The sequence below is a fragment of the Carcharhinus amblyrhynchos genome, chromosome 4 (assembly GCF_965287045.1).
Source record: "Carcharhinus amblyrhynchos chromosome 4, sCarAmb.v2.hapA, whole genome shotgun sequence".
Classification (NCBI taxonomy): Eukaryota; Metazoa; Chordata; class Chondrichthyes; order Carcharhiniformes; family Carcharhinidae; genus Carcharhinus; species Carcharhinus amblyrhynchos.
Window position 1 is genome coordinate 78581124 of NC_137327.1, and position 72089 is coordinate 78653212.

Here is a 72089-nt window from a genome sequence, read left to right on the forward strand (position 1 = left end):
AAACAGAGGTCAAGCAACAATTTTGGAGAAACAGCGTTGGACAATTGATGTTTTAGGTCCAAAATCCCTTCCCCTACTGCTATTCTAATCAAAATAAATTTACTGTAAATGGCTAGCAAATGATTGCACTGCCAAATTGTGCAGAAATTCAAATGCCAAATGGAAAGCCTTTTTGGTCTTTGCTAGTCATATTGGTACTCCATTCATGCCATATAAAATACTTCACTTTACGATATCAAAACCAAGGATGTTGACAATCGGTATCAGAACCCTGTACTTTCAATTTCAAAAACACAAATAAATGGGAAGCTGATTAATTTCTGAAGAAACATACAACGGTACAATCAAAAAACTCAACCAAATTTGCCTGTAATAATGCTTTCAGTGCATAATATGGATGGCATAGTGGCGCAGTGGTTAGCAGTGCTGCCTCAGCACCAGGGACCCAGGTTCAATTCCTGGCCTTGGGTCACTGTACCTGCGGAGTCTGAACATTCTCCACGTTTGCATGGGTTTCTTCTCACAGCTTGAATGGCATGCTGGTTAGGTGCATTGGCCATGCTAAGTTCTCCCTCAGTGCACCTGAACAGGTGCCGGAGTGTGGTGACTAGGGAATTTTCACAGTAACTGCATTGCAGTGTCAACATAAGCCTACTGTGGCACCAATCAATAGTTATTTATTCCATTAAACAATCTAACTGCCCATCCTTTCCAGAAGCTCAACCAATAAAATTGATCCTTAGATTTCATTAACAAATTGCCAAAAGCAAACTACATGTGAAGATGCAGGCACCTCAAAATACAAGCAGCACAACTCAGGTATCCTACTGCAGTGGTACGCTGACCGCAAGCATTTTGGAAATAGCTCAAAAAGGCATTCAAATGTAACCATGGAAAAGTAAACACAGAAATGCACATGTCACTATGAACTTAGCAGAATATGTACTCAAAAATTGTTGTATTCCTTTCTTAAAAAAAAATCTATCTTCAAGATGATACTGGAGTCCAAAATTGGTTCACTAACTTGGTAATGTTGATGATTTGCTCCAAGTTTCCAGTTCAAACAATTGGAGCCGTAGCTGTCATATTTGCATCTGATGAAACATCTGTTTTCACAGATTTAACAGAATAATGTTTGCAGCATACATACATTGGGAGTAGCTCAAGAGTGCGACACTAGAAAAGCAATTGATTAAGATGGAAAATTTGTATTTATTGATGTAGTTATTAACACTTGCCTTTTGTTTTAAAAAAGATGAAGTGACTTGACTTATCACATCTGGTGAAAACTCAGTCAAACATTTTAAGATTACTTAGATGGCAAATGATATCCACCCACCAAATAGAGATATGATGTTAGAGATACACTGTGGAAGAGTACATATATTTTGAGAAACTGCTTATGCAATATGCTTCAATTTACTGAAGTTTTTACACCCAATGGAAGACAGGCAAACAAGAGTTGCGAACATACCCATTTTCTAAACAGGATCAGGGTCTGATGAGAAAATCACTTTAAAAGGTAAATTAAAGAAAGGTGACAGTAATTATTACAGATCTAGCTGGATGTTAAGAGCATAAATTTCACTGTCTAATGCTTGCTTTCATTCATTTTAGAGTAGAAAAATAATGAAAGCTATTTTCCTCTGACCAATGTATGATACAGGAAGTGGCATTAATTTAATGTCATAGCATTTAAATACAGCTCTGTGGCTAAGCCATTTGTGACCATTAATCCATTAAGACCTGGTCAAGGACAAAAAAATTATTCAGAAAAATATTCTAATTCTTATTAGAAACCAATTTTTAAATCAAATATTTCCATACGCAGAGCGATATCACGGCAAATCTGCTGCATCCAGTACTGCAACATATTGTTTTCGTTATATGATGCAAGCAAGCTATAAGCAGTGTATTTTATCATGCCTAGGTACAGCTGGAAGCCATCTTAGTCACTGAATGTTCATTCTAAAATCAATATTTTTCCCTTTGTTAGCACCATCACAATTGTCACTTATTACAGAGAAAGTGATTTCAGAAACAATTCATACCAGTTTGATGAATGTACACTTCACAAGATAACACAAGAATTTAACATTAAAATAATTCAAAATAAGACCATTTGATGGAGCATCAATGGTCTGCAGCACAGTGGACAAGGTCAAAGTTTGCAACCCAGCTCCCTCATGACAAGGATCTGCCATCAGCAGTGCCAACATGGGAAGGCAGTGAAGGAAGCCAAGCTAACCAACAGTCACTCAGAGCTGGTCCCTCTCTCTTCCAAGAAACCAGTTCTCAATTTACAGTGGTACTTGAGAGTAGATTGACTCTGTTGTTGGGCATAGAGCAAGGCACAGAAAGGCTGAAAGAATGAAACAGAAAAATACGACATACAAATTACAAGTCAAATTATTACCCACTGTTAATTGAAGTCCACTCATTAAACCAGAGTCTTATGTGGAACATTTTACACATTATACTGCAACTCACAGAATCAGTACAGCAATGTCTTTGGCCCATGTGTTACCTTTATTCAATGCAGACAAGGTCCCTCAATACAAGACTGTATCAAAACACATCTCATAAATTATGCCTGTCTGGATACTTATAGATCTATATCAAAGTGCACTTTGTAACTGGTTTTCAAACTATAGTACAGGTCTTGCAACAGCATATTTTATAGGTTTTCAAATCTCAAACATATTGTTTGTAAAAATGTTGAAACCAATATACAAAATACATGTATCTAATGACTTGAATAACTTTCAAGCACAGAAGCTGGAGCTTGAGTTATAGTGTTTTTATTCATACCTGTGCTTGGCCCACTAGTTACTGATTCTTTTTTGGGTTGGGGTTGGATTTAAGCTAATTGTAGTCAAGATGGAGCAAAAACAAACTGAATAAATGAACAGATCTTAAAATTAAAAACTTTCACAGGTTTTAAATTTCCTTCCACTCCTATGACTATCCACAAATGCATAATTTGTCTTGTTTGTAGCAAATAAAAAAATCTGCAGCACCTGTTGTCAAATATAGCCCTGATACTGCAAGTTAATATGCGCTGCTGTACTTAGCAAGTATAAGAATTTAACAGTAATCATAATTTAATCAAACTCCCATTATGTTGGGGGCAAAAATAAAATGTCTTTTTTAAAAAGAAAATTATATCTTAAAAAATGTCAGAAGAGATTGTTAAAAAAATAATGTTTTTGTCATATCAGAATGCTTTGAACATTGAAATCAACATAATACATTAATAGTCAAATAATTTACAGTAGTGTCAAATACAAAAATTAGTCAAATGATATTACTGAAACTTTTACAAAAAAAAAGTTGGACCAACTTGTAAGTCTTTTTTTTCTTCCCCTAGTGTACAGTGATTTTGAAAGGTGGTACATAGTAACAGGAAGAACATGGTAAGGAATGCCAATATCTTGTGCCATCATGCTGTCAGCATACATTCAAGACTCCGAGCTTGCATACCAAAAAAAATCTTGCTGTACATTGTCTGTTCATTGAGATCCTGTCCCACAGCCTCTGTGGGAAATGCCACAGAGCACCTGCTTCCTTTAAGATGACCAGTAATTCCTACTTCAAATTTCTTAGTCCCTTGATTGGTAGAAAAGAATATAACCTGATTCGGAGTTTTTGGAGATATCTGATGTTAACCCATAGAATTCTTCAATAGCTTGGACATCTATTTTCTGCAATTGGAAAGAAATATTTAGGTTTAATATTAGATACTTCAATATTAAACCACGATAAACTTGTTTGCTCCATTGGTATTTTATGTTTTAGTGCTACAAAAAAGAAACGTAACATTTCTTAAACAAATATTAAAAGAGGAAAAAAAATGGAGAAAGGAGTCAGGAAAGGGTGGGGAGATAGATATTCAAAATCTATTCAAATTCAAAGGGGCGGATGATATGCTAACTCAATACAAGGCACACAGCTCAGCTAAATAAGGTAGATATTATTTTCAAAAATCTGTGCATAAATTTATAGCAATTTATCAATGTGCATTACTTTCAAAAGTACAAAGTTCAATTTGGCACATTTCAGCTACTTTAGGAGGAGCTAGAATTTCAACACTATTACTACATTACAAATATAGCAAACTGTTTTTTTTAAAAACTATGAAGTTTTCCAATTTTGTTAGAAAACTGAAACAAACAAGAATGGTGGAAATCCATGTTAGTTCTATGAGTACATAAAATTTCAAGTGGAGATACTGTAGAACTACATCTTCTGTTATATACGGAGAGAGCTCCTTAGCAACCTTTTCTTTTGGTCTTCCAGAATTACCTACAGTATATTTTCTGTATTGTATTAAACAGTAAATTTCCTATTTCCACATCATTTCTGATACAAACGAAGCCAAACAGACTTAGACACAGCTCTAAAGTCCATGCAGGAGAAACAATAAAAATTACAAAATAAATTAATCATCTTTTTATAAAACACTTTTATTGATGGCAGTAAGAAGTCTCGCAACACCAGATTAAAGCTTGAACTTTAACCTGGTGTTCAGACTTCTTACTATGTTTACCCCAGTCCAACGCCGGCATCGCCACATCATAATTGATGTCAATCAGGTAAGAGTTTTTTTTTTAAATCTGTTCTCCCTTAATCCACACGCTATCTTCAGAAAATTTAAGAACTCTAGTATTATCTCATTAGTTTAAAAGCAGAGACTATTACAATTAGGAGAAAATCACTCGGGAATTAATTATTTTCTTCAAAGAAACAACATAGAAAGTCATTCAGCCCATTGTGCCTATGCTGGCTTCTTGAAAGGGTAGTTGTGCCTCATCGTACATCCCTGTTTTTGTCCATAATCTGACATGTTCCTCATCCTCAATTACCTGCCCAACTCCCTTTTAATAATGGCTGGGTATTTTCAACCTCATCTGTGGCTGGGATTCTCTGGTCCCGCTGCTGTGAATGGAGCTTTGGCTGAGTGCCAAATTCTCCATTCTTGCTAGCAGCAGTAGTGGGACATATGGCAACGGAGAATTCCAACCAATATTTATGGAATCAGTTTGCACCACTCTTAAAGGCAGATTATTCCAGCTCCTGAAAACTCTGAAAAAAATTGTATTTTCAGCTCTCCTGCAAACCTTTTGCCAGTGACTTTGAATTTATAATCTTTGATTTCTATCAAAACCTCTCACTACCTTGAAAGCCCCAGTTAGGTCTCCTATTACCTTCCTTTGTACCAAGAGCAATCTTTAATTAAGAGGCAAGGTTGGGAAACTTAAGTCCCTCAGTTCATTGTTCAATAAAAATAGGTTTGAAAGAAATACTGTGGCTCAAAGTTAAGTGGCAACAATAAGGCACAGATACTTTTACAAAAAAATAGACTATTTCTCCCATAGGTGGTACTGATCATGGAATTTATTTATTTCCTTTACATTACAGATGAAATCTTCACTTGAACTATAAAACTGACAGTAACTACTGAAATAATTGGATGAATTCCATCACCAGTGAAATATTCATTGGTTTAGGATTTTTCCATGCAAGGTTACAGCAGCAAAAAACAACAATAATGGGTCATCTAACAGTGAATTAAAAAATCATAAGCAGAAACAATTACCTCCACAATATCATCATCAAAGAGCAACCAGAAACCATGGCTCTTTACAATAGTGATATAATGTCCACGATTAGGACCACTACAAGGAAAAAAAATTATAATTAGTGAACCTTCCGTGGCATTATATACTGCAAATCAGATGATAAGTTATTTTAGGCTATAAAACATGGAGTTATTAATTTACAATAACTTAGTCAAACTGAGTTTTAGTATATAAAGTATTGGAGTGTTACCAACAACTCAATTACAGAATGGTTATCATGTCCATCTTGGCTGTCAAGAGCAACTTGGTTAGTTCCACTCCCCTCTCCATTCCTGCAAACTTTCTCTCTTTGGGTGCTCACCCAATTCCTCTTTGGAAGCCATAACTGAATCTGCCTCTACCACGTTCATGTTAAGTGCATTCCAGATCCCAATTACTCGCTGCCAGAAAGGTTTTGCCTCATGTCGGTGTTGGTTATTTTGCTGTTCATCATAAATCAATGCCTTATGCTTCTTGATCCTTCCATCAATGAGGATAGTTGATGGAAGACCCCGCATGATTTTAAACTCCATCAAATCTTCTCTCAACCTCCTCTATTCGAAGAACAATCTATCCAAATGGCTGATATCTTCAACTCTGAACTATTCCAGTAAATTTTTTCTGCACCCTCTCTAAAGCCTTCACATCTTTCCTAAGGTGTAGTTCCCAGAATTCAGGCTGAAACAGTTTTTAAATATTCATTATTTCCTTGCTTTTGTATTCCACACTTTATTTTGAAAAGCTTCCCTTATGCCTTTTTAATCATTTCCTCAACGTGCATCATCACCTTTGACACATACCTGTCCCAGTCTCAATGCTGCTGCACCCAATTTAGTACCGTGCCTTTTTTTCCCCTTTGCCTTGCTATTGCTATCAAAATGAATCACTTCATGCTTCTCTGCACTAAATTTTCCCTCAAAGTCTATCAATATCTTCCTTAAAGTTCACAATATTTCCAAGTTTTGAAGTTCTGCCCTCATAATTTAATCTATTAAACCCTAGAATACGTCTGATTTGGGGCCAGAGCAAAATAACCGTATGTTTCCCAATGAATCACAATTTTCTCATCCTACTGGAAGGATGTGAGAACATTATACGAGGGCTGGAATTGGCTTGACTGGGACCACATCACCTGTGGTCAAAATTGTCATTCAAAACTCAAACTTGAACAATGAACACTTTTCTTCAGGGATGGCACTGTGGTTAGCACTGCTGCCTCATAGTGCCAGGAACCTGGGTTCGATTCCCAGTTTGGGTCACTATCTGTGTGGAGTTTGGGCATGTTCTCCCTGTGTCTGTGTGGGTTTCCTCCCACAGTCTGAAAGATGTGTTGATTAGGTGCGTTGATCCTAACAGGCACTGGAGTGTGGCGACTAGGGGAATTTCACAGTAACTTCATTCCATTGTTAATGTAAGTCTACCTGTGGCCAATAAACAAACTTTTTGGGTGAGCTATAGGGGATATCAATATCAAAGAATTTGTATCCCAAATGAGGACTCAGCATCTTACTTGATGTAGCTTAAAATTTATCATGCACCTACTTGGATAAAAAGAGTAAATCTGCAACCTTGATAGTTAAACTAACTTTGTACACTATGTAGTTAATTAGCTTTTTTTTAAAGACCAGAAACCAGGAAAACGGGAGGAACATTGTTTTTTTTCCCCCCACATTAGTGCAGGGAAGTAGGAGGCAAATTACTGAAACTGCCTATCACAACACTGGAGACATGGGCAAAGTGTGTGGATTATCAAGAGTGAATTTACAGTTTGGGAACAGAGGGTTTGGTGTGAGAAAGTGTGAAAAAAGTTGATCACATACACAGAGGTGGCTGATGGGATTCAGAATTTGAACAAAGCAGATCTGGTAGGTAGGGGAATGAGATGTCAGGAAACAGCAACATTTAGAAAGAGAATGGAAATTAATCCTGGGGTGTAAAACATGGAAGGGAGTGTTGGCTGTGACAACAGTGAAAAAGTGGATTTGGGTGTGGCAGTACAGGATGTTTCAGGCAGGATAGAGGGGGATGTAAAGGGGTGGAGGAGTTGTACTACTGGTTAAGGAGAATATTACAGCTGTACTCCGGGAGAACATCACGGAGGGCTCCTACAGCGTAGCAAAATGGGTACAGCTCAGGAATAGGAAGGGTGTAGTCACAATGTTGGGGTTTACTCTAGGCCACCCTACTGCCAGTGTGAGACAGAGGAACAGATATGTAGACAGATTTTGGCAAGGCGTAAAAGTAACAGGGTTGTTGTGGTGGGAGATTTTAAATTTCCCCTATATTGACTGGGACTTACATTGTTAGGGGCGTGGATGGAGCAGAATTTGTAAAGAGATCCAGGAGAGCTTCTTGATACAGTACATGGATAGTCCAATTAGGGAAGAGGACATATTGGACCTGGTATTTGGGTATGAGCCCAGCCAGGTGATCGATGTTTCAGTGGGGATGCAGTTCAGGAACGGTGACCACAATTCAGTAAGCTTTAAGGTACTGATGGATAAAGATAAGTGTAGTCAAGTTCAGGTGCTAAATTGGGGAAGGCTAATTACAACAATATTAGGCAGTAACTGAAGAATGTAGGTTGGGCGCAGATGTTTGAGGGCAAATCAACATCTAGCACGTGGGAGGCTTTCAAGTGCAAGTTGAGAGAGATTCAGGACCGGCACATTCCTGTAAGGATGAAGGATAAGTATGGCAAGTTTTGGGAACCTTGGATAACGAGAAATATTGTGAGCCTGATCAAAGAGAAAAAAGTATTCATCAAAGCTCGGAAGCGAAGCAAGGGAAAGTAGAAAGAAAGAAACTTAAGCAAGAAGTTAGGAGGGCTAAAAGGGGTTACAAAAAAACATTGGCCAGCAAGATTAAGAAAAATCCCAAGGCTTTTTATACATATATAAAGAGCAAGAGGGTAGCCAAGGAGAGATTAGCCCACTCAAGGACAAGGGAGAGAATCTATGCGTGGAGCTAAAGGAAATGGGCGAGGTATTAAATGAATACTTTTGCATCAGTATTCACCAAAGAGAAGGACTTGGTGGAAGATGAGTCTGGGATTGGATATGTAGATAGTTTGAGTCATGTTGAGATCAAAAAAGGTGGTGATATTGGGGTTCTTGAGAAACATTAAGGTAGACAAGTCCCCAGGGCCTGATGGAATATACCCCAGAATACTGAGAGAGACAAAGGAAGAAATTGCTGGGGCTTTGCGGGAAATCATTATATCCTCACTGTCTACAGGGGAGGTCAATGTGTGGAGATGCTAGCATTGGAGTGGGTAAACACAGTGGGAAGTCTCATAACACCAGGTCAAAGTCCAACAGATTTATTTGTTAGCACAAGCCACTAGCTTTCAGAGCGCTGCTTCTTCATCAGATGAGGGCATATAAAGACACAAACTCAAATTTACAAAATAATGGTTAAACAACTGCACAACCTCAAACAGACCATTGTCCGCAGCAAACTACCCAGCCTTCAGGAGAACAGTAACCATGACACCACACAACCCTGACACAGCAATCTCTGCAAGACGTGCCGGATCATTGACATGGATGCCATCATCTCACGTGAGAACACCATTCACCAGGTATACGATACAGTTGCAACTTGGCCATTGTTATCTACCTGATACGCTGCAGGAAAGGATGTCCCGAGGCATGGTACATTGGGGAGACCATGCAGACGCTATGACAACGGATGAATGAACACCATTTGACAATCACCAGGCAAGAATGTTCCCTTCCAGTTGGAGAACACTTCAGTGGTCACAGTCATTCAGCCTCAGATCTTCGGCTAAGTGTTCTCCAAGGCGACCTTCATGCCACACAACAATGCAGAGCTGCTGAGCAGAAACTAACAGCCAAGTTCCACACACATGAAGACGGCCTCAACCAGGATCTTGGGTTCATGTCACACTATCTGTAACCCCCATGACTTACCTGGGCTTGCAAAATTTCACTAACAGTCCTGGCTGGAGATAATACACATCTCTTTAACCTGTGCCTAACCCTCTCTCCACTCACATTGTCTGTACCTTTAAGACTTGCATTCCAACCATTATTTTGTAAATTGAGTTTGTGTCTTTTTATGCCCTGTTTGTGAACTGAAATCTCACTCACCTGATGAAGGAGCAGCACTGTGAAAGCTAGTGGCTTGTGCTAACAAATAAACCTGTTGGACTTTAACCTGGTGTTGAGAGACTTCTTACAGGGGAGGTCCCTGAGAGAATTGGAGAATAGCCAATATTGTTCCTTTGTTTAAGGAGGGTAACAAGAATAATCCAGAGAATTACAGGCTGGTGTGCCTTACATCAGTGATAGGGAAATTACTAGAGGATTCTTTGAGACAGGATTTATTCCCACTTGGAAATAAGTGGACGTATTAGAGAGAGGCAACATGGTTTTGTGAAGGGGAGGTCGTGTCTCACAAACATGAGAGAGTTTTTCCAAGGAAGTGACGAAGATGATTGATGAGGGTAGGGCAGTGGACGTTGTCTACATGGATTTCAGTAAGGCCTTTGACAAGGTCCCTCACGGCAGACTGGTGAGAAGGTGAAGTCGCATGGGATCAGAGGTGAGCCGGCAAGGTGGATCCAAAACTGACTGAATGGAGAGGGCTCTCCATTCACCAGACGAAGAGGGAGTCCCCTCGAAAGCTTGTGAGTTTACTATCAAATAAATCGGTTGGACTAAAACCTGGTGTTGTCAGACTTTTTACTGTGTTTACCCCAGTTCAACGCCGGCACATCCACATCGGTCAAAGAAGACAGAGGGTAGCAGTGGAAGGATGTGTTTCTGAATAGAGGGCTATGACAAATGGTGTTCCTCAGGGATCACAATGCTGGGATCTTTACTGTTTATACTATATGTAAATGACTTGGAGGGAAATGTAACTGGATTGATTAGTAAGTTTGTGAATGACACAAAGGTTGGTGGATTTGCAGATGCGATCAGGACCATCAGAGGATACAGCAGGAAATAGATCAGTTGGAAGCCTGGGCAGAGAGGTGGCAGATGCAGCTTAATCCGGACAAATTGGAGGTAAAGCATTTTGGGAAGTCGAATACAAATCGGAAATATATGGCAGAGCCCTTAAGAATATTAATAGGCAGAGGGGTCTGGGTGTACAGGTACACAACTCACTGAAAGCGGCAACGCAGGTGGAGAAGGTAATTAAGAAGGCATATGGCATGCCTGTGTTCATCGGCCGGTGCACTGAATTTAAAAACTGGCAAGTCATGTTTATAGAACGTTAGTTAGGCCGCACTTGGAATATAGTGTTCAATTCTGGTCGCCACACTACCAGAAGGATGTGGAGGTTTTGGAGAGGGTACAGAAAAGATTTACCAGGATGTTGCCTGGTATGGAGGGCATTAGCTATGAGGAGAAGTTGGTTTGTTCTCACTGGAACGACAGAGGTTGAAGGATGACCTGATAGAAGTCTACAAGTTTGAGAGGCATGGACAGAGTGGATAGTAGGAATCTTTTTCCCAGGGTGGAAGAGTTAATTACTAGGGGGCATAGGTTTAAAGGTGTGAGGGGCAAGGTTTAAAAGGAGACATACGAGACAGATTTTTTTTATATACAGAGGGTGGTTGGTGCCTGGAACTCATTGCTGGGGGAAATAGTGGAAGCAGATACAACAGTGAGTTTTAAGGGGCGTCTGGACAAATACATAAATAGGGTGGAAGGGTACCCGGAAGGGTAGAGGGTTTTAGTCAAGTCGGGTAGCATGGTCAGTGCAGGCTTGGAGGGCCGAAGGGCCTGTTCCTGCACTGTAATTTTCTTTGTTCTTTGTACTAGATAACAGTCGTTGGAAGCATTAGAAATGGGGGCGGGGGGGGTTTGTTGTGTGTGTATGTGCACGTGTGTGGTGGTGGTTAGTGTGAGGTAACAGGGCTCTACTAAAAAAATCATAGTAACAGCAGGATTTCCTGGTCTGTTGCGATGGGGAGGAAAGAGAGAAGGGTGAGATATCTGGTCACAGAAGTAGGGGAATTCATACCAGGGATAATCTGGCTTGGGAAACTCGATTGTGCTCATTGGTCAAGAAATAATTTAAAAGGAAACATTTCAGCATTGTTAAATGAAGGGTTAATCATGCTACTTTTCTTTCCCACTGTGATCACACCAACCACTCAATCCTGATCCCTTGCCTTAGTATCAATGAGCATGAAATATTTTGAAAATTTCACTGTTACAGAAATTCATTTAGGAAATTCCATTTTTGTCATGATCTGTAGGCTGTCAGAATTTGGTTTGGGAGTTATTTAAATCAATACTGATTGCAAAAGCATTAATGCTCTTTGAAACCAGCTCTCAAGGAAAGGTGACCAACATGCGTTTTGCCACTTGAAGTGTCGGCAATCATTTTCAGTGCCATTTTAGAAATTGGAGATGGAGGAGTGTAATGTTAGGAGGGATGAATTTAAGGAAGGGTCAGCCAGTGGAGTCAGCATTAGGTCTGCGAATATAACATGATCTACAGTGCAAGTTACCACTTAAGTACGAGATGTTTTACTTCAGCAAAACAAAATTTGAACTTGAAAAGTAGAATCTGCATTCATAGTATATCAAGTAAATGCAACAATATAAGATTCTCAAGCAAATACAGCAGTAAATTACCTGCCACAGTGAACAACTACAGCTACAAGATCATACATTCTATCTGGATTGGTGGCATCCCCTGATGTGTTAAAGAGTCTCAACTCCAATGGAAAAACCACCCTGTAAGAGAGTTTTGTGTATCGATGGAGCTGATCCATGTACTTGAATCTTTTCAAATGCAAAGCAAGAATCATTGGAAGTTTCTTCACCCTCATCCTGCAAAGGCGGAAATAAAGTCACATTGCCTTCGCAATCTGCACAAATTTTACACACATATAAATTAGACTGATTATTGTTAAAAATAGATTTAGCGGCATCATAAGTGTAGAATTTCTTTCGTGACGCTTCTCTAATTAATCTTTAACACTGTCATAATCATGTTATAAGCATGTTAGGTATTACAGATTCTATAAAAGTAAGCCACATTTATAAATCCTAAAGGAAGAGACAGATATTGTAGGATTTATCCAGCTGCAGTAAATACAAAAAAACGTACATTACTTTTCTAACATGCACCAAGCAGCATTATATTTAGTAAATCAAAAGCATTCATTTTTGCTTTATAAAGTGTAAGTGCTCACCGCTTTTGTGCTTCTTGCTTACTACGACATTGCTCACAGTAATACTTATATTCACTGCAGAGTGTCTCAGTGTTGCTAAATCCTCTGTAGAATTAAAAAGAAGTAACATAACTGTTAGCAAAGGCAGATTCCGGATGCAATAGACAATTTTGAAAATTATCATGTGCGCCTCAAACAAAGAGACTAGTAAAAAACTTCAGAACTAAGCCTGATTGAATGACTGATTGCTGTGATTCTCATTTTGTTAACTTCCTTTTTTCCTGAAATCTAGATGAAAGGGCAGTCTTCTAAAACGTACCTGGATAATATATTCTGGAAGATTATTTGAATTCAAGGGAAATTATAGCTCAGCCCAAACTTTACCTAGACTGATGTTCATATATGTGTGTACTTCCAACCAAAATTACTTGCAAAATAAATTTTGCTTCTTTATGCTTCCAATTCAATTCCCTGAAAAATCGAATTTTGTGTGAGACAAATGGCCCAGGCTGATCAAGATATTTTAGCAAATCAAGTAGTAGTATCTCAACAATATCAAATTTAGGATTTAAAAATCCATGTCATGCCAGACAGAAAGACTGAGGAAAGTACGGAGTTCTGCAGCTGAAAGAGAAACGTTTTGAGTAGAATAAGATGTATCTCTTTAACCTACAAACGTTTGAGTTGAAAAGATGAGGAAAGATCAGTGTAATAATTTTTGTTTAATTCCTTCATGGCATGTGGGCATTGATGAACAGGCCAGCATTTATTACCCATCCCTAATAGCCTTCAAGAAGGTGGTGGCGAGCTGCAGTCCATGAGATGTAGATAGACCCACAATGCTGTTCAGGTGGGAGTTCCAGAATTCTGACCCAGCAACAGTGAAGGAATACCATTGTATATCCAAGTCAGGATGGGGAGTGACTTGGAGGAGAACTGCCAGATGGTAATGTTTCCATTATCTGTTGCCCTTGTTCTTCTAGATGGGATTGGTCATTGGTTTGGAAAGTGCTAATGAATCTCGTCGAATTCCTGCAGTATATCTTGTAGGTGGTACACATTACTGTGACTGTGCCAAAATTGAAGAATGTTAGTGGATGGGGTGCCAGTCAGGTGGGTTGCTTTGTCCTGCATAGTGATGGTGGTATGCTTCTTAAGTGTTGTTGAAGCTACACTCATTCGGGCAAGGGGACAGTATTCCATCAGAATCCTCATTTGTGCCTTGTGGACGGTGGATAAGCTTTGAGGAGTCAGGAGGTAAGTTACTCTCTGCAGGATTCCAAGCCTCTAAGTTGCTCTTATAGCCGCAATATTTATGTGGCTAGCCTAGTTCAGTTTCTGATCAATGGTAACCTCAAGGATGTTTGTAGTGGGGGAAATCGAGCGATGGTAATGCCATTGGATGGTAAGGGGCGATGGTTAGATTCTCTCTCGAAGGAGGTGGTTATTGCCCAGCACTTGCGTGGCATGAATGTTACTTGCCACTTGTCAGCTCAACCTGAATATGTTCAGGTTTTGCTGAATTTGGACATGAGCTGCTTCAGTATCTGAAGAGTCGTGATTGATGCTGAACATCAGTGAACATCCCCACCTCTGACTTAGTGATAGAAGGAAAGTCACTGATGAAGCAGCTAAAGATTGTTGGGTCTGAGATACCTGAGGCACTTCTGCAGCAATATTCTTGGAGTGGAGGTTATTGACCTTCATTAATCACAACCATCTTCCTTTGTGCTAGGTATGACTCCAACTAGCAATGAACATGTTAACTCTGGGAAAAAGAAAGAGGGGAAGATGCATAAAAAGCTAAAGCATGAAGTGTTTGAGGTGGGAGAAATTGCCTGTTTGTACTTATAGGGAATACATCATATCCCAAATATAGCAGCAGCATTAAAATCTTGAACAGATCCTGGCCATTCGATAAAATCAGGTTGTTGAAGATAAGAAACGTTCAAAAATTTAGCAAGAACAATGCCAGTTAACAGGCATAGGAGAATCCAGAAGTCAACATGTGAAGAACGAGTGGAACCAAAGGTGATCGCTTCTCATTGAAAGTTGTTTTGTGACCTTGTATTGAATCAATTTAAAATTTTTAATAAGTTAAAAAAGTTATGGAAAGATGGAACTAAAATGAGTCTTCAGCCAAAACTATATTGCAAGCTGTTACAATTGCAAGAAATATCTTAAAAGGATGAACAGAAAACTATTTCTGATGTCCCTTCAAAGAGTATGTGGAATTTTATGACTGTGAAAGGAACAATCTTTAGTGAGACTAGGCAAGGACGACAGATTTCGTTCCCTAAAAAGGACGTCAGTGAATCAGATTGGTTTTTATGGCAATCAACAATGACATTAGACTTTTAATTCCAGATTTTTTTAAATTCAAATTTCACCATCTGCCATGGTGGAATTTGAACTCAATTACCCTTGGTCACTGAATTACTAGTCCAGCGACAATACCACTACAGCACAGACTTCTCTTATTGCAGTGGGTGGTGGGGGGTGGTTAACAATTAGAGATTAAGCTTAAGGTAAAACTTAACCTCACATTTAACAGTAACATCCGATTCAGATGTGTGCGGCACAGGCAGTGAATATAAAAAGTGGTAAAGCAATTCATTACCGAGCAGTGATGGTGCTCATCTCAAAATATGAAGTTCAATTCTGCTACTCCCTGCCCCCAAAAACCTCTGCAGATTTCATTCCCAGCTTTTTGCAGGCAACAGGAATAGTACAGAATGAAAAATGTAGAAATAATCTTGAAGGCATTCTGACTTACAATAGGTCACAAAAGATTTTTTTTTGGGCACTTAGAATTTTGCATAGCTGAATCACGCAGAGATTACTGAAGGGATGGAATGGCACAAGGGAACTTCAGTTTAATTGAAACTGAATTGCCATCATCTCAGTAATAAAAAGCTTACCTGATGTTGCTATCACAGGTATGCACCCAGCAGTGGAAAAACACAGAAAATGTCCTGTTTCCTAAAGTAAAATTAGATAAAGTAGCATTTACTTCGAAAAATTAAAACTTTGGAAATATTTTTGCACAATTACGTCTCCTTGTAGAGAAGAAAAGATGAAAGATCAAGACCTCATCTTGAACAGGGTTTATTTTTCCACAGATGAGCACATACCAAAAAATACTCTAATAGGTAAGCCTCCCATGACTATAATGGCAGTGTTGCAGTCTCAGCTGAGACCTCTCCATTGGCTCAGTAATGCTTAGCACATATTGGAGGAGTTAAAGTCCATAGTCTAGGTTCAACTGTGCATCCTCTGTGGAAGCAAAGCAGGAGGGCTAAAAGGTCTTTCTCATCCCATGCTTTCAGGTTCACTTTAGTGATTGAAAATAGGCATTTCAAAATTTTAAATTTAGTAAACTGGTTTTCCATGCCTCATTGATAGTTTCGGACAACACTTAACCTTTCCTCAATGGGGTTTAAAAATGGAATTTTCAATTTTTTTTTTCTTTGGGCAAAAGTATGGATTTTGGTCAGTGATTTTTAGAACCAGTTTGATATTTTGCATTCTGCAAAAGCATATTAATAGGGAAATAAACATGGCCAAGTGTAACAATAAATAGCACTAAACACAGCCACAAAAAAAATAAAATCACAATATACTTGAGTAATGCCAAACCCTATGAACTGCCACTATTTAATCCTTGCCATTCACAAAGTAGTGAGCGCAATTCAGACACTGTCTTTCTTTTGTAAAAATACTCAATTACTGTAACACCTTAAGTAATGTTTTTGGTACAGATTATCATCCAGACTTGAACAACCTAGCTTTAATTCCCCATCAATGCTTTGCTGTCCAAACTATTTACGATTTTGAGTTCTGAATTTATGTATTGCAATCATATTTTGCATCAGTGGTATCAAAACAAACAAACAGTTCACTGTAACAACATAAATCTTAACATACAACACTGCAAATCAAACAATAGATGCTTATAAGCAAATCGGAGCTACAGCTCCACACAATGCAAAATACGTTATGGTGGTATTGTGCCATCGTATCAGCACGTATCCGTCAGGCAAGCGTATATTCTTCAAATGATGACAGCTAAGCTGAGCCCAATACTTGCTAGAAGCTAGTATATTCATATGTATGGATCTGTCCACTGCAGGCAGAAGGAATGAATGCAAACATTGCACGTTTTGAACGAAGTATAGGGGACAATAGCTCTCTGGTGGACTCACAATGTCAAAGCCTCAACCAATTAGAGCTGACTTGCCAACTAATTAGTACCCCTTTTTGCATGGTATAAATTGTTTCCTTTGAAATCTGGCATTCTTGTGTCTGTCCTGATGAGTGCAAAATGAAAAGCTTTGACAGCATTCATCTTTTTTCAGCATAAATGGTATTATTTGATTATTTTCACAACTGACATGAAAAGCAACTTGATATTCTTTGAATGAGGGAAACATTTGATAGGAGGAAAATGTAGGTGTTTAAGAACATAAGAAATAGGAGCAGGAGTAGGCCAACTAGCCCTTCGAGCCTGCCCCGCCATTCAATAAGATCATGGCTTAAATGCAGTGAGCTTGAAAGACTGAATTGTCTTTACATACAAATCTTCTACATTCCTACCACTACTTCCGTCATTCGGATTTGAATTCATTACAATAATCTCTTACCATAATAATCTAAAATATCAAAATAATAAAATAGTTCAATAAACAAAGAATCTTATGAAAAATACTACAAACTCAAAATTGAGAAAATGTCACATGTCAAATTACAGATTAGTAACAGCTTATATAGCAGGGAAAAAGAGACATTTGTTGTAACTTTCACTAATGGCCATTGTATTCTTAGATGCATACTATTAGCTCACAATGAAGTCTGTTCATTTTGCATGAAGATGAAACCCAACTAGTTAAGCATTTTGGCATCTTTTTAAATCAGTTTTTCCTCTGGATGTTATGTCAATCCTTTTCATAAACATTCCGGTATCTTTCCTCTTACAGACATTAAACTGAATGATCTATAGTTTCAAGGTTTTGATCTAGAGACAGGGTGACTTATGATACAGGTGGTGACCATTTGGTACATCAAGTCTATGACAGCTCCCTGTAGCGCAATTCAGTAAGTCATATTCTCCTTATCTTGCTATCATCTCTTTAGTTGTCCTGTGTGCGATTCTACATTACGCACACTTGAGGGTTTATCATCTTTCAGCTTTGCATATATCCCAACTGTATTAACATTCTTTAGTAAAGAGGCAAAGTAGTTAGTCAGCACTTTGCCATTTCTGTCATTACCTGAGAGTTTAACTTGCTCATCCTTTAGAGGTCCTATTCTGATTTTCCTTTTATGTATGCATCGATACAACATTTTTTTTGTTATACTCCTTGATAATTTGATTTCAGGATTTCTTTGCTGGCCTAATGGGTTTTTTCAAACTTCTTTACGTCCTTTGCAGTCATTTTCATCCTTTAAGGTAAGATAATATTCAAGCTGATTTTGATAATGACACATCATTGTTTTTGCTAATGGAGCAGATGCAACAGTGCCCACCTCATTTGTTCACTATGTAATGTTCATTTGAATCAACCATACTGACCAAATACCCACATCCAAATGCATACCGATCCAGCTTATAAATTGCCTAATTTCAATCTGAAAAGATTGATTTGCAGCTGCAAAACATAAAAGCTTCAGGAACTACTTACTTTGGGAGTGTGGGTAATTCTTAAACAGTCCTTCCACACCACCAGCCTTTTCATATGAATGTACATCAAGTTGATATATATTTTTTCCAATAAGATATGCTTAACTTTTAAGCGGATAAAAATATTTACATACCAACCTACCTTAAACAATGTGTTATCGAAGTGTTTTGTTCTACATCAACTGAAAGATCCAAAAAGTCTTCATCTTTGCTACTAACCTGTAGAAAATAAACCATGACATTTAACCACAAAACATTAGTTAGAATTCTTTCAAGTTTTTTTGTAATTTATATTCTGTGGGATAGTTCGGGTTGGGGAGCAAGATGGTGGCCAAGACAAAATATAAAAAATAAGCTTCCCAACTGTCCAGGCATGGGAGTGTAGCATTACGTCAGACCATTCCCAATGTTAAAGAAGTTCCATCTGTAACACTTCCCATTTCATCTCAGGCTACTTTTGCTGAAGCGTGCTACTCTAAAGCCTCGCTGGTATATGGAAAGTCCCAGTCAGATTGAGAAAGCTGTAACATTCAACATAGTTGCAGCAGATTCAGCAATGCGAGAAACAACACAATTGTGGGATTCTCTATAACAAACAGGGCATGAAAGGCTGTCCTTGTTTAGCACCATTAGCCAATGCAGTATTTACTAATTTATAGTTTTCAACACTTTCCTTTGAAACTCACAGTTTCACAATTAAGACATCTTGTTTCATTTGTTAACGTTCCTTGAAATAGTTCGTGCACCCAGGTTGGCTCTGTTTTATCACTTTCCTCATTTTCCACATTGCCATTCTGCAGCTTGCCATTCTGTTTCTCCTGTTTCTTTTCCTCTTGTAATAGATCAGCAATCGTGTTTAAAAGGTAGTTCAGAAACTCATGTGCGTCTTGCTGCATATAATTATCAAATAATTCTGAAACATCAACAAGAGTTGTCAACAACTCTGACCAGTCACAAATTAATATGCACTACATTTTAATTAATGCCCAATTTCCTCAATAACATTCAGACTCTCTCTCTTTTTGGCTTCAGTAATGAAAAGGGAATTTGTCCCCCCACTCCCTCCCCATAAAAAATTAGTAATTGTGCAGAATTTCTATTAGCTGCAAAAATAATTTACCAATTATATGGTGTTGCAGTGCCATGCAAACCAGCATAATGAAGGGAGATAGCCCAACTAAGTAAACTGAGGAAATCTGTCAATTGGATTTAAATTGCAATGCCACTATCACATTAACTTTTTCAAATGATATAGAAGCAAAATTCACTGGTCATGATAAAATAGAGCTATGCATCTACTAGAACAAGTGAAATCATTGGAAAGCTTTAAACAATCTCCCTTCATTAGCAATCTTCTTTCCCGTCTAAATGATGGATTCCACTTACGGAATTCATGTAAAATTAAGTAGGCTATCCAGGAATATAGTTAAAATCTGCCTCAGTATTTAAAGAGATAAATTTTGAAATTAAGATAGATTACATTCTCAGCTATATAGACACAACTGACCTTGGTACAATAAAATAAACCAGAATGCTGACTCTTAATGATATCCAGTCCAAATTCAAAAGTTAGAGCAAAATATTTTAACAATTATTTCCACTACATGCTAAAATTTACCTTAACGCAACATAAATGTGATTCTAAGTACAGGTTATTTCGATAAAATCAAAACTTAACTGCAACACTGGCTTTGTATTATAGACAAACAGTAAAAAATATCCACATTACCGTTTTCTTTTCTTAATCTTGAAATGAATTTCTTGGGTGGTATCACACCAACTTTCTTTTTCTGTGTTGCTATACTATTAAAGAGGTCAGATAGGCACGTGAGTAGATTTTCCTTCTTCCTGGGCTGCACTTTATATGCCAAAACCTTTTCCCGAAATGGCCGACAGAAGTAAAGTGCTTGTAAAACTGAATTGCAATAGCAAGTATTGCCGAACTAGCACAGTAGAAAAGAAAAGTCAAAAATGCACAATAAGGAATATGAAACAACATCCATCTTTCTCATTGTTGATCAGCTAATGATACTTTCAAGTTACATTAAAGTAGGCTGATTCATACTACTAAGCTCAAGAAAAGCAGGACCTCAGCTGTATTTGCCATTTAAACAAAAAAAAACATAGTTTTAAGTCAACTGAAACACCTCCTTTAGCCACAGCTGCCATAAAAAGTTGGCAAACAGTATAAGGATATCATTGTTAATATGTTTTAGCAGCCTACATAATTGTAATTTCTATGCATGGATATGATATATCAAAGGGCTTCTCCCACTGCTAGATTTGTATTTGAATTTCCATATTTGATGTTCTTTCAAATCAACTGCTGCTGGTGCAGAACTTGAATATTGCTGAGAAACATACTGCTAAAGCTTTTCATCTTGTACTCGTCAGGACAGAACAGAATGCCTAATTTCAAAAGATCACAACAATTTATACCACAGGAAAAAAACGTGCTAATCGGCTAGCAAGTTGACTTCGATTGCCAAGGCGTTGCCGTGGAGTAGGAAACAGAACAATAGAGTCCCCATGTTTCTGGGTAATTTAGAAAATTGCACAGCTTGAATTTTTTTTTTTTGCAGTGGATGGGTCCCTGTGTGCGAATATATGTCACATTTAGGAAGTATCAATGAACCGTATTACAAGCACCACTGATGTAGGTTCACCCACTCCACTGTTAGAAATGGAGATCTGTGATTTTGACCCAGCAGCAGCGAAGAAACATCGATATAGTTCCATGTCAGGATGGGTGCGGCTTGGAGGGCTGGTGTTTACATGTCCTTGGAGATGTTAGAGGTCGCAAGTTTGGAACATGCTGTCAAAGGAGGTTTAGAGAGCTGTTGCAGTGTATCTTGTATTTGGTACACAATGCTGCCACTGAAAGGAGTGAATACTTTAAAGATGTGAATGGGTTCAAAGAAATGGGATGCTTTGTCCTGGATGGTATCAAGACAGTGTTGTTGGAGATGCACTCATCCAGGCAAGTGGAGAGTATTCCATCACACTTCTGACTTGTGTCTTGTAGATGGTGGATAGTCTTTGGAGTCAAGAGGCAAGTTACTCAACACAAAATTGTCAGTTTGTGACCTACTCTTGTATCCACAATATTTTTATGGCTGGTCCATAGTAACCCCCAGGATGTTGCTGAACCACACCTAACAGTACATTTTTGTTTTCATTCAGCACTGTTGAGTATGGTTCACACTCTGCCTCATACGAACAGCTAGAGGAACATGTTGTGTGATTTCATCAACCGTTGGAATGCAGTGCCCACAAATCTGGCATCACACTTGCAGGAAATTCATATTAGTGTTGTTCAATTGTATGGTTCACTTGCTTAAATAGATGGTGTAGCCATGGGATCTTGTCTAGGTCCACAAATGCTAACATGTTGGTTTCCATGAGAAATATGTTTTTGATGGAATGAGCCTTAGCCTCCCACCCTGTTGGGCATAAGGATTTCTTTCCAAATCTTAATGAGTTCCATTCCACATTCCATTCTCAGTTTGAGATTGAGCAGTCTTATGCACTCTATTCCTCAATATCTTAACTGAGAAATCCACTAGTGTTTTTGTTTCACTTCTGTCTATCTACCTTCATCGGTCAGTATACATGTTGGGATTTGTAAAACTCCACGCACTACAAGATTGGCCTGAATTGAATTCTTGTAAATAAAGCTATTTGCTCACCTTGCGAGCTTAAGACAGAAATAGAGTGCATCAAAGTTATCCTGCACAGATCAGTGATTGCTTTGTATTGCACAAACACACATGAGCCAAAGATGCCATGTTCAGACCGGAAATCTGACTGGTCTACCTCAAATTACCTAGAAAAGCAAAGCATTTAAAACATTTGAACAAAAGGTTAAAGCAGCTACTAATAGTGGTGACAGGAGCAGTCCCTTCATCCGAAAGGATGCACTGTTAGGCCAAAAAGACATTCGGACTACACAACAGAGCAACATCACGCACAAATTCCATTGCCAGTCCAAAGCCAAATGAGTGGCCCATACATCCCAATGATCAACTGGAGACTTGCAGACCGTACAGAAATTAGACATTCTTGCGTTTGCAACGTGAAAGGTTTCAGCAACATGCCTCTCATTATTCCAGAATATACACTTTTACCAGTTTGCTTTCGTTCTTGTGGTGTAGGCATCATTTGTTCCAACACAATTTCAATGTTTTAAAAGAAAAATAAGCCTTAAAAACAGGATTCAAATTTATTTGGAAATAGATAAAGTCTTAACACTGCCTCAAAAACTATCAGCAATAACTCACATTGACCAAGCCAAAATAATGTTCATTTACGGGAAACTGTTCTGGCCCAATCTCTTTCTCCAAAGCAGAGGCATTGGCGCCCTAAAAACAGAAAACAAAGGAGAGGTCATCTTAAGAATCTCAAAACAAGAAATTATACTCTTGTGCAACATTAACATAATACTTCTGAAACAAGCCAAGATATTTTCACATAAAAAAGCAATTCCATTCTATGATTCTATCAAAGGGCTCTAAAACATTTGAAAGAAATTAGATAGTCTAGCACTTGCTGCAGTAAATGTACACAATTGTATATCAAAAAAATGTAAAGTCTGGACAGGACCACATCTAGAATACTGTGTACGTTTTGATCTCTATTTGAAAAAAGCATACAGCTGCATTTAAAGCAGTTCAGAGAAGATAAACTCAACTCATTCCTTGGGCCAGGGGTTTACCTTATGAAGAAAGACTGAACAGTCTGGGCCAAAGCCACTAGAGTTGAGAAGAATGTAAGATGATCTTATTGGAACATAAGATTCTGAGCGGACTTGACAGGGTAGATACCAGGACAATGTTTCCATTTATGGGAGAGATTAGAACCAGGGGATGCATTTCAAGAATATTTCCACCACTTAAGATGGAATTTGAGAATTTTTTTTCCCTCAAAGGGTCATCAGCATTTTGAATTTTCTTTCCCCAGAAAGCAATGGAGACTAGGTTGTTAAATTTATTTAAGGCAGGATTTTTGACAGACAAGGAAGTTCAGGGTTATGGATGACAGACGGCAAAGTGGGGTTGATTCCACAGCCAGATCAGCCAAGAGCATATTGGCCAGAATTTTATGCTCCCCTCCTCTTGATCTAGTGGGTGGCAGGGGTGTATGCATGTGCATGAAAGAGAGAGGGGTTTTGGGGGGGGGGGGGGGGGGGTGTTCCTCACCTACTCCAACTTCAAAGCAATTTTATGCTGGGGCAACAAGGTCTCAGAAGGGAAGTCCGCCTTTATCCCAATTGAGGTCCCTAAGTGGCCACTTATTGACTATTTTCTGCATTGTCGTAAGTTTTATGTGCAGACTAACCTGACTGGGGGCATCCTCCGCTTGAGCTCCGGTTCTCTGTTCCCTTCTAGCCTATCCCCTAACAGTCTCCCTATTAACCCCAGGCCTTCCTTATCCTCACCACCTTGGAATCCCTGACATTGGCCTGGGTCTCCTGTTTCCTTGACTTAGTCTCAGGCAGCTCCATGCAGTTCAACTTCCTGCCACTGCAGCACTTTTGCTGCAGGAACTGGAAAATCTTTCTCCTGAGTGAAGGGCAAAAAGTTCTGCTAATGTCAATTAGCATCAGTTAAGCAATAGTTAAGTGCTTAAGTGGAGTTGTGTATGCTGCCAACTCTGTGAATGGCAATGGCTCAAAAAAAAAGAAATGCAGATCATTGAATCAGGTTCAAGGGCTGAATTGTCTACTAATTCCTATGCTCCTATGACAAGAAGAGCAACCCCTAGTCATTACCAGGACGAATTTCAGAATTGAAAAGAGAAGCTTCACTTCCATTACCCCTATAACATATGCTAGATTTAGTGTGGCAGCTATATTGCACCTAACAATGAGTGCATAATCAAGTGCACAGCCGTCACAAACGTTTAGAACATACTCGCACTCCAAAGCCGGTTCTCAATCCCAGGATACACACATTTGCAACCTGTGAAACTGACACCTTAGTCCAATGAAATGTCTATTCTTTGAGTTTGAAATTGGTCATCTGCAAGGTGTTTCACTTCCATTAAAATACTGTGGCAAGTCAGCGTACAAAGCTAATCTCACTGGTAGACCACTATTTTTACACTGGAAAACTACTTCAGTGAGCAATACAAATCTCAGCTACTTTATATTCCAAGCTCAATGTTGAATATTGAATTCAATGATTTTGAAATCCATTTATTGCAGCAATGACGCCCTGCTAAGTATCTTCAAACGTTTTGTAAGCAGCTTTTTAAAAATGTGTCATTTTCAAATCACCGTTGCACCAACTTCGAACTAAATTCAATTAAGTAACTATCCAACATAGACATTTCAGATATATGCACTTACAAAACAAGAGAATTTGGTTGTTTAAAATAATTAATCCGGCTGCTGGTCTGTATCACCTGATTTTTTTGCCACTTTAGACTTGAGGCAACAAATGATACAAAATGGGCATGGTTCAATTAATTCAAAGTGTTCAGAAAATAAAGATTTAATTTTTCGCTAGTTGTTTGGGCAATAGTAGTGAAGTACTTATTTTTGTATGTTGGCCAACATACTTGGCACTTCATTAAATACTACATTTTGAAAGAGCTATGTTGACCTACAGAAATGGAATGTGGGGGAGATTTGATGAACTAGTTTGCATACCTCACAGATCCATGTTTTTATTACATTTTCGGTCAATGGGTTGGGGTACTGAATGAATAATTCATACATTGCAGAGGAGGTATGACAAAATGTTATATTTATACACCACAAATTTGACAGGGAAACAAATGGTGCAATTATCACAAGTATCAATATTTCAAAATTATTGGATTTGTAACATAGCTTACACAAATCTTTCTGTCAGTAGAAAGCCCTGGAAACGTGCATTTTCTTTAGTTTTAAGTTAGAACATTGGTTAGAATATCCAGCTTTTGCAGTTCCAAAAGTACACAAGGAGAAGAAAGGAGTTGGCTTTAGAATACAAACCAGTAAAAACAGACCGTGTGAGAGAGGATGGGAACAGTAAGCAGTCTCACAACACCATGTTAAAGTCCAACAGGTTTATTTGGTAGCACGAGCTTTAGGAGCGCAGCTCCTGATGAAGGAGCAGCACTCCTAAAGTTCGTGTTACCAAATAAACCTGTTGGACTTTAACATGGTGTTCTGAGGCTACTTACTGTGCCTACCCCAGTCCAACACCGGCAACTCCACATTGTGGGTGGGAAATGGAGTTTGGGACCTAGGAGCAGGACAGGGTCACAGAAGGAGAAATAGCCCAACAGAAGCAGAAGGCGGCAGAGAGGAATAAGTGATCTATTACAATGCAGAAGTTGAAAAGTGGCTAACATTAGGGCAGGTGCACTGGAATAATTCTTAGAAGCCACTGAGTAAAAAGAGAAGATGGAAGCATCAACAGCATTTTAAATAGAAGAAACTTACTTGACTGGTAAAAGAGAAAGAAACAAAAAAATTATGAAAAGGAGCTAGGAAGGGAGCTTCAGAAAGTCACTCTACAGCATCAAGCAATACAAAATTGAAACCATGTTGTGATAGGTCCAGCAAATTTTAAAACTTTAAATACAACTTTGTTACAAACTCTAACACACAGTATTTCTACCTTGAAAGATGAATGTTCCTTTAAGATCTCATTTGTTTTTTCAAAAGACTAGGACATTTCCTAATTAAATTTCAACTATAAAACACATGCCAGCAAAGTTTTGTGGTGAGCAAAAGTCTGTCTGTGGGCTAACAGATTCCTCTATGTTTGTACTTATTAGATCATTACTGCTGTTGCCACACCAATAAAATGCTTTCTGAAGCAATAACACTGATTCCCTTGGGAAACAGTTGGGATTGGGGGCTCCCCAAGGTCAGTCAATACTTCTAGGAATCTCTCACAGAGGTTGATGGGCATTCACTAGAATTAACAGATTATCTTAAAACCATCTCTAATAAATACTGCAATAATTCAAATGAGAGATCAAGTCCCCACAAAGAGTAAAGTTAAAGGTTATTAGTCACAAGCAAGGCTTACATTAACACTGCAATGAAGTTAGTGAAATTCCCCTCGTCACCAACTCTGGCACCTGTTCGGTCAATGCACTTAACTAGCATGTCTTTCAGACTGTGGGAGGAAACTTGAGCACCGAGAGGAAACCCACTCAGACACAGAGAGAACGTGCAAACTCCGCACAGACAGTGACCCAAGCTGGGAGTCAAACCCGGTCCCTGGCGCTGTGAGGCAGCAGTGCTAACCACTGTGCCACCATGCTGCCCTAAATAGAAATGTTCAGAGCAGGTGATGGAGAAGAATTTACTTCAATATTGAGTGAAATGTACCGTCCTTTCAAAATTTTGACAATATTCAAGGTTGCCACAATCACACCAATATTGAGTCTGGAAATCCAATTCAAGCATACATGCAGTTTGTTATTTTGGCTATGTGTAATTTAAACGTGAGATCAATAACTGATCCAGTCACCAGGTGACTTGATCAAAATTGTAAAAACAGTTAAACGGGCAAAAATCTGTTAAGTAATTTAGGAGCACAGTACACTTGTGTATCAATGAAATGTGTCAGGGTGGAGTTGCAGGTCTATTCCAACAAATTTAGTTTCCAACTTTTACCTCTATCCATAAGCACCTTGACTAAGGATGGACAGAAGCAGCATCCTGTACAAGAGGATAAAAGTCCAAAAGCAATTTGCTTGTTCATTGCCCTGTTTGACAATATAGTGTGCTTAGAAAAGGTGCTTACAAAATAAAAATAAGGAGCAACATAAAGGAGGGAGGAAAATTAATGTTATTTACATATAATGCTCAAGTTAACCTATGGAATATAGAAAGATACTGAACAGAAATATTGTATCTCCTTGTTATACAGTACTGTTGTTCATACGTACACACGCTCAACCTCTTGAGTTAAACAACGATACATGCAAGCATCGAAAGGACCTGGTTCCAATTTCCTTAATACTTCAGTGAGGAAGTAATGCTTGAGCTGAAGCACATTGAAATCAATAAATGACCTTAAAGAATGACAAGAGCTTGGCAACTGTACAAACATCTGAAAGATGCACACATTGAAAAGGTCCGTTCAGCAACAACTACTGGAAATCCAAACAACCTTCCAGCAATGCAATGTTACCACATTCTATATAATAACATGAAGGCTTCAAGCAAGAAACTGAAACTTTAACCCAAAACTTCTGTGGAATAGCAACAAAAATTGGATTTGCCGCTCCACTCCTACTTAATTACCTCAAAATGAAGCCACTTCATCCAACAACTTGGGCACGAACAGTATAGTGCAATGGCTTCCAAGCAGAGTTAGAGGTAAGGAAGACACACCCTGGGCAATTAACTTTGCAATTCTTATATGCAGACTTTTGAAACTGATGTTAAAATAGTGCTATAAATTGAGTGACACTTCTGCAAGCAGACAAGTAATTTGAGCAGAATAAGAGTGTTTAGTACTCCAATGAATAAAGGATAACTTTTGGTCTTCACTTGTGACCAATATCAAAAAGCTATCCCTAATTAGCATGGAAAAACAGGTTTTCACCAATCACGCAACCAGCCATTGGAAAAATTACAATAAAAAAGCTAAAGGTTTGAAAATAGGACCACAAGGAATGAGAATTGTTAAATAGGAAGGGATGCAATGTCAGATGCAAAGAATAATTCAGCATTTTAAATGTTATATCTATGGTGGAATGAAAACATTCAGTTTTCGCAATTTTTCCTGGTATATATAAAAAAAAATAGAAACGAAACTTGGGCAGTATTAAGTGGCTGCTGGCTGTATTCAACGCCACCTTTTCAGTTCCATTGCAGTCAATGGAATTAAATATCAGGTACTGTGCAAGACAAGCAGCTGTTCTGATGCCACCCATTTCGCACCAGTCACACACTGTCAAACAGGGCAACGAACAAACAATTTCTTTTGGACAAATTTTTAACACTAATAACTATTTATTAGTATTTTGAATAATTTCACAGATTTACTTTTGCTTTGTGAATGATTTTGCTGTAATATCTAGAGCTTGTTTCAACAGTATGTTCTCTGCCTTGGAAACCTAACTGTAGGTAGCTCAGAGGCGGAAATTCCTTTTATCCAAAAGCACTAAGGCTTAAGCATTTATGAGTATTTAATTGCTCACTTTCTTAAAACACCAGATGTTTAGTGCCTTACTTGATTAAATGAAAACTGGTTTAATATCAGCGATTCATTCTGTCATAATTATGAGCAACAGGAACTTAATTAAATGTTACTGCTTTCAAAGCTCTTGTAATAAGGAATAATACAATTCAAAATTTTGCAAATTGGCACGCCTTAAAACACTAATCTACTAGTCAAGTCAAATTCCGTTTGTATTAGTGAAAATAGAAGATTTGATTGATGTTTTAGGGATTGTATTCTATGATTTGGGCTCATGATGGTTAGCACTGCTGCCTGACAACAGCAGGGACCTGGGTTCAATTCCCACCAATGGTGACTGTGGAGTTTGCACATTCTCCCCAAATCTGCGAGGGTTTCCTCTGGGAGTTCCTGTTTCCTCCCACAGTAGTGGTACCAAGGATGGGAGAAGGAAGGGCGAGGCACTTAAGGGGGATTAGTGAGTAAAATATTTGGGGTTACGAGGATAGGGCCTCAGTGGGATTGTCATTGGTGCAGGCTCGATGGACTGAATGGCCTCCTCCTGCAATATAGGGATTCTATGATTCATTTGGACAATATTAAAGAAGTCTGAAGTGAGATAAAGCTTCTGTTATTGATACTATAATGGCTCTGTCTGAATTACTGGTTTGTAAGAGCAGCCTTTTTCAAAGTAGATTTTCGAATGGGTCTTTTTAAAAAGTTCATTTCAAAACTTGCCCTTGATATTATGTGGCAAGTTTGTTCTATAGTCCATACTGGGTAAGTGAGCATAGTAATGCAAGAGGGAAATGGAGGGTGCAAAGGAGCAATGGAATGGGCATGAAGGGAGCATGAGGAGTGGCTGAGAGGACCAGAGGGCCTCACAACCTTTTAACACTACTGGGGCAAAGTCCCAGAGAGCTCAATTTTCAGACTTGACCACTTCAATGGTCAAAATCCAGCCCCAGATACTGTTTGAGAAACTAATTTTCACTCAACTCCATCCTGTTATTATTCTCAATACACATTACATACGAACAACACTTGAAACACTGTAGCATACAAGGCTACAGACCAAGTGGTGGAAAATTGGATTTAGATAGATGTTTGAAGGCTGGCACAGACACAATGGGCTGAAAGGCCTCTTTTAGGCTTATAAAACTCTTATGTTTATGTTCTGCAGCATCATAATTCCCCTGCTCTGCTCTTCTTCCCTTTGAAGTGCTGAATAAGCAGTTTGCTTTGTACTTGCAGATTTAAATTGAATCAGTGCGAATTTTGTTATTTAACTGCAAGTACTGTTTAAGTAGATGTAACATAAATAAAGCTTACTGTTTACTTCACTGCAGAATTATCCACGGTGAACACTTATCTGCAAAGTTCTGCAACAGCAGTTAAACTGACTCCACACAGCTTCTCCACATTATCCTGCACATCTATACTCTTCAGAAAATAACATAGCTCTCACTCTACCATTGTCATCAAGAAAGGAAAATAAACTCTGGTTCAAAGAAAAGTGCAGGAGAGCACGTCTGGAGCAAGCACCAGGGATACGTAAAAACCTATAAGAGGACTAAATGAATGTAGCAGAAAAAGCATGCGATAAGAGTTGTAATCTCAAACATATCAGATCAAAGCTCTGCCACATCCAGTCGTCATGAATGATGGTGAACAGTGAAATAATCAGAGAAGTGTGTCCTACAAACTCCTCCACTCTTGATGATGGGGGGGGAGCAGCATATCAGTGCAAAAGATAAGACTGAAGCATCTAGAACCATCTTCATCCAAAAGTGCAAAGTGTCTTGGTTTCCTCCTGAAGTCCCCAGCATCACAGGAATCAGTCTTCAATTAATTCAATTCACTCCACATGATATCATGCAGCAATTGAAGGTATTGGGTATTGCAAGATTTATGGGCACTGACAGTATCCCACCTGCAGTACTGAAGGCGTGCTTCAGAATTCACTCCTGGCTAAGGTGTTCCGGTACAGCTAACTATTGACATCAGTCCAACAAAGTGGAAAATTGCCCAGTCGTGTCCTATTCACTAAAAGCGGGACAAATCCTGTTCAGTTACTACCCAAAATGCTCTCAATCAGCAGCAAAGTGATGGAAGATACATTTGTCAATGCTGTCAAGCAGCATTTATACAACAACAACCTGTTCACCAACGTTCAATTTGAGTTCAGCCTGAACCATTTGGCTCCTGATATCATTACAGGCATGACCTAAATACGGACAAAAAAAAACTCTAGAAATGAGGTGAGAGTGATTTTTTAATACATTCATAGCCATGGACGTCGCTGGCTGACTAGAATTTACTGCCTATTCCTAGTGGCCCTTGAGAAGGTGGTGGTGAGCTGCCTTCTTGAAACGCTGCAATCCATGTTATGGGTTGATCCACAATGCCGTTGGAGGGAAATTCCAGGATTTTGACAGAGACTTCAGAGGAATGGCGATATATTTCCAAGTCAGGATGGTGAATGGTTTGGAGGGGAACTTGCAGGTGATGGTGTTCCTATGTATCTACTGCCCTTGTCCTTCTAGAAGGAAGTGGTCACGGGTTTAGAAAGTGCTAGCTAAGGAACTTTGGTGAATTGCCGCAGTGCATCTCGTAGATAGTACATGCTTCTGCTACTGGACATTGGGGTGGTGAAGGGAATGTATGTGGTGCTAATCAAGTAGACTGTCCTTGACATCAAGTTACCATCTAATCAAGTGTGGCATCAAGGAGCTTTAGTGAAATTTAAGTCATTGGCAATCAGGACAAATTTCTCACTGGTTGGAGTCTTACCTAGCGCAAAAGGAAAGGGGCTGCTAGTGTTGGAGGTCAAATGACTCAGGATCAGGACATCGCTGCAGGGGTTCCTCAGGGCAGTGTCCTAACCCAAACCATCTTCAGCTGCTTCAATGATCTTCCTTCCATCATTGGGTCAGACATAGGGATGTTCACTGATGACTGCACAATGTTCAATACCATTATGACTCCTCAGACACTAAACCATGCTCAAACATGTGAAAACCTGGATTTGGAGAGAATCTAACCTTTGATTTCAACAGATGGTTAAAACCCCATCAACATCTTGGGTTACCACTGAGCAGAAATTTAACGGGACCAGCCATATAAATATTGTGCCTACAAAGCAAATCAGAGACTGATTGCTTGCAGCAGGTAATTCACTTGACTCTGCAAAGCTCTCCACCTACAAGTCAGAGGTGCTCCCCTTCGATCACTCAGCTGGTAGAGTGGAGGATTCAAACTGACACCCTTAGGTCGCTGGCTCAAAAGAAGCCCAATAACCACTTTACAGATGGCACTGTTACCTCAGTGCCAGGGACCTGGGTTCAATTCTTGGCTTGGGTCACTGTCTGTAGAGTTTGCACATTCTCCCCGTGTCTGCGTGGGTTTACTCCAAGTGGTGCAGTTTCCTCCCACAGTCCAAAGATGTGCAGGTTAGATAGATTCTCCCTCAGTATACCCGAACAGACACGGGAGTGTGATGACTAGGGGATTTTTACAGTAATTTCATTGCAGTGTGAATCTAAGCCTACTTTTGACTAATAAAATAAACTTTAAACCTTCTAGAAGTGTGATGGAATATTCTCCACGCACCTGGATGACTGCAATTGCAGTAACGTAGAAGCTGAACATCATTCACAACAAAACAAATCGTTTGCTCAGCACCCCAAACTCCACTTTAAACATCGCTCCTGTCACCACCAGCATAGTGCGCAACCTTTAAGACACACTACACTTGCCAAGTCTCCTTCACCTTCAAAACCCATGACATCTAACATTGGAGGGAGCAAAGTGGCAGACGCTTGGTAACACCAGCCCCTCCAAGCCACATGCCATCCTGATTTGGAACTATATAGCTATTCCTTCAATGTCACTGGATCAGAAATTTGGAATTCCCTTCCTAACAGCGCTATGGATATACATAAATCATAAACTGCAGCTGTTCAAAATGGCTGCTCACCCCCACCTTAAGGGCAATTCGTTATGATTAATAACCCTGCCCTCACCTATAATGCTTGCATATCATGAGAGAATTAGCAATAAAAAGACATCTACAGATGTTGAATCAGCCTCTTTTATTCAGGACTATGATCACGAATTTGCCTTTTAGCAGATATGGAAGAGAAAGGATCCCAGATTAGATTTCAAATCTGTGCTGAGACAGCAGGTCTCAGTGACAGTATTAGCATCTGTAATTGCCCACTGCTTTTTTTATTCTTTATATGGCATTGATTAATGGCAACCATCCAATGAACATTTACAGAAGTGACTAAATCCAATGGTGGTGTTATTCAGAATAGGATTCAATTTTATAGCAACTTTTATTTTATTTTTATGCAATTTGCAACAACTGTATACTGATTAGCAGGTTTTCATCTCTCTTTGGGACAAGATTCCATTGTGATAAAATTTATGTCAATATCACTGCAAGTTCATCTATAAATAATTTAAAATTACTGACAAGTTCTATTTACAAAACATACATAAAAATTGTCAGCAACAAGTCAAATCTTTTACTGTACACGTGGTTGTATTTAGAGTTAAGAAATTTAACATACAATACTAAGCAAACAGAAATCAAACATCACACCATTGAGATGAATTCCTGAATTTTCCATATCAAAAGGTATTATATAATGCAAAGAACAAAGAGTGTACAGCACAGGAACAGGCCCTTCGGCCCTCCAAGTCTGCACCCATCATGCTACCTGCCTAAACTAAAACTGCATGTACTTATGGAATCCGTATTCTTCCATTCATGCATTTGGCTAGATGCTCCTTAAATGCTGCTATTGTACCTGCTCCCACCGCCTCCTCAGGCAGTGCGTTCCAGACATTCACCACACTCTATAAAAAAAAACTTGCCTCACACATCTTTTCTACACTTTTCTTCACGCACCTTAAACCTACGTCCCCTAGTACGTCACGTTTCTATCCTGGGAAAGAGCATCTGACCAGCCACTCTATCCATGCTCATCATAATCCTGTAAACCTCTTTCAGAGGTCATTCCAGTGAGAACAAATCAAGTATTTCCAACCTCTCCTCATATCTAATAGCCAGGCAACATCCTGGTAAACCTCTTCTGTACGCTCTCCAAAGCATCCACATTCCTCAGGTAGTGCGGCAAGCAGAACTATACACCATATTCCAAATGAGGCCTAACTAAGGTCCTGTACAGCTGCAGCACGACCTACCAACTTTTATACTCAATGTCCCGACCAACGAAGGCAAGTATGCCATATGCTTTCTTGACTACCTTATCCACCTGCAATACCACTTTCAGTGATCAATGGACACGTACGCCCAGGTCTCTCTGCTTATCAATATGCCGAAGGGATCTACTATTTCCTGTATAATTCCTACATGCGTTGGATCTTCCAAAATGCAATGACCCACACTAGCCCAGATGAAATGTCATCTGCCATTTCTCCGCCCAAGTCTCCAACCAGTCTCTATCTTGCTAGATCCTCTGACAAGCCTCTTCACTATCTGTAACTCCACCAATTTTTGTGTCACCTACAAACTTACTAATCAGACCAACTACATTTTCCTCCAAATCATTTATATATACATTACGAACAAAGTCCCAGAACTGATCCTGTGATGTGTAGGTTAGAGGGATTAGCGGGTAAATATATAGGGATATGGGGGTAGGGCCTGGGTGGGATTGTGGTTGGTGCAGACCCGATGGGCCAAACAGCCTCTTTCTGCATTGTAGGGTTTCTATGATCCCTGTGAAACACTGCTAATCACAGCTTTCCATTCAGAAAAGAACCCCTCGATTGCTACCCTCTGTCATCTATGGCCAAAGATAGTAAAAAGTCTCAACACCCAGTTAAAGTGCAACAGGTTTATTTGGTAGCAAAAGCCACTAGCTTTCAGAGCACTAGATGCTCCTTCGTCAGGAGAGTGGGATTTCAGTTCACAAACAGGGCATATAAAGACACAAACTCAATTTACAAAATAACGATTGGGAGGCGAGTCTCTGCAAGTAATCAAGTCTCAAAGGTACAGACAATGTGAGTGGAGAGATGGTTAAGCACAGGTTAAAGAGATGTGTATTGTCTCCAGCCAGGACAGTTAGTGAGATTTTGCAAGCCCGGGCAAGTCGTGGGGGTTACAGATAGTGACACGAACCCAAGATCGTGGTTGAGGCTGTCCACACGTGTGCAGAACTTGTCTCTGATCAGCAATTCTGCGTGGACATGTGTCATGCCTTGGAGAACGCTTACACGATGAGGGAGGGGGGGGGGATGAGGGGGGGGGGGGATGAGGGAGGGGGGGGGATGAGGGAGGGGGGGGGGATGAGGGAGGGGGGGGATGAGGGAGGGGGGGGGGATGAGGGAGGGGGGGGATGAGGGAGGGGGGGGATGAGGGAGGGGGGGGGATGAGGGAGGGGGGGGATGAGGGAGGGGGGGGGATGAGGGAGGGGGGGGGATGAGGGAGGGGGGGGGGATGTGGGGGGGGCGAGGGAGGAGAGGGATGTGGGGGGGGCGAGGGAGGAGAGGGATGTGGGGGGGGCGAGGGAGGAGAGGGATGTGGGGGGGGCGAGGGAGGAGAGGGATGTGGGGGGGGCGAGGGAGGAGAGGGATGTGGGGGGGGCGAGGGAGGAGAGGGATGTGGGGGGGGTGATGGGGGTGAGAGGGATGTGGGGGGGGTGAGGGGGGGAGAGAGATGTGGGGGGGAGAGGGATGTGGGGGGGAGAGGGATGTGGGGGGGAGAGGGATGTGGGGGGGAGAGGGATGTGGGGGGGGAGAGGGATGTGGGGGGGAGAGGGATGTGGGGGGGAGAGGGATGTGGGGGGGAGAGGGATGTGGGGGGGAGAGGGATGTGGGGGGGGGGTGAGGGGGGGGAGAGGGATGTGGGGGGGGGGAGAGGGATGTGGGGGGGGTGAGGGGGGGGAGAGGGATGTGGGGGTGATGGGGGGAGAGGGATGTCGGGGGGGTGAGGGGGGGAGAGGGATGTGGGGGTGATGGGGGGAGAGGGATGTGGGGGTGATGGGGGGAGAGGGATGTGGGGGTGATGGGGGGAGAGGGATGTGGGGGTGATGGGGGGAGAGGGATGTGGGGGTGATGGGGGGAGAGGGATGTGGGGGTGATGGGGGGAGAGGGATGTGGGGGTGATGGGGGGAGAGGGATGTGGGGGGGAGAGGGATGTGGGGGGGAGAGGGATGTGGGGGGGAGAGGGATGTGGGGGGGAGAGGGATGTGGGGGGGGGGTGAGGGGGGGGAGAGGGATGTGGGGGGGGTGAGGGGGAGGGGAGAGGGATGTGGGGGGGGGTGAGGGGGGGGGAGGGATGTGGGGGGGTGAGGGGGGGAGAGGGTGTGGGGGTGATGGGGGGGAGAGTGGGGGGGGAGAGGGTGGGGGTGATGGGGGGAGGTGGGATGTGGGGGTGATGGGGGGAGGTGTGGGGGTGAGGGATGGGGGAGAGGGATGTGGGGGGTGATGGGGGGGGAGAGGGATGTGGGGGTGATGGGGGAGAGGGATGTGGGGGTGATGGGGGAGAGGGATGTGGGGGTGATGGGGGGAGAGGGATGTGGGGGGGTGATGGGGGGGAGAGGGATGTGGGGGTGATGGGGGGGAGAGGGATGTGGGGGTGATGGGGGGAGAGGGATGTGGGGGTGATGGGGGGAGAGGGATGTGGGGGTGATGGGGGGAGAGGGATGTGGGGGTGATGGGGGGAGAGGGATGTGGGGGTGATGGGGGGAGAGGGATGTGGGGGTGATGGGGGAGAGGGATGTGGGGGGGGGTGATGGGGGGGGGAGAGGGATGTGGGGGTGATGGGGTTGTCGCTCGCACTCACCATGATACAAATCGAGGCGATTTTTCTGACAATCATCAGGATTTCCATCTGTTCCGCCGCCGCCGCCATGTTGCCCAGAGCGTGGAGCCGAGAACCGGGGCTCCGCAGCCGCGTCACCCCCCCCCCCCCCCCCCCCCGCGCGGGTCCGCCTCACCCGCTGCCGTCCGCCTCCCCCCTCGCTCAGCCCCGGGCCCGCCGCCGCCGCCGCCGCCGCCCGACAGGAGCCTTTCCCCCGCTGCCGATCAGGTGAAGATGGTGATGGTGGTCTGGCCGCACTGCTTCAATAAACCACATCAGCTGCGGCAATCCCAACCCAGCCTCTGCTCACTCATTATTGGCTCGCCTCCAGATTACAGCTCTGCCTTTTTCAGGGCTCAGGGATTTCCCTTCTCAGCTCTTTGGTTTAGCTCAAGCCCGGATCGGGTGCAATGCATCATCTTGTCAGCTTTGTGTTGTCGTGGAATTGGATTCTGTTAGATTTTGAATTCGGATTTTTTTGTTACCAGCAATTAATGTATTTGGATTTGTCCCGAACCATTCCCAGCATTGGCTCTGTAACTTTAAGAAAGGAGTAAAATAATTCTCACCTCTTTTAACATTTAAATTTCATCCTTGTGGATGGTGTGTGTGAAGATCGTCACCCATCTCCTCTCGCATGCTAGCATATAATCTAATTAAGATTCCAGTACCACCTTTCGTCAAAAAGAGTATTTGATTTATTATTGTCACATGCATTGGGATTCAATGGAAAGTATTGTTTCTTGCGTGTGATACAGACAAAAACATACCATTCATAGAATACATAGGGGAGAAGGAAAGGATAGGGTGCAGAATAAAGTGGCAGTTACAGGTAGGGTGTAGAGAAAGATCATCTTAATATATGGTAGGTCCATTTAAATGTCTGTTGGCAGCACAGAAGAAGCTGTTCCTGAGTTGGTTGGTACGTGACTTCAGAATTTGTATCTTTTCCCTAATGGAAGAAGATGAAAGAGAGTATGTCTGGGACGCTTGAAGTCCTTGATTATGCTTTGTGGCCTAACACTGATTTCATTGTGTTTTAAAATCAAATTGTATCAGTCCTGAGATTTGACAAGTTTTGGGAATTGAAGTCTGCATGCGTTTTAAAAATCGAAATACCTGCTAATTTGAGTAATAACAGTAGCAACAACAGGGTAATCCATTTAACTATTTTGTTTGCAAATAATTCACAACCAGAATTGATTAGCCACAATTTTTAGCATATTTCTGATTCTTTTGCTCTCCTGTAAAACACCATATTGGCCGCTATATTACATTAAAGGCATGGATATAAATATGTCTTTTTTCTGCTGCAACAGCTCAATGTAACATTTTTTACTATTAATCACAATTAGCAATAATAATTATTCATGTCATAAGTTGCACACCTGGGATAAACTATGAGTAATCTATGTTCCAAAGTTTTCTCCTAACATAAAAGCTGCATGAAAAACCTTTGGCGATTGAAGGATTGCCAGGCAAATCTGGATTTCTGTTGAAGTACCATCAATTTCACCCCAGCACAATGTTTTTGTTTCGATGCTAACAAAATACATAATATGCAGAAATCACACTGGGTTGTTGAAACTCTCAGCTTTAGGACTAGGGCTTCACAGAGATTTGTTCATATTTGAAGGGAATTCCCAATGGAGAAGTCTTGAAACCATTATCCTTGCAGCTAAAATTATTTAATCACTGCTGCAGCGCAAAAGGAATTGAATTTTGACGGTTCTATTCACTTAACAAAACTATTTTTATGGTTCATCTGAACAGTTGATGCATGTAAATATTACATAACTTTAGTAATTAGTTAAAACTCAACAGATGCAAGTTTCTCTGAGTAATTTATTAATAGTGCATCATTTGCTGTGAAATCATAACCAACAATATTGTCACATTCTCCTTTCCAAGGTTTTTACAATAGATATTAAAAGATAAAAGAACAATTTTTAGCCAATTTTAGTCTGTATGTGGCCCGGCAAATACTTTAGTTGGGAATATAGCTCCATGGACTCTTTAGAACCTGTGTAAAAGTAACGGAATTATCCATGTGGATGCAATCACTGCTGGAGGCTTGAAATGGCAAGGTTATCACTTGTCAAAAGACACTGATATCATAGTCTGTTGGATCACTATTTCAGACACTTAAGATACCTTGTGTTGGGTATTATCCATTTAGGATGAGTATTTGCATGGTATTGAAGTTGTATGGGTCTGTAACAGTTTAAAGAAGCTTCAGGACAGAACTTTGATCTGGAGACAGAACAAAATTGCTTAATCTGGCAATGTTGGTGATGCTGGTAGCAGGAAATAGCACCCTTGGATTTGCAGATTAGAGAGCCAGTAAATGAGTGGTTTAGGGCCATGGCTGGAAATGGCCAGGACAATCAGCATTAATTCAACCACCACATATATTACCATGTGGTGTGGAAAGAAGTTTAATGATCTCAGCCAATCAGCTAAAATTATTAATCACAGGTGCCAAGGAACATTTATATAGGGCTGCATAAGTAAACGGGGTTCATTGACCCAAAAGTAGAGGCAAAGTAGAAAACATGAAAGGTTTTTTTATTTGGAAGAGGTGTTAAAGGACAATTGAACCTGCGATGAAAGGGAAAAGATATTTAATTGAGTTGAGTTGCTGTGGGGGAAAGCCCTGAAGACCACCACCTTTGATGCTGAGAAGCTGTCAAAGCTTTGGATTGGAGGCGGCCATCCGGTGTTAAGCCAGGAGAGTCTTTGTTTTAGGGAACAGTTTGTTTCTGAACATCCTTTCAGAACTCCACATGACTGGAACGGTCTGAGAAATCATGAGGTGTACCTTTATTAAACTGACAATTCCTTGTCTTGAGTGATATTACTTGATTTTTACGGTTAAAATCTATAAAGGGTTATTGCCAAAAAGGTGATTTAATTGTGTACTTTTCGTCAAGCATGTTTTTTGGGGGTTCTATTAGACTGTTTTAACTGTGTAACTTTTATCTTGTGTGCTTGAGTTTTTTTCCTTTTAAATAAAACTTAAAATGTTTAAAGTTCTAAAGGTAGTACTGGAGTCCTATGCTGTTGGGGTCAGTAGGTTTCTTCCTCATTTTCACAATAAAAATGGTTTATGATCAGTAGGATAGGCTTCACTATGGAATGTATTTTTTCAACAATCTATGATAGTTTCATGGTCACCGTTATTGGGACTAGATTTCAGTTCCAAGTTTTATTAGCTGCTGTGGTCAGATTTGAACTTGTGTCCACTAACATTAAGTCCAGTGACATTACCACTATGCCAATATTCCTCCTAATATATGCAACTGTGTGTGAAATCTGACTTTATCAGGATACTCTGCTTCTCCTTTTATTACGTTTTTCATTAATTAACAATGAACCATATTATGACATTCTCTTCACTCCTTTGAATGAAAATGCCATGAGATGCTTTGTTTGTATGACTTCTTGGCCAGTGTCTGAAAGACTATACTGGAATGCATTGATTCAACCCATCCATTCAAAAGGGAATCAATCAGGAGGAATCAATAGGAAATTGGAGGATATGGGAAAGAAAAATTTGAAATGGCTCAAATCCTGAACAACGGAGACAATTGAATGTGTTGAATAATCTTTGTATTCTGTGTTGTGGAATCACAAAATCACATGGAACAGAAGGATACTATTTGGTTCATTTTTGATGCTCTGGAAAATCTCTTCAGATAAATCCACTCCCTTGCTCTTTCCCCAAATGTGTCTTTTCCTAGGCTATATATCAATATATGCACATTATTATTGAATTTCCTTCCCCCATCCATTCATGTAGGGTAATCCAACCTGTAACAACTCAATGCTTTACAGAAACATCTTTTTCTCCCCTTCTTGTTTTGCCAATTAAATTTGTGTCCTCTGGTTCCAACCCCTCATGTCAACAGAATCAAATGTCTCACTATTTGCTCCATCGAAACTTTTTACTATTGATATGTGTTTTATTACCTCCATTACATGGTTCATATAATCCCTACAGTGCAAAAGGAGGCCACTCGGCCCATCGAGTCTCCACCGACCATATTCCCACCAAGGCCCTATTGTCATAACCCCACATATTTAGCCTGCTAATCCCCCTGACATTAGGATCAATTTAGCAAGGCCAATCAATCTAACCAGCACATCTTTGGACCACGGAGGAAACCGGAGCATCCTGATGAAACCCACACAGACAAGGGGAGAATGTGCAAAATACACGCAGACAATGACCTGCGACCATAATTGAACTCGGGTCCCTGGTGCTGCGAGGAAGCAGTGCTAACCATTGTGCCATAGTGCTGTTGGTTTACTGCAAGAAAATAAAAAGAGTGGAATGAAAATCTGCTTTTGTAAAATCTTATAGTTATTAAGAGCGTTAACCAAACTGAGACCACTGATTTATATCAACAAGCTCAGTTGCATTTTTATTATTTGGGTTTCCATGATGTTTGCTGGTGTATTGGGGATTGCATTAAATTACCTTCCTTAAAGATATGACCATGGCATATTTATGAGAAAGGCTATCCACCCCAAATTTTAACTTGTTTCCCCCGTCCCCCAGACTCCTCTTTCAGCTTTGCATTTCCAATCTGGGTTTCACCTCACTGACCATAACCCTCTGATCACAATTAGACTGATGTCCCACCTTCTGAAAAAATCCTATGGCACAGAAAAATCACACGGATGGACACAGAATGGGATTGCATTTGTTGAATGCTTCAAAAGGTCAGAATGCATTGAAGACATGAGGCTGTTTGTTTCTTGATATCTCCAGCTTCTACCCTAAACACATTAAAGAAGTCATCCCCAAGGATAAGCCCTTCATATACACAAAATCTGCTCAGATGAGGAGGATTGCAACAGACACCTCCAGACGCTGAAAGATGCCCTCGTAAGAACAGGATATGGCGCCCAACTCACCGAAAAACCGCACCAACCTCCTCAGGTGACAAACACGGTGGACAAAGTATCCTTCATCTTCCAGTACTTCCCTGGAGCAGAGAAGCAATGACATCTCCTCGGAGCCTTCAACATGTCATTGATGAAGACGAACGTCTCGCCAGGGCCATTCCCACATCCCCACTTCTTGCCTTCAAACAACCACACAACCTCAAACAGACCATTGTCCGCAGCAAACTACCCAGCCTTCAGAAGAACAGTGACCACAACACCACACAATCCTGCCACAGCAACCTCTGCAATATGTGCTGGATCATCAACACAGATGCCATCATCTCACGTGAGAACACCATCTGCCAGGTACACGATATGTACTCTTGCAACTCAGCCAACATTATCTACCTGATATGTTGCAGGAAAGGATGTCCCAAAGCATGGTACATTGAGAAGACCATGCAGACGCTACAACAGTGGATGAATCAACACCACTCGACAATCATCAGGCAAGAGTGTTTTCTTCCTGTTGGGGAACACTTCAGCAGTCACGGGCATTCGGCCTCTGATCTTAAGCGTTGTCCAAGGCGGCCTTCATGACACACAACAATGCAGAGTAGCTGAGCAGAGACGGATAGCCAAGTTCTGCACACAAGAGGATCTTGTGTTCATGTAACACTATCTGTAACCCCCATGATTTGCCTGGACTTGCAAAATCTCACCAACTGTCCTGTCTGGAGACAATACACATCTCTTTAACCTGTGCTTAATGCTCTCTCCAGTCACATTGTCTGCACCTTTAAGACTTGATTAGCTGTAAAGACCCACATTCCAATCATTATTCTGTAAATTGAGTTTGTGTCCTTATATGCCCTGTTTGTGAACAGATCTCCCGCACACCTGCCGAAGGAGCAGCGCTCCAAAATTTAGTAGGGTTTGCTACCAAATAAATCTATTGGACTTTAACCTGTGTTGTGAGACTTCTTACTGTGTTTACCCCAGTCCAACGCTGCCATCTCCACATTTTGATATCTGGGCCAGGCTGTTTGAAAAAACAACCATAAAACCATTAAAAAATTACAAGACAGAAGGAGGCCATTCAGCCCATCTTCTGTATAACACCCAGATGCCCTTTCTAATCCCACCTTCCTGCAACAATCTATTTGGCCAAACAAATAAACTACATCAAATTAACAAGGGGACAAACCAAGAGGGACAGCTCCCAAAAGGAGGGGAATCACCTGAAACAAAGTGGAAGGGAAACTTAAAACATTAAATCAAAATAATGCACCCCAGTCCCTGTGATGCCAAGCAGGCACTTCCTTCCTGTATCTGGCCCATTGCCCTGTAGTTTACAGCACTTAGAATCATAGAAACCCTACAGTGCAGAAAGAGGCCACTGGGCCCATCAAGCCTGCACTGACCACAATCCAACCCAGGCCCTACCCCCATATCCCTACATATTTACCCACTAATTCCTCTAACATAAGCATCTCAGGACACTAAGGGGCAATTTTAGCATGGCCAATCAACCTAACTCGCACATCTTTGGACTGTGGGAGGAAACTGGGGCACCCGGAGAAAACCCACACAGACACGAGGAGAATGTGCAAACTCCACACAGGCAGTGACCCAAGCCGGGAATCAAACCCGGGTCCCTAGAGCTGAGAAGCAGCAGCGCTAACCACTGTACTACGCTGTCGCTCAATCCAATCCAACCAGTCCCACTCCCCTGCTCTTTCCTTATTCCCCTGCACCCCCTTTAATTATTCATCCAACTCCCTTTTCAAAGTTATTTCGCAATTTGCTTCCACCACCCCTTCAGGCAGTGCACTCCACATGGTAACATCTCCTGTCCGAGGAGTCCAATTGGGTGCGTGATAGACAGTGGTTGAGCTTGTTTCCATTCCTCATTGGCCGCAGAATATTTGCAGTATTTGTGGAGGAAGTGGGGAGCGGAGTATCGTTCTTCACTGCACTCGGGAAGGTACTGGGCTACTTGGGGTCGTGGCTCACAGCCCCTCGGTGTGAGCAGATACAATCAGAAGGGATACAATCTACACAAAGCAGCTAGGGAGGGGAGGGTTGGCAGGCAAGTTCGTTAAAAGTTTCCCTTTTGCCGCTTTTCTTTTCTCTCGCTCTCACTCTTCATGTGTAGTTTTATAAATGCGTCTCGTCCAGAACAGCATGTCAAACAATTCGAGTAACTTCCTACTGCTCCCCATACCAGAGGTGCCGGTGCTTGACTACCTGCATAACAGGAGCGTGAAGATCGTGGTGCTGGGAGCAAGGAGGGTTGGAAAGACTGGTAAGAAAGGGAAAGGGGGAATCGGGATTGTTAACTTGTCGGCACTCGAAATTCATAAACTCCATTTCCATTACTTTGATCGTGATTTACTAACCCTGAGCCGAGAACAAGGAAGCATGCTTTACAATTGTCCTTAAATCCCTAACTGTAAGTGATTGAACCTTCTCCTCTGGCATTGACACTTCTGCCGTTAACTTTACCCCCCAATCGCAATGTAAAATTTAAACCTCTGGTTTAAATTGCTGTTGAAGCGAGCCCTACCCAACAGTTAAGTTACTATTATCTCAAAGCCTAACCACTAACTAAACTGTAAATTTTCTCAAATACAGAAGGCTGCTTATCTCTATATGCTATGCTAGCCTACCGAACTTCCAAACCATAAATATATGTATAGTTTCCCTGAATCGTTGTTTGCCATTGTCATGAGAAAGTGCGTAGATTGATCCCTGGTCTAGAATTCATACATTAAACCGGAATTTCACATTTTTTAAAAAACAAGAAGGATTTTCTTAGTTTTAACACAAATGTGTGTCTGGTCCAGGAAGGAGCTCTATGAGATCGCCACTGACATTGTGACAGTGAAGTTAATGAAGGCATAAACTTGAAGTTAAATGATTGGATTGTACAGAGGAGTTTACATTTCTGTTTAAAGTGATCTTTTCACAAAATAAGCAAACGCAGAATATTGTCGCCCATTAGTTTGCCCAGGACAAATCTTTCTGATAAATCCATATGCTCACTCGTTATAGTAGGGATCTGATGTTTAATGCTACTCTGAATTATTCATTTAAAGCCCCTTTTCAATTACTCCCTGTTGCAGTTTGTAAATTCCTGAGTACATTAGAGATCAGTAAATTCGTTAAACGTTTCCGGAAGGAAGAACCTATCACAGGGTGAAATGCCTGGCTTTATTTCTCTTTCTGAAATTGTTTTACACCTGAAGTGGGATGGTTGAAATGTCGTTTAGGGCTTGTTAGGAGCTAGGCACATCGATCTCCAGGGAAGGTGTCAGAAGGGATGGTATTTTAGTCATTAAAGAATTTGCGCAGTGATTGGCATTAGACACTCTTGCTCGTCTGTTATCCCTGTTTCCACATATACTTTGACGAGATATGCGTGGAGTAAATGACTGAATACAGTATAATCGAAACAGTGCTCAAGAGAAACTTTCGCTTTTTTAAAGAAAAGGTTCGTCACACTATACGTGCCAGAAGCAAGTTAATCCTGCAAATGAATCCTTTTTTATATTCCCTCCTCTGTCTTTTGCCACCTTTATCCATTTTTTCTCTGTTTTTCATTTCCACTCTTGGATTCAAACAATCCCTTCATGCTCCTCATCTCAGATTAGGCTGGGTTCTCTTCATGCTTTCCCAATCTGAATATTGTGTCTTTTTTAAAAAAGTGAAAGCTTCTTTTAAGCAATGATTTGGATTATACTGTATTCAGTCATTTACCCCATTCATATCTTACCAAAGTATATCTTAGTTGCAGGGATGAAGGGGTTGACATATGAGGAGAGATTAAATAATTTGGATTTATACTCACTCGAATTTAGAAGGATGAGAGGGGATCTGATCAATGTATATAAAATGTTAAAAGGAATTGATAAAGTAAATATAGACTAAATGTTTTCTCTTATAGGGCAATCTAAAACAAGAGATCACAGGTACAGCCTGAGTGGTGGTAAACTTAAAACTGAGATAAGGAGGAACTATTTCTCGCAGAGGGTGGTGATTTTGTGTACTTGCTGAACCATAGTGCAGTGGAGTCTGAATCATTGAATAAATTTCCAGAGGGAGATAGACATATTTCTAATAAAAAAGGGAAAGAGGGATGGGGGAACAGGTGTGGATGTGGATTTGTGACCAGGGAGAGATCATTCGTGATCTGATTGAATAGTGGAGCAGGTTTGATGGGCTAAATTTACCTATTTCTGCTCCTAGTTCCTATCAATTAGTCGCAAGAGTTTTTCTGGTGCTTGCTTATTGTTTATGGGCCAAATAGTCTTGTGCACAGTTGCCTCTCTCCTCATGATCCTTGCCTCACATCATTGTTAGTTGCGGTTCTTAGCTCAGTGATCCGAAGCTCAAGTTTGGGTTATAGTTCTGGGAGTGGATCCAACCAAAGCAATATTAGAAGCAGATCATGAAGAGAGTTGCACTATATTGCTTAGTCCTACTTTAGGAAATATTGAAACAAAAGTAAGGAAGGATAGCCAAGAAGTAAATAAATGGTAAGCCATGATATCTAAAAACATGACATGAGAAACGTATCATAAGTATGAGGATGTAAACCTTTCATGTAAATAGATAACATGATGTAGCTAAAGTCATAACAACCAGTGCTTATACAATGTCTTTAACATGAAATATTCCAAGGATCTTCACAAGGGCACTACAGTTAGCACTGCTGCCTTACAGCACCATGGTACCAGGATCAATTCCAGCCTTAGGTGATGTGTGGAGTTTGCACATTCTTCCCATGTTCTGTGTGGTTTTCTCTGGGTGCTCCAGTTTCTTTGGCCATGCTAAATTGTCCTTTAGTGTCCCAAGATGTATAGGTTAGATGGATTAGCCTTGGTAAATGCATGTGGGGTTATGGAGATTGGGTGGGGAGAGATAGTCATAAAGTCATAGAGGTTTACAACATGGAAACAGGCCCTTCAGCCCAACTTGTCCATGCGCCCTTTTTATAACCCCTAGCTAAACTCAATTACTCACATTTGGCCCATATCCCTCTATACCCATCGTACCCATGTAGCTACCTAAATGCTTTTTAAAAGAGAAAATTGTACCTGCCTGTACCACTATCTCTGACAGTTTGTTCCAGATACTCACCACCCTCTGTGAGAAAAAATTGCCCCTCTGGACAATTTTGTGTCTCTCCCCTCTCATCTTAAACCTATGCCCTCTAGTTTTAGACTCCCCACATTTGTGAAAACATATTGATTATCTACCTTGTTTATACCCCTCAGACTCCTTTGCTCCAGAGAAAAAGTCACAGTCTATTGAGCCTCCCCTTAAAACTCAATCCATCAAGTCCCAGTAGCATCTTAGTAAATCTTTTCTGCACTCTTTCTAGTTTAATAATATCCTTTCTATGTCTGTGATTCTTTCTATAATAGGGTGACCAGAATTGCACACAGTATTCCAAGTGTGGCCTTACCAATGTCTTGTACAACTTCAACAAGATGTCCCAATTCCTGTATTCAATGTTTTGACTGATGAAACCAAGCATGCCGAATGTCTTCTTCACCACTCTCACTCTATGACTCCACTTTCAAGGAGTTATGAACATGTACTCCAAGATCTCTTTGTTCTGTAACTCTCCCCAGTGCCCTACCGTTAACTGAGTAAGTCCTCCCCTGGTTCAATCTACCAAAATGCATCACCTCACATTTGTCTAAATTAAACTCCATCTGCCATTCATCAGCCCACTGGCCAAATTGATCAAGATCCCTCTGCAATTGGAGATAACCTTTCTCACTATTCACCATGCCACCAATCTTGGTGTTATCTGCAAATTTACTAAGCATGCCCCCTATATTCTCAACCAAATCATTAATATAAATGACAAATAACAGCCTCCAGTTTGAAAAACAACTTTCTACAACTACCCTCTGGTTTCTGTCAAGAAGCCAATTTTGTATCCATTTAGATACCTCACCCTGGATCCCATGAGATTTAACTTTATGCAACAACCTGTCATGCGGTACCTTGTCAAAGGCCTTGCTAAAGTCCATGTAGACAACATCAACTGCACTGCCCTCATCTACCTTCTTGGTTACCCCTTCAAAAAAACGCAAGTAAATTTGTGAGACATGATTTTCCACTCACAAAACCATGCTGACTGCCCCTAATCAGTCCTTGCATCTCTAAGTGCCAGTAGATCCTGTCTCTCAAAGTACCTTCCAACAATTTACCCACCACAGATGTGAGGCCTCAGGCCCTTTTTAAACAAAGACACAACGTTTGCCAATCTCCAATCCTGGGTAAGATATTCTGTTAGACAGTTGGTGCAGGCTCGATGGGTTGAATGGCCTCCTACTGTACTGTAGGGATTCTGTGATTGGTGACATGGTGGACAATGAGAAACGTTATCTCCAATTGCAGCGGGATCTTGACCAATTTGGCCAGTGGGCTGATGAATGGCAGATGGAGTTTAATTTAGACAAATGCAAGATGATGCATTTTGGTAGATTGAACCAGGGCAGGACTTGTTCAGTTAATGGTAGGGCACTGGGGAGAGTTACAGAACAAAGAGATCTTGGAGTCAGTTAATGGTAGGGCATTGGGGAGAGTTACAGAACAAAGAGATCTTGGAGTCAGTTAATGGTAGGGCATTGGGGAGAGTTACAGAACAAAGAGATCTTGTTCATAACTCCTTGAAAGTGGAGTCACAGCGTGAGAGTAGTGAAGAAGGCATTCGGCATGCTTGGTTTCATCAGTCAGAACATTGAATACAGTGCATTGTAAGAAGATATTGGGCCAGATGAGAAAAACTTTGAGATGTCTTGAGGAGGAAAGAATTGCACAGAGAGAGAGTCATTTAGGGATGGAATTCCAGATCTTGGCATCTAGACAAGATATGGCAGGATGATGAAAATCTAGTTCGTGATCCATGTTAATATTTTAATGGTAATATTTACTTCTGGGACGATTTAAAGTTTAACTGTAGAAAATGGGATGAAAGCAGCTTGTTACATTTAAAAGGTAGCAGAATATTGACATATGGGTTAACAGCTCGAAAGGTAAGTTCTTAAAACAGCAGCTGGGCTTACGTCTCTGCAGAGCTGAAGACGCAATATCTACACTGCTTGCAAAGAAGTGAAGTACAGAGAGATGTTTTGTTTTGGGAGTGAGAATCAAACTAGTTTAAAAGCCTTCAGTGAACCCCAAAAGGCTCCAAGAAGGGGATGGGAAGTGTTTAAAAAGGTTCTCTGATTTCAATTTATCTGGGGAACAGGCTGGATACTAAAAGGTGCTGCTGTTAGTGGGTTTCAGAACAGTTAGAATTCAAAGGATCTGTGAGATATTGGTGCAACTGTGGCTCAAGAGTAGTTTTAGGGATCAGAAGGTGGTGAAAGATTGCCATGGGGAGAGAGTTATCACTCAGAGGAAGCCCATAGGTCAGTGCAGCTAGGAGATTGGAACTGAGATCCAGTGCCAGATTGGTGAGGACAGCAGCCTGTGGAAGTGTGCAGATTATTAGAGGCGGGAGTGCAGCTTTGTGAATCCCATGAACACAGTCTCAGGAAAAAAGATTGAACCATTGGGAAATAAGCAGTCATTGAGGCAACCTAAGTCTGAGAGAATTCAGAATTCAGATCCTCAAAAGCGAAGACTGGAAATCCCTTATTAGGGAGATAGAATTTTAATGAGGTATTGTGACTCACTTTGGTCAGTAATGTCTGGATGGCTTGCTAAGAAATCTGTGGCAGATGGAACCAAAACAGATCCCATTCAATGCGCAGTGTGGTGTGTTTGACCACAATTTGCCTGTTAATTCATATTTACCTCATGTTAATTCTGAATGTTAAAATGGAAATTCTAAATTTGTTTTACTCTTCTGACTTTGTATAGTAACGTTTATTTTGGTTGCTTAAAACCGTGGAATCTTGGGTCTTTATTCTCCTAGTGGGTATGTCTTTTCTAAAAAAAATTAATGCTTATTTATTAGTGCCACAAGTAGGCTTACATTAACACTGCAATGAAAATCCCCTAGTTGCCACACTCTGGTGCCTCTTCAGGTACACCTAACCAGATTGTGGGAGGAAACCCATGCAGACATAGGGAGAACATGCAAAATTCCGCACAGACAGTGACCCAAGCCTCTGGCTGTGTGAAGCAGTAGTGCTAACCACTGTGCCACCATGCCGCCCAACTGGGTAATTGAAATTTCAAACTTTATCTACTTTAAGATCCTATCAGGATCGTAACAACAGCAGCCAATGGTGTTACGCTTGAAAATAGGGACGCTTAAGAGGCCAGAATTAGACAAGTGCAGAAATCTGAAAGGTGTAGGTCTGAAGAAGATTACGGAGCCACAGAGGAGTGAGGCCATGGAGAGATTTGAAAACTAGGGTGAGAATTTTAAAATTGAGGCTTAATTGGGAGTTATTGCAGGTTTGCATACACAGAGATGATTGGACCTTGTGCAAGTTAGGACACAGGTTTGAGCAGATTGCAGAGGTAGAAATATGCAATCTTATTTATAGTGCAAATATGAAAGTGTATGGACAGATTTTATCTGAGATAAAAGAATTATGATTATTGAGCGGAAAAGCTTCCTTTTTCATCTCAACTGAAGAGTTGCATTTCACATTTTTCTTGCAGCCTTGATTGTACGGTTTCTCACAAAACGATTTATTGGAGATTATGAACCAAACACAGGTATGTGTTATACGAGCCATTATTAAAATGGAGAGAGATTGCAGAACTTGATGGTACAGAGAGATTTGGTTGTCCTGGTACATGAATCATATGTATGCAGGTATTGCAAGTGATCAGGAAGGCAAATGTAATGTTGCTGTTTATTGCAAGGGGAATGGAATATAAAACTAGGGATGTTTTGCTACAGACGTACCAAGAAGATTCACTCCCCTCATTCCTGGGATGAAAGGCTTATCTTAGTGGAAACTTGGACAAGCTGAGCCTGTGTCTATTAGGGTCTGGAGAATGAAAAATGATCTTATGAACAAACAAAAAGGGAATAAAAATCGGATATTGGGCCTCTCAAACTGGCTTCACTTATTTAAAAAGATCACAGTCGATCTCTGTGTTTCTAATTCCAAGTTTCCATTACCTCAGACAAGAGAATCAAAGGTTATCAATCTCACTCCACTTTAAAAATATTCAATGACCCCTAGCTCCAACACCTTCTGAGACAAAGGGCCCTATTTTACCATTTTGATTCTAAGTGCTGGGTGGACTTGAAACTGTGAGTGTTTCAGATCTGACTTTTAGACCCGTTCTCAGACGCCCCCATATGCACTCTGCCTACAAAGATATCAGTGATTCTGGATCACGCTGCACAAGCCTGTGGATGGGGCCTAATGCACCTGAAACCCTGCAGCTCCGATCAGCGCCTCCGACTGCGCATATAAAAAAAAGATAGAATAATGCTCTCCTGCCACATCGCTCCTGGGCTGGATAATGTCTCCCCACAGACATTGCCCCAGTCCCCTCAACATTACTGACTGCCTTATTCCCCTCACCACCCAAACTGTTCGCAAACCCCTCCCCACTTTCCCCCATCAATCTCAGGCAGAGTGGCAGCAGACCCCTCCCTACCCACCCCCCCCACCAATCTCAGGCAGAGTGGCAGCGGACCCCCTGCCTCCCCACCCATTTGGATCCATTGGATCCCGCAATTATATTAAAGTTAAATGAGGACAGTTATGAAACAAGTGCATGCAAGCAGTGCGAACTCAAGTAACTAGCAATTTAGCTGTTGGATAGGCCAACAGAGATTGGACGACACGGTGGCACAGTGGCTAGCACTGCTGCTTCACAGCATCGGGGACCTGGGTTCGGTTCCCAGCTTGGGTCACTGTACGTGGGGTTTGCACATTCTCTTTGTGTCTGCGTGGGTTTCCTCCGGGTGCTCGGGTTTCCTCCCACAGTCCAAAGATGTGCAGGTTAGATTGGTTGGCCATGCTAAAATTGCCCTTAGTGTCCTGAGATGCATAGGTTAGAGGGATGAGTGGGTAAATATGTCGGGTTAGGGCCTGGGTGGGATTGTGGTCAGTGCAGACTTGATGGGCCAAATGGCCTCTTTCTGTACTGTAGGGATTCTATTCTATGATCCATCTCAGGCAGAGAGATCCACCTTCCCCCTCCACCCAACGATATCATGATCCCCCTCACCGCTACCCTGGACCCTCCCGCAAAAGGCCGCCATCTTCTCTCCCACTCTCTCTCCCCTGTGTCCAATCATTGAGGCACTCATCCACCAGCACCTGCCTCCCCCACCACCACCACCACCCCCCCCCCCACCCCCACCCCCATCAGCACAACTACAAGTGCTCACTTGCCTTCCCCTCAATGCTAACAAATATACAGGACTTCCATGACCTGCTTGACACAGATGTCAACAACTGACTGGGATTTGCTGCATACATCTCTGCTATGGATCCGGAAGGAGCCACTTGCAAAGAAGTTCAGAGCGGCTGTCAATTTGACAGCCACCAAGAGAGGTGCCAGGTCTTGCAACAGGACCTGAGGTGTTGCACTGTCTCCTTTTGGAGGCGGACATGTTGGCAGCACATGGTGTCCGTCTGTTCAAATGACACTCATACATGGAAATGTTGTGTGTTCTGCTCCCTCCTTCTCCTGCTACTTCTCCGCCTGGGTGAATGGCGGCCACCTCCTGCCTCTGGTGGTGGTGTCCCTCTAGTCCTGCAAGTGGTAAGGTCTGGACCTCCTGTGCCCACAATTCTTCCTCCATCTCCTCTTCCTCAGCTCCAGCAACAACCAAAAGAACAGCAGGATTGATCAGTTGCATTGCAAAAGCCATCTCGTCACTCTGAAGAGGATGGGGAGGTGAGGGGGGGGGGCGGGGGTGGAGATGGAGGGAAACACATGTAGAAGTCAAGGAATGCTGCTTGCCCCTAGCTCATCAACAGTCACTGTCCATACCCCCCAATTCTCCCAGCCACATGTTTCCCAAAATCACAGCCCCCCCTAATTTCCCAGCCACATGCTCTCCAAAATCACAGCTCCTTGAAAGGTTGAGAGGCTGCAGCAGTGCAATTTGCAAGGGCTTTGTGCACATCCTTCAGCTGGAAGTGAGCTGAGTGCACTAGGACCCAGCAGCATCCACAAGACACGAGGTCAGTGCTGAGACCAGGGTCCACGCTGCAAGTCGGACATCGGAGACCCTGCTGAGCAACAGCCGTCCACCCCCACACACTCACAGAGCCGCCACTGACCCAAGAAAGAAAATGGCCGCAACAAAAGGACACTCATGAGCAACAGAGAGCCATCAGATGCTGTGCACTTACCTCCTCATTAACCCTCACTGATGGAGAACTCGAATCAGACTTTTATGGAGCATGTCTGTTTCGCGCCAATTCTGAATTGGTAAATTGGTGAAGGGGGGACTGCTGGTAAAGTTGGGCATGCAGCCCATTAAGCCAATTTCAATGCATGCAATTACATTTAAATGGCCTTCATGCCCATTTTGGGTGCAGTTCCAATCACGTCTATTGGTAAAGGGGAACCAGCGCGTAGATGAGCGCAGATCATGCTACTCACCCATGCCCAACTTTACCAAGTTTTCATGCCTGAAAATGGGTGCAATTTGATGGTAAAATTGGGCCCAAAGACTTCCAAAGTCACGCAACACTCTAAGAGGAAAAGAAAACCCTCATCTTTCTCCTAAAAGGATAAGCCCTAATTTTAAAACAGTGCCCCTTAGTTCTGGACTTAAGAGGAAACACTCTTTCCACATCCATCTTATCAATACTGTTCAGGATCCTGTATACTTAAGCCTCACACTCTCATAAATTCCAGTTTACAATCTGTCCAACCTCTCCCCATAAGACAAGTTTCTCATTCCAAGTATCAACCTAGTATACCTCCTCCAATGCATTTACATCCTTTCTTAAATAAGGAGATCAAAACTGCACACAGTATTCAAGATGTGGTCTCACCACATAGATACACAAAAGATCCTGAGAGGACTTGACAGATTTGATGCCAAAAGGATGTTTCCCTTCAGGAAGAGACTAGAAGCAAAGGACGCAGTTTAGAAATCAGTAGTCTTGTTTAACAGAGATGAGAAGACATTTTTTTCTTGAATATCATGAGACTGTGACACTCTTTTCCCCAAAGACCAGTGATGGCAGGATCATGGCGGTAGATGGATTCTTGACTAACAAGGGATCAAAGGCTATCCAGGATAGGCAGGAAAGTGGAATGGGGGCCATGATAAATAATTGCATGATGTTATTGAATAGCTGGGCAGACTTAATGGGCCGAATGGCCTGCTTCTATTTTGTACATTTGAGTGCTTTTCATTTGTCAATTTATTTTTAGTAAATATATATTCTTTAAATATTCATATTTAACATATTCTTTAAATTTTAGGAGCTTTGTACTCAAGACAGATTAGCATCGATGGCGATCACATTTCATTGCAAGTGCAAGACACTCCTTATGCTAATCAGGTAGAATCAATTTCTCTATTTTTTCCTTTTGAGATTTCTGGACTTGTCCTGATAATTTCAAAAGAGGGCCCCATCCAATTCTAGTATAATTTCCTTTCTACGTCGTTACATCAAACATTCTGTAGGTTTCCTTAATCCGTGTCTGACAAATTTACTGGAGTTCTATGAGGATGTGTCTAGGGCGGTGGATAGAGGAGAGCCAGTGGATGTGGTCTTTCTGGATTTTCAGAAGGCGTTTGACAAAATACCTCATAAGAGGTTATTGCAGAAGGTCAGGGGACTTGGAGTTGGGGGTAGGGTGTTAGCGTGGATAGAGGATTGGTTGTCAAATAGGAGGCAGAGAGTGGGGGTCAACGGGTGCTATTCGGATTGGCGGATGGTGACTAGTGGAGTGCTCCAGGGGTCGGTGCTGGGGCCTCAGCTTTTTACCATTTATATAGATGATCTGGAGGAGGGAACCGAGTGTAGGGTGTCGAAATTTGGGGATGACACCAAGGTTGGGGGAACGGCAAATTGTGCGGAGGGTGTGGAGAGTCTGCAGAAGGATCTAGATAGGCTGGGCGAATGGGCCAGGAAATGGCAAATGGAATTTAATGTTGGCAAGTGTGAGGTGGTCCACTTTGGTAGGAAGAATGGTAGGAAGGACTATTACTTACGGGGCGAAAAACTGCAGCAGGCGACGGTGCAGAGGGACCTTGGGGTCCTTGTGCATGAGTCGCAAAAACCCAGCCTGCAGGTGCAGCAGGTGGTCAGGAAGGCGAATGGGATGCTGGCCTTCATAGCGAAGGGGATTGAATATAAAAGTAGGGAGGTCTTGCTGCAGCTGTATAGGGCATTGGTGAGGCCGCAGCTGGAGTACTGTGTGCAGTTTTGGGTGCTGCACCTGCGCAAAGATATTTTGGCCTTGGAGGGAGTGCAGAGGAGGTTTACTAGGCTGATACCGGAGTTGAGGGGGTTGAGCTATGAGGAGAGGCTGAATAAACTAGGCTTGTACTCGTTAGAGTTTAGAAGAATGAGGGGAGATCTCATTGAGACGTATAAGATGATGAATGGGATGGATAGGATAGAGGTGGAGAGACTCTTCCCGCTCAAAAAAGACAGTAGGACTAGGGGGCACAGCCTCAAGATAAAGGGGGGGCGGTTTAGAACGGAGTTGAGGAGGAACTTCTTCACTCAAAGGGTGGTGAATCTGTGGAATTCTCTGCCCGTTGAAGTGGTGGAGGCTGCCTCGCTAAATATTTTCAAGAAGCGGGTTGATGGGTTTTTGATAAGAGAGGGGATTAAGGGTTATGGGGAGAGGGCCGGAAAGTGGAACTGAGCCACGACAGATCAGCCATGATCTTATTGAATGGCGGGGCAGGCTCGAAGGGCCAGATGGCCTACTCCTGCTCCTATTTCTTATGTTCTTATGTTCTTAGAATCCCATTTTCTGATGAATTGAGACAGTTTTTCTTTTGGTCTATACTGGGTAGGTTGAAATCACTTGAGCTCAGTTTATATAGATCCAGCACAGCAAACAGAAGAGGTATTTGTTCATCAAGTGGATTTTGGACTATTGTCAAAGGGAAAATGTATATCCTATGTAGGCAAAGGCAGAAAGAATTGAGGTGCATTGAAACAATGATAAAAAGAAAAGGCAATGTGATATGCTTGCGTGCATTGTCTTTCATTCAGCAAATAGAACTATTTGATTTGAAATAATTTGTATATAATTACTTATCCACTGTTTGTAATCCCTAAAGAAGATCAAGCCAGTTCAAAGAATTATAATTAATGTTTAAGAGCCTCTTCTTTTAAAATCCTCTTTTGCATGCAATCTTACAGGGAGGATTTTGCATATTGTCAGTGTTCCTGCCCCCAGTGACAAAGTTGACAGCAAACCTGCCCCAGTTGCAGTGGGCTGCCCGCAACCACTTAATGCTCAGAGGAGTTGTAACTGGCTCTGGGCAATGCCCCCATCTGGGAGGAACTCACCCTTCCAAGAGTTGCTGGTCATGCAAATGGAAGCTATTTGGTTCTAGCTGCACCACTGGGAGCCGAACCTTGGGGGAGGGTGCAGACATCTGATAGGCCCAGGAGGAGGCAAAAGATGAACCCGCCCTTCTGTCCCACCGTGGACCTGGCCAGCTTCAAAATGAACTCCACTGTCCACTGCTACAGCAAAGAATGTTAGCTGGGAAGATACCTAGAGTGATTGTCTCTTTAAGGACAATATGGCAGAGTAAGAGTCACCTGGTTTGGGTACCAATTGGAATGGGAATGGATAATCACCCCAGGGGGTCGAGCTTTTTCTTAGGCAGAGAGACATATAGGGACCTAGATGAAACCATGTGGCTGCTGTAGACTGCTGAACAATTCTCTGAAAGTGCATCATTTACATAAGGATAAAATTGTCATGACACTGCCTCTGGCCTGACATCTGTAAGTATTCTGTTTTAATTGAAGCACTTGCTGCCTCTGAGAATGCCTCTCTTTGAATGAATAGACCCTTGTGAGATATTGAAATATTGCCAGATCTTGAGTATTGTAGAGTCAGAAAAGATGGCCAGTTCCAAGATATGTGGGTGGGCATTGAAGAGAACACAGAAAGACCCCTGGGTCAGAATCCACAAGAAAGGTGAGCAAAATGCAGAAGGGTACCTCCAGTTACATTGTACACTAGGAAGTGGTCCGGAAGGCTTCATGCATTAGAGAGGCTGAGGGACAGATGCAAAACAAACCTGAATTGGCTGGTACAGTCAAAAGCTTAAAAAGAAGCATCTTTTTTAAAAAAGAGAAAATAACCCTGTGAAGCAAGAGCTGCGGCTTTAAGTTAAAAAAAAACTTAAGTTTTATAAAACGGAGTCACTGCTAATTGTTTTTTTTTTGAAGAGCGCACAGTAAGCAGTGCTTTAAGTAAAAAAGTAATACTCCAGGTGAGCTGCAGTGAGGTGTCCCAAAGTGTGGGAAAATCAAGAGGCTGAAACTGAGAAGCTTCCAGTACGCAGGATCAGAGCAGAACCTGCAGAGGTTCCATGGCAGCAATTGCTGCCCTGATGGGTTTCAAGCAGAATTTTAAAAAGAAGTTAACAAGTTTATAAAAAAAAAATGGCCTCTTGGACCCCAAGTGCAAGGGTCTCTGAGTGAAATTAACAAAAAACAGCACATCAAAAAGAGATAGCAAGAAGAAAAGAACAGACTCCTTGTGTTTTAAAAGATCAAAACAAAAGGGGTGACCAGGAATGCATCAAAATATCAAAACAGGAAAAAGCAGAGAAAGCCAACAGCTGCTGACATTTGAGTTTTTTAAAAAAAGTCTTAAAGTGGCAATGCATTTAAAGAGGTAATACATTTAAATGGAAATGCACTGAAAGTGGCAATAGAGAGACATATGGGGACCTAGGTGGAACCATATGCCTGTTGTAGGCTGCTGACCAATTCTTATTAATAAACCTTTTATCACTAATGGATTCTTTGAGAATGCATCATTTAGTGGCCACGCAAGGGCTTCAGTTAACCAAGGGGTGAGTGAGCCGACTGATGTCTCCCCTACTGCGTGTAACATTATTGTGGGGCCATGGGGAGGGGTTGATGCTTTAAAAGTTGACCATAACACCATGTTGGCTTTTATATCCTCGTTTTCCCCACACTCCTCCACCAGGTTCCACCCCACATGTTCTGTTATCCATTTTCAGCATAAAATATTCCTAAATCAGAAACGAATGCCAAATAAAATCCCTTTTGCCTTACACAGACACAATGTGTTTGACTCCAATCTCCAGCAAGCATCCATATAACAGACCAGTCGTCGCCAGAGAACAGCTGGTGGATATCGCTGGTATATGTTTTAGAGAAGTGCCTGACATTCCCTCATGAATTCATCACACTTGGAATACTGTGTACAGATCTGGTCATTCTGTTATAGAAAGGATATTATTAAACTAGAAAGAATGCAGGAAAGATTTACTAGGATGATACTGGGACTTGATAGTTTGAGTTATAAGGAGAGGTTGGATAGACTGGGACTTTTTTCCTTGGAGCATAGGAGGCTTAGTGGGTAATCTTGTAGAATAAAATAATGATGGGCATAGAGAAAACTTGATGGGCTGAATGGCCTCTTTCAAAGGGAATGTTTTGCATGCATCAAAACAATTATCTTCATGTAGATTCAGCAGCGAATCAGCTAGATTCTCCACATCAATCTTCCAGCACATCCTCATTGATTTATTCTCTCACAGGATGTGAGGAAAAGAAATCTTTTCCCAAAGGTAGAGGAGTCTAAAACTAGAAGCACAGGTTTAAGGTGAGAGGGAAGAGATACAAAAGGGTCCAGAGAGACAATCTTTTCATGCAGAGGGTCTGGAATGCACTGCCAGAAGTAGTAGTAGAGGCAGGTACAATTTTGTCTTTTAAAAAGCACTTAGTTACATGGGTAAGATTGGTATAAAGGGATATGGGCCAAACATGGACAATTGGGACTAGCTTAATGGTTAAAAACTGGGTGGATTAGACAAGTTGGGCTGAAGGACCTATTTCCGTGCTATAAACCTCAATGACTCTAAGGCCAGAATTTTACTGGCCCACCCGCCCCGATTCCAGGGACAGGCATTCTCCATTGGCCTCGGGTAGGATCATACAAACATCACGTGGACGTGCTGGTAAAATTCTGCCCTAAGTGTGGGATAATTGAGGTCAAGCCCACAAACCATCAACCTGCATGCAGTGAATTGCCACAATCATTCAGGAGTGTGTTCGAGGGGAAGAAAGTGGGACGCTTATGGAATGGAGAAGGATTTAGAAATGTAGCAGATTAGTTGGAAGATACAGTGCCTCCTTCCAACACAGCTCCCAAATGGTGTGATCAAGTCACTCTTTAAACCTAAGTACTTCTTAAGTTCAATTTATTTCTGTCATTTTGAAGCTAGAGATTAAATTACAGCTTGAAGATCATTGAATTCTGTTGCTTTTCCATTTAACATAAACCATTTGGTTTATGTTGGACTTATGTTGTGTGGACTTTTTCTATTATTAGTCAGTTTTCTGGAAGTGATGATGACATTACAGCCCCAGTGATTCATGTTGGATTTACTGCATATTTTATGAGTCTGTTCATCAGTAATTCCTATAACCAGTGCCTTGGTAAATTGTTGAGCAAACATTAACAAGAATCAGCAAAAAGGAGAGCAAAAATACTGTAGAATAAATATTTTGTTGCAAATTTATTTCATAGGAACATAAGTAGGCCATTCAGCCCATTGAGCCTGCCTTGCTACTTAATACAGTCGTGGCTGATTGGACAATTCAATACCTTTTATACCCACTATCCCCATAATTCTTTATGTTATTGTTAATCAGAAATCTATCAATTTCTGCTTTAAACATATTCAATATGTGGAAGCTTCCACAGTTTCCCTCAGGGGTAGAGAATTCCAAAGATTCACTATCCTGTATGTAAAGAAATTTCTCCTTATTTCGTTCCAATGCGGCATCCCCCTATTTTGAAATTGTGCTCCCTGGTTTTAGATTCCCTAACTAAGGGAAATACCTTACCTGCATCTACCCTGTCTATTACTTTCAGTATTTTGAGGTTCCAATTAGATCACCTCTCATATTTCAAAATTCTAGAGAACACAGGCCCAGTTTGCCCAATCTCAGTCCTGCCATCCCTAGAACAAGTCCTGTGAACTTTTGTTGCACTCCCTCTGTGGCAATAATATCCTCTCTGAGGTGAGGAGACCAAAACTGCACACAATACTCCAGATACAGTCTAACCAATCTTCTGTACAATTGAAACCAGACCTCATTACTCCTATACTTGAATCTTCTTGCAATAAAGGCTTACATTCCATTAACCTTTCTAATAGCTTTCTGCACCTGTATGCTAGCCTTCAGTGACTTGTGGACAAGGGCATCAGGGTCTTTTTGTACATCTACACTTTTTAATTTTCTACCAATAAGGAAATTCTCTGCTCATCGGTTCCTTCTTTCTACCAAAATGGATAAACTCACATTTTTCCACAATATATTCTATCTGCCAAGCTCTTGCCCACTCATTATGTCTATCCAAATCCTCTTGCAGCTGTTTTACATTTTCCTTACAACAAACACAAATTTGGTCCCTAAGTCAGCTCTCCTTTATCAATTTTGTTAGTAACATCTTCAAAGAACTCCCAAGTTCACCAAACATTATTTGTCATTCCTAAATCCATGCTGACTATACTGAATCAGATCATGATTGTCGAAGTGTCAATCACATCCTTTATAAGAGATTTCAGCATTTTCCCTGCCACTGATGTAAGGCTAACGGGTCTGTTAGCCCTGATTTCTCTTTCCTCCCTTCTTTCACATTACAATTAATAACCAATTTTGAAAGAAAATAAACAGAGGAGCAACAATGGAGTTGGGTTTAATCCTGTAGGAATAAAAACATAGATTGTTTTCCTGTCTTCAGAGGTTGATACTTATCGGTGAAACTTTGACTTGTCTATGTCTATGTCATTTCCTCAATAGCAGGATCAAATGCCTTTATAGTATTGCCAGTTATTTCTATCTGCAATCTTCTCTGCCCCACAAACCTCTTGAGATATCTGTGCCCCTCTAACTCTGATGTCTTGTATATTCCTAAATATAATTGCTGCACTGTTAGTGGTAATGCTTTCAGCAGCCTATCCCTAAACTCCTAGGATTAATCATTTGTTAAGAGGAATGGTTAGGTCCAGACATTGGATTAAAAGGTACATACAAAATAGGAGAGTCAGGGCTGAATGAGAATTAACAGCAAGTTTTCATACATCATAGTTTGGGAGGAGTGGAGTCAAAATATGGAAGGAGGATTTAACATTCCTCCTTCCCATTTGGGAACATATTTTCAAGTAGTTCAGAAATATATTTGCAGTTGATATTTTTTTCCTTTAATATACGCTCTTTTTAAAAACTTCCCTCCTATTTCTCTTCATCTTTGACAAGTCTTTGGTCATCTGCATTAATATCTCCTTATGGCTTGGTGTCACCTTTTAATAATGCCCCTATGAAGAGCTAGATTTTATTACATTAAAGTTGCTATATAAATGCAAGTTGTTGCTTTTATTGTCATTGGGCAATTATTAAGTTCAATTGCTTGTTTTTTTTCGCATGAAGATACCCGGCACTAACATGAGATTATAACCATTTGGATATTCATAATCATGGGAACGTATTGGAAGCTTACAATCAATATCAATTACTTCTATCACATGAATGACTTTCTTTATGAGTTGATCATATACAGCTAAGGAATTAATCAAACACTTTTGGCTTGCTGATGGACAATTTGCAGGCAAAGCCATAAGCAAAGGTGTATCATCCTCCTGAATATTAAAATTCCCTCTCGACAGGCAGGCGTGGATTATATTGTACTCAGGCCTGGCCTTCACATCCAAAGGAAAGGAATATTTACAGGTACAGCAGCAGTGGTGGTTTTCACTGAAAAAAAAATCCAGCAAACCAGCCTAAGGAGAGAATTCATATGAAAATACTTATGAGTTGAATCTGCACAGACCCTGTTTCTTCATAGCAGCATTGTAGAATCAATCAGCCTATTCTGCCCGTGTCAGCTCTTTGCCAAGACAACTCAGCTAGTCCTCCTTTAGCTTCCCTCCCCCATCTATTTCTTGTAGCCCTGCCATTTTGTTCTCTTCAGATAATTATCGACTTCTCTATTTAAATGCCTCAATTGAATGAGTATACAGTACACCCTCAGGCAGTGTTCCAGTTTCAGATCAATCGTTGTGTTTAAAATGCTTTTCTTCATGTCACCATTGTGTTATTTCAATGACCTTACATCAGTGTCCTCTGTTGTTTTTTTTTGCCAATTGGAACATTTTCTCCTGAAATACTCACTCCGCCTCATTGTGAACACCTGTATCAAGTTCTCTTTTCAAAGAGAACAACCTCAGCTTCTCCAGTCTATCCAAGTAACTGAACTTCCTCATCCGTGGAATCATTCTTGGGAATGTTTTCTGCATCCTCTGTATCTGTATGCTCATGTCCATGTTATATTGTGGACAAATTAGCAGCAAAATTGAGAGTTTGTGACATGTTTAATTACAATAGAACAGCTTGAGCCATGCTCCAATAGTCACCTTTGGCCTTGCCTGTCAAGGTTTGTGCATGAAGAATGACCAAAGTGCTGCTGGCACTTGTGTACCATTTACTGGAAAGAGTTGGCATTTTCAAGAGAAAAGGGAAAGGTCTTTCTTTATTCCAGCAGTTCATTCTCTGTTTTATTTTAATTTTTAGTTACATATTCCATTCATGTTTCTACTTCTCATTCAATATGGTACTTTACCTTATAGTGGTGTACTCTCAAACAGTTACTTATTTATTTATTATTGTCACAAGTAGGCTTTCATTAGTATTGAAGTTACTGTGAAAATCCCCTAGTTGCTACACTCTGAGGCTTGTTCAGGTACACTGAGGGGAATTTAGCATGGCCAATGTAAATAGTCAGCGCCTCTTTCAGACTATGGAAGGAAAATGGAGCACCCAGAGGAAACCCACACCAACATGGGAAGAACTTGCAGACTCCGCACAGTGACCAAAGCTGGGAATTGAACCCGGATCCCTGGCGCTGTGAGGCAGCAGTGCTAACCACTGTGCCACCCCCAGTGCCACCATGCCACTGTCACCAGAGTGCAACTGCAGCCTCAGTCAATCCCTCAAAAAGCTACTGTAATTTATGTTCAATGTTAATTTAAAATTATTAGCTATAAATTAAGCATAGGTCTATTAAATCATCATTCCCCTCATGTCAGATTGCGATCACAGCATCATGTTTGTTTACTGATTGGAACTTTGCTTTCACCCGTTGTTGCTATCCTCTGAAAATCAATTGATTTTAAAGTTGGGAAGCTCACAATATGCAGAGGGATCTGGCTGACCTAATGCATGAATCACAAAAAACTAATATACAGATATGACAAGTAATTAGGAAAGCTAATAGAATATTAGCATTTCTTGTGACGGGAATTAATTACAAAAGTAGCAAGATTATGATTCAGTTGTACAGGGCATTGGGACTATTGTGGACAGTTCTGGTTCTGGTTCCTTATTTAAGGAAAGATGTAAATGCATTAGAAGCAGTTCAGAGAAGGTTTACTAGACTAATACCAGGAATGGGCGGGTTGTCTTTTGAGGAAAGATTGGAAAAGTTGGGTTTGCATTCATTAAGGTTTAGAAGAGTAAGCGGTGACTTGATCAAAACCTTTCAGACCCTGAGGTGTATTGACAGAACAGATGCAGAGAGGATGTTTCCTCTTGTTGGAGAATCTAGACCTTGGGGTTACTGTGTGAACATAAAAGGTTGCTTACTTAAGGCAGAAGAGGAGATTTTTTTTTCTGACTGTTAAGAGCCTCTTTCTCAAAAGGCAGTGGAAGCAGAGTCTTTGAACATTTTAAGGCAGAGCTGGATAGATTCTTGACTAACAAGGGGGTAATAAGTTATTGGAGGTTGGCAGGAATATAGGGTTGAAGTTGCAATTGTTCAGCCATGATCTTTTTGAATAGCTGACAGGCTCGATGGCCAGGTGGTCTACTCCTCCTAACTCATATGTTCGTGTATATGTAAATAGAACTGTAGTAGAAGGACCTGGTAACTAAAAGGTTAACATGGGACTGAGGACAGTACCAACCAGGGTGATGTAAAAAGGCACGTGACCGAGAGCTGAGGTCAGTCTAGAGTTAGGTAGCAATATGTAAGGACCTAGCATAATATCCTCTCCATACACTCACCCTTTATATTAGGTATCTACATTGTTCAGTAATGCTAATAAAGTCTCCCTTGTAACTTCAATAAGATTGCTTCATGGTGATAGACATTTAGCTGTACTGAGGTCTTGTAAAATGTGGATTGGACTAGTAGCAGGATGAAACCAATACATTGATCAATAAAGTGAAGTCTAGCAGTCCAGTGGGCAGATTATAGCCACACCCATTTTACAAATAGTTTTTTCCCTCAAGCGAGACAAGCTGGTTAAAGTAAAGTTAAAGTTTATTTATTAGTCATAAGTAGGCTTATATTCACATTGCAATGAAGTTACTGTGAAAATCTCTTGGTCGCCACATTTCTGGCACCTGTTCAGGTACACTGAAGGAAAATTTAGCATGGCCTGTGCATTTAGCCAGCAGATCTTTGGACTGTGGGAGGAAACTGGAGCTGTTGTATTGAATGCAGACAAAGCTGTCTGTTTTAGACCAGAGGGGTCTTCATGAAAAAAATTTCCAAAAGAGAAAGGCCTTGTGTTGTAATTATTTGCTGGATTTGTCTCATAGTGTTAAAACCAATGGGATATTGCTTTGGGAAAGATGCATTCTTGAAGTTTAGGGAAGAAGATAGTTTATATTGGGGAGGTAAATCAAGTATATTGTCCAGGTAACAATTTTTGCAGTTAATTGTAAATGTTTTCTTACTGTTGTCTTTCTTGTTGTGTGTATTTAAAGTTTAAATAGCATTTTCTTATTTGAATAATTTACAACAGGACTGATCAATTTGAGCACTGGGTTTTATCTGTTTTCTCATATTTTTTGAAATCACAAAAATAAACTGTTAAAAACCAATGTTCCACATTTCCCTTCTGGGACTTGGGATGCCTTTGCATTGAACATCAGCAGGGTTCATAACTGCAGAGACCCATTCACTGAAAGCAAAAAGAATATGTGCAAGCCTTGCACTTTTTTACGAATTACCCAGGATTGTTGTGATTGCTTGAAATTTGATATTCAACCTCTGCACCATGTCTCTCTTTTTATCAATAACTCATTTTTCCAGTAGTTTTTCTAACATTAATTGCTAGAAATTTAACAGAAATGGTGTAGGATGCAAAACTTGCTAAATTACAGGAGGTACAATAGAATTCAGTACCTAAAGGGTTACACTTGAAGGGAAAAAAACATTTTGGAAGTTTTTACTGAAACCAGAAGTGAGTTCAAAGATATGTTGTATAGATTTGATTTGATGCACGAATTGCAATATGCATTTAGTTAACAAAGAAAATAGAGGCTGTGTTTAAATGTTATCTTTGTATTCCTGTGACAGGGAGATGGAGATGATTCTCGCAATCCAGATGTTGTAACCCGCTCACTTCACTGGGCAGATGGTTTTGTTTTCGTCTTTTCACTTACGGACCCAGAAAGCTGGAAAGCTCTCCGTCCGCTCCATCAGCAGATCAGGAAGATCTATCCAAACACCAGACTTCCATTTGTGCTAATCGGAAACAAGGCCGACTTACCTCATGCGCGGCAAGTGGAAACCAACGAAGGGATTCAGTTGGTAAATGAGATAGGAGGGACTTACTTTGAAGTTTCTGCCAGAGAAAATTATAATGAGGTCTACGATGCTTTCCATCATGTCTGTCAGGAAGCCAGTAAAGTGATTGGAAGTAATAATGGAGAAAAGAGAAGATGTCTACTTTTAGCCAGGCCCAAATCGCCAAACATGCAAGACCTCGGAAGACGATTAAAACAGGCTCTTTCATCTAAAGTGAAATCCACTACATCTGTTTAAGACTCTTTTTTCTAAACTGCAAGATCTTTTTTCTTTGATCTACCTTGAGCATCAATAAGATTTTGAGTCAGAAGAACCCAACGAGATGAATCCTCAGATGTTTTCAAAAACTAACACATGAATAGAAAATAATTAGGCATTTTCAGTTTATGTCCATCCTTTAAATACTTAATTTTACATATTTTAATTGCTGTTAGGTGTGTAATTTTTGCCCCAGAATATGGCTAATTGTGTTATATTGTTTATGGTACAACCTATACACAGTCACCTGCAGAAAGGGCTTGTTTGGTGTCACTATTCCACGAGGTTACATGAAGTTGAAAATCACTCACAGCCTGAAAAAAGTGTGGGATATTTTGCACTACCAGAAGAATGTGGAGGCTTTGGAGAGAGTACAGAAAAGGTTTACCAGGATGTTGCCAGGTATGGAGGGGACTAACTATGAGGAGAGATTAAATAAACTGTGATTGTTCTCCCATGTAAAGACGAAGGCTGAGGAACGGTCTGATAGAAGTTTATAAAATTATGAGAGGTATAGATCGGGTGAACATTTGGAAGCTTTTTCCTAGGGCAGAAATAGCAATTACAAGAGGGCACAAGTTCAAGATAAGGGGAGAAAGGTTCAGTGGAGATGTGTGGGAAAGTTTTTTTACACAGGGGATGGTGGGGGCCTGGAATGCATTGCCAAGTGAGGTGGGTGAGGCAGTTACATTAACCACATTTAAGATTTATCTTGATAGACATATGAACAAATGGGGAATAGAAAGATATAAGTGGTTGGTCTAGATAGGTAAATGTGATTGGCAAAGGCTTGGAAGGCTGAAGGGCCTGTTCCTGTGTTGTACAGTTCTTTGTTCTTTTAAAAATATGGGGTTAGCTGAGGCAAGGGAGATCTTCCGAGTGCCTAGATGATAAATATGCTGAAGAGTGTAAATTGAGCCACGGAGAGAAGAAAGGTTTCTAATTTTACTGCTCTTTCAAAAAGCCAGAACAGACACGATGCACCTAAAGGCTTCTTTTTGTACTGTAAGTTTCTATAATTCTATTTGTGCGCCATAGCGTTACTACAATTGTCCTGAAAGCTCCTGTGCTAGGAAATGAAATCACTCAGGTTTTCCGTTGCTGGTCATTAAGGGGTGCTGTGTTGGCATAGAGGTTAGCACTGCTGTCTCATAGCGCGAGAGACCCGAGTTAAATTCCGGCCTCAGTGATTGCCTGTCTGGACTTTGCATGTTGTCCCCGTGCTTGTGTGAGTTTCCTCTGGGTGCTCCGGTTTTCTCCCACAGTCCAAAGATGTGCGGGTTAGACTGATGGGCCGTGCTAAATTGCCCCTTAATGTCAGGGAGATTAACAGGGTAAATGCATGGAGTGACTGGGATAGGGCTCAGGTGGGATTGCTGTTGCTGCAAGTCGATGGGCTGAGTGGCCTCGTCCTGCACTGTAAGGATTCTGTTATTCAATTCTATCATTATCCAGTGATACCTGATGAAAAGTATGAATGGATGTTTATCTGGTAATGATGGGATTGTATTTCACGATGCATCTGTAGCTGAATAGTTTTCTATCACTCACTGCCAAGACTCAGTCATGAATAATATCCGCATGGAAGCAGAGAAACCTGCCCAACAAAAGCTCTTTATTCATATAAATTGCGTGCAGCTGATATTGTCAAAAATAAATTACTATTCGTAAAACCACAATTTAACCATTTAATTCCAAATTCTAACAAATCTGAGCCTAAATAATGAAAGGGGAGTGGTGAAATTTAAAAAAAAGACAAAGAAAACTCAAAGTGTATGAATATTGCCTTCACTTTGGGCATTAGGAGATGGAAAATGTCTTCTGGTGTTGTGTGTTCAACATGATGTGCGTTCCACTCCCCACCCCACATCAGCATTTTTGAAATTGGGAGGGCTTGCAATAAAAAAGGTGGACTTCCCACACACACTTGACTTGTCACCATTTTACAATAGCTGGATAAAGCATCAGAGAGCTCTCCCACCATTAGACTGACTGAGACCTTTAAATGTCTAATGGTGTGGTAACAAGTGTGACAGAGGAAATGACAGGCAGGTAACATGGCAGCTTTCACTATGCGTAGGCTGCTGTCAGGCACCAAGAGGAAAGGTACCTTCTTGGGGAGACTGTTGTGTCACCTATACCCATTGGCAGCATCCCAACCAAGTTTGTACCCCCCACCCCATCTCTTCGAGCTTCCCGTGCCCTGTCTTGCTGGGGTCTGTGAGTCAACCCTGTTCAAAATCCCTGGACTTGTCCAAAGTCTAGGGTGGATGACACTTCTTCCTGGGAGACTGTGTGCAATCCCAGCAGTGGCCACTACTCTCTTCTTGGGCTGCTTAGGGGGCAGGTAATACATATCTACTCCCCCCAACCCCCTGCAAAATTGCGTGCAAAAGAATGTTGACTATCTCCAGAAGCTTTGGTATCCTACTTGGCTTTTTCCTGCAAGAACACGGATTCAATTTATTTTGTTTGTTTACATCAATATTAAATGTCAGTACACGGCATATTTCGCATTACTGTATAAATATGTGATGGCTGGTATTTTGCAGTAATAGTAGTCAAGTATTTGCTGCCATTGTTCCTGTGAAACCGGTAGCCTGCTGGAGCCTGCCTGTACAGGTAAATGCAGAAATGTGGGCCGCTTTCTTTGAGCCAGCCAGACTGGGACTTTGTGGTCACTTGATCCCTTACTTAAACTGAGGCTGTATTTGTTACTGATAAGTCAGTAGATTTCCATTAAATCTCTGGGGATCCCTGACACAGTTCGGCAATCTTCCAGCCCTAACTACTGAAAGGTGATGTCAGTTATCCAAGGAGAATCAGGGCTATGTGGTTCGGAAAGCATTTTTATTGCCATGCAACAATGGGAACAATGACCTCGGAAGTCAACAAACACAGAGATTTATTCACCACTGAGCTTCCATGTAATGTCTGTCGCTTGTTGAGAGCCTATGTTTGTAAACTTTGCTTGAGCTGGTTTAATAGATAGAAATAGGTTGGAGTAGGCCATTCAGCCCTTCAAAGCTTTTCCGCCATTCAATATGATCATGGCTGGTGCTCTCTCTCAAGGCTATATCCCTGCTTTCTCCCCTTATCCCTCAACACCATTAAAATTTAAAAAATCCATCTGTCCATCTGTTCGTCTGTCCATCCACCCATCCATCCGCCCATCCATCCACAGATAGTAACTTGGCCTCTCTGGTAGAAAATTCCTTCTCTTTCCTTTGAGTGAAGAAAATCTTTTATTGTCTCAGTCCTAAATACTGACATTCTGTTCCCTGGTTTTTGATTCCCCAACCAGAGAAAATAATCTCCTTGCATCTATTCTGTCTAGCCCTGTTAGAATTTTATGTTTCAGTCAGATTTCCTCTCGCGCTTCTAAATTCTGGTTATTACAGGTCCAGCTGAACCAATCTCTCCTCGTAGGAGAGTCCCGCCAAGCCCAGTAACAGCCTAATGAACATCTGCTGCACATCCTCAGTGGCAAGTATATCCTTTCTTAGGTAGGGCAACCAAAACTATGTAAAACTCCAGATGTGGTCTCAGCAAGACCCTGTATAACTGTATAAGACATCCCTACTTCTGAACTCAAAAGCTCTTGCAACAAAAGCCAGCGTACCAACTGCCTTCCTAAATGCTTGCTGCACCTGCTTCTCCACTTTCATTGACTGGTGTACAAGAACACACAGATCTCTAAGCACACCCACACTTCCCAATATATCACCATTTAATTAATAGCGTTATCGAAATGTATAACTTCCCATTTAACCATCTTGTACTGCATCTACCATACGTTTGACACTCAGTCAACTTTTCTAAGTCACCTTTGTAACCTTCTCGCAGCTCATTATGCTACCCAGTTTTGTGTCATCAACAAACTTGGTTCCCTCATCCAAGTAATTTATATATAATCATAAACCGATGGGGTCAAGTACTAAAATCTTCAGTACCAAACTAGTCACTCCCTGCCACTAAGAAAAAAACCCATTTTAGGAAACGTAATCTTCTGGAGATAGTGGGGGGAGTTAGGGCCTTGAAGTAATATTTATTCTTATGATAAATAACGATAAAGAAACAACGTACAAAACATTTATAATACAAAATTTTGTGGTCAGGAATTATTGGATGGCAGGGTTTCTTGTCCCACCACCTCAAGAACACAGCCTGACTGATACTGGCTGTCCCGCACTATTTAACCCTCCAAGGAACATTAATTGGCTGAAGATGGGATTTCTGCCCTTCAGTGCTTCCAGCTAATCTGATTTGCTGGCAGCTCATTAGTCCCAGCAATCACCAAAAGCATTGTAGCCAGGATTGAGACTACAAACAGTTCCAGAGTCCTGGACCAGGTAAGTATAGGGGGTCTCAAAACAGGGAAGTGAGAGCCAAAGTGGGTGGGAAGAGGAAGGCTACGGGGGTCTTTATAAAGCAGCCAGAGGGGTTAGGAACACATGCAAAAGGCAGATCTTGTGGGGTAGCACGAACCTAGAAAGGAGGCCATTGAAGGAGCAGCTCCCCCCCCCCCCCCCCCCCCACCCCCCACCCCCCCCGCAGCCCTTTTCCTGCCTCGAGACCTGAAGAGGGTGACTGACCTTTTGGGCTTCCCTCATGTCCCTGAACATCCCACCAGCCTCAAAGCTGTGGAAAATGACATTTCAGTGGTCATTAGTTGTCCATTTGAGGGCCTCAACAAGGACAGGCCAGCCTAGGCCTCACCCATTGCACCGTATGATTTCAGAGGTTGAGGCCAGTGGGAGGACGGAAGGCCATCTGGGAAATGGCACTAACTCCTACCTGCAATCCAATCAGCCAGAAATTATGATGCAAAATTTACTATACCTGTCATTGAATAGTATCAGCTTTGTATTGATTGGTACTACAAAGCAACTTCCTGAAGCTCTATTTTTAACTCCTTTTACAAACTTCTGTATTTTGTTTAGCACTTTTCCCAACCAATTTTTTTAAAATATAAAACATTATGAATGGGCTTCTCTGATCTCATTTGTGGCTGTTCTGCTGCAAGTAAGAACAGAAAATTTGGCATTCCAGTCAAAACCTCCATTCACTTTCAGTGGCATCAGAGAATCGCAGCCGCAAACAAGGATGGAGGTTTTCAATATATATTTTTCTTCTTGCTAACCATGATTCTTCTATTTCCTTGTCTTGCTTCGAGGTTTCCAGGTGTTTTGTCAGCGTAGCTTCTCCAATATTAGCTACTTTAAAACCTTAGCAACCAAATAGGCTATTTCCTTTCTTTTATCTCAATCTTCTCCCAATTCTTCCTCTGTTTTAGCACTTAACTAACACACATTTCATGAGCCCATCCTGTTGTGCTGGTCTTACTACCTCCCCCACCATAATAATCCCCCTTGCAGATTGTTTTTCCTGTTTTCTATATTATGAAGCCAATTTTCCCTTTTTTCTTGTTTTGAAACAGTTGTATATAGCAGAAATAAATGAGTAAACTGGAGTACTGTGTGCAGTTTTGGGCGCCGTACTTACGCAAGGATATTTTAGCCTTGGAGGGAGTGCAGAGGAGGTTTACTAGGCTGATGCCAGAGTTGAGGGGGTTGAGCTATGAGGAGAGGCTGAATAGATTAGGCTTGTACTCGTTAGAGTTTAGAAGAATGAGGGGAGATCTCATTGAGACGTATAAGATGATGAATGGGATGGATAGGATAGAGGTGGAGAGACTCTTCCCACTCAGAAAGGATAGTAGGACTAGGGGGCATAGCCTCAAGATAAAGGGGGGGCGGTTTAGAACAGAGTTGAGGAGGAACTTCTTCACTCAAAGGGTGGTGAATCTCTGGAATTCTCTGCCCGTTGAAGTGGTGGAGGCTGCCTCGCTAAATATTTTTAAGACGCGGGTTGATGGGTTTTTGATGAGAGAGGGGATTAAGGGTTATGGGGAGAGGGCGGGAATGTGGAACTGAGCCACGACAGATCAGCCATGATCTTATTGAATGGCGGGGCAGGCTCGAAGGGCTGGATGGCCTACTCCTGCTCCTATTTCTTTTGTTCTTATGTAACCACAACTTAAAACGTGATGATTTTGTAAGTTTCCAAACATTTCCGCTGAAATGATTACACCAATGTTCTGCGTTGCAAATATAATTTTCAAACTTTGATTTTTGTGATAACTGCACCATTTTCTCTCACAGAAACTAGAAGGAGGAGTAGGCCATTCATCCCTTCAAGCCTGCTCCGCCATTCATTTTGATCACAACTGATCATTAAATTCAATGTCCTGATCCCCCTTTCCTCTCATATCTCTTGATCTCTTTGGCCCCAAGAGCAATATTCAGTTTCTTCTTGCGACCAAGACAGCATTTTAGCCTTATTACTTCCTGTGTTAATGAATTCCACACATCCACCATCCTCTAAGTGAAAAATTTCTCCTCATCTCTAAAAGATTTACCCCTTATCCTCAAACTATAACTCCTAGTTCTGGACCCCCCACCATTGGAAACGTTCTTTCTGATTCTACCCTGTCTAACCCTGTTAGAATTTTGTAAGTATCTATGAGATCCCCCCTCACTCTTAAACTCCATTGAATAAAATCCTAACTAACTTAGTCTCACCTCATATGACAGACTTGCCATCCCAGAATCAGCCTGGAAAACCTTTGCTGTACTCCCTCTATCGCAAAGACATCTTTCCTCAGAAAGAACACTAAAGCTGCACACAATACTCCAGGTATGGCCTCACCAATGCACTATACAATTGCAGCAAAACT

At 41.3% G+C, this 72089-nt stretch overlaps 2 protein-coding genes across 2 annotated transcripts; one reads left to right on the forward strand and one right to left on the reverse strand.

The window, feature by feature from the left end:
• Positions 1 to 1246: 1246 nt before the first annotated feature.
• LOC145342648 (ubiquitin carboxyl-terminal hydrolase 12-like) lies at positions 1247 to 36513 on the reverse strand. The gene is made up of 9 exons (XM_080188195.1): positions 36419 to 36513; positions 22744 to 22824; positions 20193 to 20406; positions 19150 to 19376; positions 18606 to 18682; positions 12805 to 12888; positions 12242 to 12439; positions 5600 to 5678; positions 1247 to 3704 (listed from the first exon to the last, which is right to left on the reverse strand). Exons 1-9 carry the CDS (start codon positions 36485 to 36487, stop codon positions 3603 to 3605), a joined length of 1131 nt encoding a protein of 376 aa, XP_080044321.1. The 5' UTR covers positions 36488 to 36513; the 3' UTR covers positions 1247 to 3602.
• Positions 36514 to 43328: 6815 nt separating this feature from the next.
• On the forward strand, positions 43329 to 66482 carry rasl11a (RAS-like, family 11, member A). Its single transcript, XM_080188196.1, has 4 exons — positions 43329 to 43640; positions 49976 to 50032; positions 53732 to 53811; positions 64862 to 66482. The coding sequence occupies exons 1-4, from the start codon at positions 43499 to 43501 to the stop codon at positions 65327 to 65329; spliced, it is 747 nt and encodes a 248-aa protein (XP_080044322.1). The 5' UTR covers positions 43329 to 43498; the 3' UTR covers positions 65330 to 66482.
• The last annotated feature ends 5607 nt before the right edge of the window (positions 66483 to 72089 follow it).

Coding starts and splice junctions, on each gene's coding strand:
- LOC145342648 (XM_080188195.1), bottom strand. CDS start 36,487: ATGGCGGCGGCGGCGGAACAGATGGAAATCCTGATGATTGTCAGAAAA. Junction 20,407..22,743: donor ATTATTTTGGCTTGGTCAAT/GTGAGTTATTGC, acceptor CTACTGTGCTAG/TTCGGCAATACTTGCTATTG. Junction 12,889..18,605: donor TCGATAACACATTGTTTAAG/GTAGGTTGGTAT, acceptor TTAATTCTACAG/AGGATTTAGCAACACTGAGA.
- rasl11a (XM_080188196.1), top strand. CDS start 43,499: ATGCGTCTCGTCCAGAACAGCATGTCAAACAATTCGAGTAACTTCCTA. Junction 43,641..49,975: donor AAGGAGGGTTGGAAAGACTG/GTAAGAAAGGGA, acceptor TTTTTCTTGCAG/CCTTGATTGTACGGTTTCTC. Junction 53,812..64,861: donor ACACTCCTTATGCTAATCAG/GTAGAATCAATT, acceptor TTCCTGTGACAG/GGAGATGGAGATGATTCTCG.